This window comes from Manduca sexta, chromosome 8 (genome assembly GCF_014839805.1).
Source record: "Manduca sexta isolate Smith_Timp_Sample1 chromosome 8, JHU_Msex_v1.0, whole genome shotgun sequence".
Classification (NCBI taxonomy): domain Eukaryota; kingdom Metazoa; phylum Arthropoda; class Insecta; order Lepidoptera; family Sphingidae; genus Manduca; species Manduca sexta.
In genome coordinates this window covers 9,082,671-9,154,759 of record NC_051122.1, presented here as the reverse complement: position 1 = coordinate 9,154,759, position 72,089 = coordinate 9,082,671, and the positions used below count along the sequence as shown (strand labels likewise).

Here is a 72,089-nt window from a genome sequence, read left to right as displayed (position 1 = left end):
TGTATGCGGAATTTGTGCTTCACTTCCTTATCCTTTAGAATTTTAAATTGTGCGACAAAAGCCAATATTTTGACACTATTTTTAGTAAGACAAAAACAAAACATTATAAAAAATATTAAATTATTCTTGATAAACTTGCTGTTGTGTCTGGGTAATTGTAGCGACTTGCTGAGCCTCTTCTTAGTTTTATGATTAACCCACAAATATTGTATTTATTCTATAAAAAAATGGTAAAAATGAATTATATCAGATTAAATAAAGACATTGCTAATAATAATATGAATTGATTATATATTTCTGTTTCTATACTTACTTATGATTATATTTGTTTGCATGTATTTATATTATAATTATATATTTTGTACACTTTACGCTTCCCTATATTTTTCCCGTTTTCCCTTGTATTCATTCCGTGGCTTTCTGTAAGAGTTTGCCTCAGCGATAAGAACACCGTTTGTACTTTTTTCTCTTTACTTTTTGTACTATTTAGTTTAAAATAAAGTATTATCAGTGTAAATAAATACCATTGTATCCGGTCAAAGCTGAGTTACTTTAATTCAGAGGAAGCCCATAACGTGTGATCTTTTACATGCAAGTGTAAATTAATAGCCATTAACTTTGAACCGATATGACGGTATTGAAAGTTAGATCAGAATAATCCATGCTCTTAGTAAATTTCAAAGGAACTGACCTTTGAACTTAATGGTCCTGTACATTAACGTTAGGGATCATTCCTAAAAGGGTTACGGGAGTGATATGAATTACAAAATATTTTCAAATATCGATACTACGTGTATGTGATATTGAGTAGTATTATTACATATTTTTAAATCACAGACTTACAAACCAGAAATGTGAAGTTATAAAAACGCAGATTGTTCAGGAATAATGAAATAATACTAAATACTATACAAAGAATAATCGGTTTAAAATAGCGAGAATATGTAGCTCATTATAAGATGGTGAATATACAACCTTCAAAAAACTCTAGAAAAAACCTGTAGGAAGGTAATTTTCGCATATCATCTAACCGTCATATAGCAAAAGTTCGAATTATAAAAAAACGGGCTTGAAAAATAATTCATTAAATATAATATACGCTAAATATATTTTAATCATAGTGTTGTCTTTGTCATCTCCTAATAGATGGCAGAGACGGCACGAGGTTTAAAATATATGTACCGTTTATTTAGTATTTTGTCATGCAAGCCAGTCTAAGTTTCAGAACAACGTGAAACTTTAAAATCTTATAAACTATTGCAATAAAAACTGTGTGTCGAGTGTTGCAAACGTCGCGCGCCTGGGACACGGAATTCTCGAGGCAATCTTTAAATACGTGATAGAAATTTCATGCGCAATTTTGATGCCAGTGTTTTGTATAGGGAGCTTTAATACTAGTTTGTTGAATATGTTAGAACGGAGTATTTGTAGGATACAAATAATGGAGTATTTGAATTGAAGGATAAAAAAATTGATGAATTGATAATCGTGTAAAATATTTGTTATTATTTTTATGGAAGTGCCGGAATCGCTAATTGTTTTCTCATTTGATAAAGCCAAGGACTTAGATATGTCGACAGAGATATTGGAGTATGAAGATTTTAATTCCATTAATGAGTATAGATTGCACATATTATTTTGTTTTTCCCTAATGTCTAAGAACCAATAACAAATCCTCAAGTTATTGCTTCTATCAAAAAACGTATCTGATTTAACTGCTTATAAAATATAGTTCAAAGAGGTTTCATTTAAAAGACGACAATTTTAAAATATTTCGATTCCTGATCGGAGATCGCTGCATCGCCTAGAAAAAATAAATTGAATAACTTCTCCTGGAACAGATGATAACAAGACGCCCCGGGCTTTAAGCGTTTCAAATAACAAATCTGAAGTGAGTTTATGCGGATAATCTTAATAGATTGTTTATCTCACGAAAAGAAACAGTACTCACTAAGCATTTTTTATATTTATTTTATATTAAAATATATAAGCCATTAAACTAATAATTAAGTTAAAATAATTAGCATTTAGTTTTTTAATACATAGTATTTAACCGAAAATATGTGGCAGTGTTTGAAGTAACATTATTTTGCCATTCAGATTATTATGATATTTGGTTTGTTAATTTGTTTCAAAAACTGATTTTAATTGAGGACATTTAAGTAAAAGCTAATCCGTTTTCAGAAAAACAACACATTTTAATATTATATATGCCTGTTTAATAAATTTGATAAATAACCTTAATGTATTCAATATCATTCGATCTGAAATGAAAAATAATAATTAAAAACATTTCCAGATAATAACGGTGGCACATAAAAAGACCTCGTTAAAATTATAAATTAAAGGCTTAAATAAAAGTTACGCGGTTTCACGCATTGTAGACTAGAAAACTCTTTGCGAATCTCGCCACTCAACTATCTAGCAAAGCTCGACCCCTCTGTTCGGCAGAATGGGTTTTAAATAAGGTAGGATTCTGCAGACTGGTGTATTCCTGAGGCTCAAGTTATTTTGGTCGGTTGTTTACGGTGAAACGGGGCCATCTTCCGAGCTGTCGCGATGACCCGGCCTCTAATAATACATTTCATCCCAGTTTCATAGCATAGCCCGTTGTTGTAATGTGTCTACGACGTAGCTCGGTGCTACGGCTGCTACGCCTGCTACGGTTACTTCGTAATTATGTACGTATTGCTACGCTCATTTTTTATTATATCTTTTTCGTTTTAACAGGCCGTAGTGTAGTGTAAATGGGGCATTGTCTTCATTTGTCGCGATGCAACAGTTCCGAGTTGATGGTTTCTTTTGTTTTTATTTATTTGCAAGAGTGAAGAGACGTAGCGTACGCATGTATATTGCATGGTTTTGGATAATGCATGAATGAATTGTTATTAAGATACAAGAGAATACACTTAACACTTAAGATATAAGAGCAGTGGCATAGCCCGTTAGTTCTGATTTGAGATTTGTCTTAGAGTAATATTAATCGATGAATAACGATGAAACTGAACGATATTTTAGCTGAGAGTCTAATTTAGCTTTCTATTATACTTAAGTTTAAAAAAAAAGAACATTAATTTTGTTTATCCGTGTTGAAAACAACACCCGTGTAATATTTAGGAGTAAGTTTATTTTATAAATATTCAGTTACTATCTCGATATATATAACAAATGGTTTTCACGACCACTCGTACGTTGTACGCACATAAAAAACCGCGTGAGTTTTATGACTTAACAAAGAATATTAAGAATACATACAATATACGCGTGAAACTTTCAAATAAATATGTAAAAACCCGTCGGCAAAGGATCATTTGTACAACATGTTACGAACTTCATTTAAAGTTGAGGTTGAATGTAAGAAGTTCGGTAAACTTTGGTTTAATCTTAAAACCGTTGAATATGGGGGTAAAGAGGTCGTAACCTGAATTGAACTGAGATAGTATCTGTCGATGTATGAATGCAGTCACCGAGATGGATCAGGGCATATCAAACTTATTGCGGTTTTGTGAATCGGATGCGCTTGACCGCATAACAGTTACTTTTACTTGCCAAAATAATTATAAGTGTGTGGCGGTATAATCAATTCATACACCGCCATCTCGTCAACATCGCTAAAAGTGATAGATAATTACAACGGAATGTGCATGATTCGTAAAAGAAAAGGAATATTTTTTAGACAATTATAAAATAAACATTAATAGATGAAGTTAAATTTTTTACGTCCAGTTCAGAAAGCAGTTTCTCGCAGAGAAGAACGGGCAAGAAACTGGTGTTGCTCTTTTCAAAATCAGTGCAAAGATATTAAGTATATAAAATGGATTAAATGCCTATAGATTAAACAATAGCTCAATAAGCAGACGAACAAGTAACTAATTTGATAACTTCATAACATTATACAAACGTACGCATACACACACTATGATATTATAGGCTATCCTGTATAATAATAATATATATTTTTAATACATAATATGTGACACTAAAAACATAAAATAAAGGCATAGCTTAGTGTGGGTAACATCATTAAACCGAATTATGTACTTAACTATAATGTGGATAAATACATTTTATTATTAACACGTTCCATTGCGAAACATTATTTTATTAATTCATTTAATATAAAATTCTTAGTTATAGTACATATTTACTAGCGTTCTTAGCTAATGAGGATAGAAAGACAATCAAGTGCTACTAGGCAAGATCCTGGCACACCTCTGCCACTTTTCCCGGCAAAATGACCCCTCAGTACCTGATGGTAAGTGGAGTGGGGCCTATTGTAATGTCAACTGACTAGAGAAGATTACCCCTCGACAGTCGACACAATTATGCCGGCCTGTTGGAACTAGGATATACACAGGCTGATCCCGGAACACGACACTCTTACGTAGCCCACTATGGTGGGTTTGAACACCTTCTGTACGGTGCTCGATATCCGGGCGGATACAAAATATACCCTAACCACCTGCGAAATACATTTCATACATTTTCCTCATTTAATATTTAATTTCCCAAAACATATTTTATGAAGTCAATTCTGTGACTTTAAGATTTCACGTACCAAATTGCATGTCACTTGCATCCAACGTTTCGTAATCTTCGTTGCCAAATTGCCAAAATAAAAGATGTGGCACGAATCTTACTATTATGGACTAGTTTTTGTGAAGTTTCGCTGAAATTGTCGAGTAAGCTTTAAAAGAGCTTCAAAAAGCTACGGTTTAAGTCGATTTTCTTACTAAATGTCGTGGGCCATGCTCTACGTCTCATTGTAACTGATTTTAATTAAAGTAATTAATTTTACTGAGTGAGATTACGCGCTTTTAAATACAATAATAATTATTAGGACTAGCATTCTTATACAAAAATGTGGCTTAGGAAAAAGGTGATCTAAATTTATTAAAAGAATTTGTCTTTTACTCAAGGTTTATAAAAAAATACCACAGAGCGTGACCTCAGAGTGTCTGTGTGTGTGAGTGAGTGAGTGTGTATGTTTTATGGTAAACGCTAGTGTATTAATATGTAATAAATTGTACACATATTTAAAAGTGTGTTTGGCTCTTATTTGTGTAGAGTTAGGCGTCCGCACATTATTATACACATACATGAATTTCGTTATGCAAAACGTCTACAAGTTATACAAAGTAAATATTCATGGTAGCCAGTGGCAGGTAATAATTGTAACGTTATTTCGTTTCTCACTAAGATAGGTAAGGTTTAGCGGGAAATATAATATCAGCCCTGTATTTTATATTATCCCACTGCTGGGCACGGGACTCTATTACTGAGAGGCTTTAGTCTACCACGCTGGCCTATTACGGGTAGACTTCACTTACCTTCGAAATTCTTATGGAGAAATCAAAATGCATATTTTCTCACCATGTTTTTCTTCACCGTAAAGCAAGCGATAAATCACAAAGAAAAGACACATAACTTAGTAACTACAGTATGATCATATCTTGACCTCTCAAAGGCTGGGTCAGTGACCTGATATGGGTAACAGGAAGTTGTTAGTTAGTAGCTTGGCACCGAGGTCTAGAATATATTTATAAATAAATTGCCTACGCCAACTAAATTACTTCTTGGGCTATGAGTGTCCACAGGGAGGTAGTTTCGTTTACCAGTGCTGTAGACATCAAACATGGTATTTAATCGTCAGTTATTTTGAATTATACTGTAGATTAAGCTGCATAGGTGTTGAGGGTTGATTGCAGAAGGTTCTAGATCTGCTCAAATTTCAAACTTATGTGATTTTGAAAAGCAGATCGAAATTATAAAAGAGGCGTTTATATTATGGCCTAACGTTTTTACTATTAGTTCATAAATGGAACGTGTTCTAATTCTGAAAAAAAAAACAGCTAACTAAACAAAGAAAAATTAACCTTATCGTGTAGATCACATACATTCACCGTTGTATATAGTTTTTCTAATGTGTTATTTTATTTGTAATTTTAACACGAAGGCATAAAATATTTTTAGCGAAGCAAAATATCAGTTAATTAAAAATTAAGACTATATACAATGCTAGGCCGTATATAAGCGACAGCTAATGAGTCTGAACCGCATTGTGACGAAAATAGACGGCTAGATGCTGTTATTCTGCACAGAATTCTGGAAGTCATTATATTTCCCAGGCATAATGTGCTATGCAAATAAATTAAAATGAATAGACTTAAAACATTAGGTATAAAAGACCATTTTAGAGTGTCCGACATGCATGGTTTAATCGGTTTAGCTGGCTTTAAAATGAACGATTTCAGGTGCTATTCTTGTGCTACTAAAATTATGTATAGATCGGCAAATATTTGCATTATTATTGTGCAATGGGCGTGCAAAAGCGTTTCATCGCATTATACACCTTTAATGAAGCCTAAGCCGCCAAGCACAGGCGAAGAGTTACATTTACCGAAATTGAACCCGACGCAACATATATGTACACTGTACAGACATGCATGAATGCGGCCTATAAATCGTTGCAATGATAATTAGATATGAAAATAAATTATGATAGGGAATTCGATAGGGATCGGGTTATATGGACCATTCGCTAGTGTCACCAGGTCGGATTTTACACACACACACACACACACATACATACACAATATCAGGCATTCATATCCGAAGGGGTATGCCGCAACCACGGCACCCACTTTTCACCAATTGTGTTCCGTTCCATGATGTGATAGGGGGCGAGGCTATCATCATATCAGACACAAATTCCAGACTTCGCGCTGATACGGAATAGAAATACCCAAATATCAATTTGCCCTCGCTTTTGAGTTTATTTTAAATGAACACGAATAAACTATGTTAATATTTTACTTTTCATATTCACGGTAGTTTTTGCAGCGACAGTTAAAATCTAGAAATAACAGCAAGTAAATTAAGTTATTTACGGCTTTATATTTCCAGTTCGGGTTTAAAATAGGAATTTCGCAGCAACTAGTTTTGTTCCGAGTGAATCTCGGTTAGCCATCAACTAAAATAAAAGGGGGTGTTGTGCGCACGATTGTATTTGAAGTATATTATTATTGCATTTTACGGCATAAGCACTTCATAGAATAAGTGGTAATTTGACTTGTTCCTTGTATAATGTTTATGGACCTTTTGTAACTCAGCTATTGTTTAAAGACTTTTTTAGAGTTATATTTAGTAGTGCTGTAATAGAAATAAAGATATAGTAAGATAGTAAGATGATATTTAAAGATAAAAAATAAGAATTTTGGACTTGATTTCATCTTACCAAAAATAAGCTAGATATTATTTATAACCTGATCACTACCTTTTACATAAACCTAAAATCTCCACCTTTGTATAAAGAGTAGGTTTAAACAAATTTTTAAACAGTTTTATACTCATTCATAGAAAACACATAAAGGCATATAAAGTCCATATAAAAGCCCGTTCTACTACATTATTTAAATTGTGCCTCTAAAATCGAGTCCGGCTACTAAATAAACTTCGTAACATAAGCCTGGTTTGCAAGAGCCTTTGCTGTAAAATTATATCACACACGGAGCAAGCGGCTTTGAAGTCTACGGATAAATAAAACACTCAATTTATTCCTGGTACGGCTTATAAATAAAAGAGGAACTAAGGTAATTATACCATAAAAGAAGTACGTTTTAGTGCGCGGTAAATTGTTCTATATTTAATTTTATATTACTTAATTGGATGATGGGATTTTTATTAAGGTTTAAAATTATTTTGCCTTTATATTGGATGCTTATACGATTGCCTCGGTGGCGTAGTTGTATTGCATGTCCGGTACAATAGCGCTCTGAGGTCCTGGGTTCGAATCCCGGGTCGGGCAAAATGATATTTGGGTTTTTCTGCTCAGTATCAGCCCGGAGTCTGGAATTTGTGCCCGATATGGCGATAGGCTCGCCCCCTATCACATCATGGGACGGAACATATTTGGCGAAAAGAGGGTGCCCTAGTTGCGCCTCTGCATACCCCTACGGGGATAAATGCGTGATGTTATGCTTATACGATTGAGTATCTTTTGTTTGAATATTGAAGTAACAAAATAATTTAAAAAATATTGAATGACATGATTTATGTCTTCAATTGTACAGTTACATTCGAGAACATCGGGTTTTCCATGCGGCGAAAGTAATATCGATCGATTATATCGAGTTTAATTTTTCTTTTCATACGTGTGCGGCAAAGTATCCACTGCACCTGATGGTAAGTGGAGTAGGGCCAATAGAATGTCGACTGGCGAAAGATGATTACCTCTTGACTGTCGACATAATTATGCCGGCCTATACATATTATATTGTTTTAAGTCAGTTTGCTATCCTATTCCTATAAAATTCCTAATTATTACACGCACGCATTTTGGCTCTACTACAGACCACCGGCGTAAATTAAATATAAATAAAAATATTTTTTGAATCTAAGAGACCCTTAAATCGCTCTGCCTCAGTTTCCTTGTATTTATTTGTTAATCTTAACACGGTTCGGATGCAATTAATCTTTTTATGCCAGTTAATGGTTTGTGTGACAGGTCTATTCAGTCTCATGGCCTAAATCCATATATATGCAATATTTGCACCTGGCTGCTTACATACAGGACTTGATGTGTAATCGGTCTATTGATTTACGTAGAACAGATAGTTATTTATACATAAAAGGGTATAGAGGGTTTTGATATTTCGATAATAAGTTAAACCACATACTCGTCTTTGCTCTTGGTAATATTATGCCAAGAATCATCCAAAAATAACGAATATTTTCACTAAAAATCACAATTTGTATTTTCTGTTTTTTTTTCTTTTTTTTAACTTTTCATTTTGTAATTGAATATGTGTGAATATGACGTGTGAGTAAGTGTATTTCTGACTGTAAGTGTGATATAGCCGCAACAAAATTAATATAGCAGTAGTATTTATATTTACATTGTTCGAAACTTACGCTTGTTTATTTCACATCTACGGTTTGAGTAACTTTTTAAGTGTTATTTTTTAAGATAAATATGTGGTTACATTTAGTAACACAACATTAAAATGACCCTGTATAATTAGTTGTTGATCGAGCGAAGTTTTTTTTATGATTAATTGCCTTTTTGCATTTTAAAGGAGTATAGAACGAGTTCAATTACTGGGTCATTTGACGTCTTAAGGTGAGTAAGGGAGGTTTTAAAAACTCACTATCATTATTATAAATTAGACTCAAACATATTCGTTGGCTTTTTTCTGATTTTCGGCCTATAAACCTTAATTAAAACGGTAGTAAAGGCTATTCAACTTGTATAAAAACAGTTTTCCATTAAATTGTTCCGTTTATTCTCCCATTGCATGACTGGTTATTCGTCCTTGTTCTGGCGGCCTACAGCCCTAGTGCTAAGTTCACTGCCCCCATTTCTCTCGTGGTTTGCCCAATAAGCTTCTTCGAGCTACTGTCATCTTTTTGGATCAAACTTTTCAAGGCCAGTGTATCTTGCGTTGAACCTCACAGTTAATAAAAAGCATTTATTGGAAATTTTCATAAATTTGTTCTCGGCACTTGCTGGACAAGAAGTAATTTATTACTGTTATAAGTTTACCTAATTTTCTGTAGTCTAGACAACTGATCTAATTATTCTAACTAGTGGTCATCCACTGATGGAAATACTTCCGCAATCATACGTTTTATTTTTCTACACTTCTGTATGTGAAATTTAAATATGGCAAATTTCTTCCTCCATGCGTGCAATGTTTAAAGGGGTACAAAGTTTAGTCTTCACGTTTCAATGAATATAAATTATGACCTTTTTACTTTAGTAGTACTAATTTCTGTGATAAGCGGCAATAACCTCTTTCGACTGATACAATCATGCGTTTCGAGCGTTCGTCCATACGATTAGCAGTCTCGATTAGGTTCCAGCTCCATAATTAGACTGCAATAAATCATTTAGGTAATTTGTGTCAGGTTATTGTTAACGTCATACGCAGCTAACTCCGTGATTGCCAGCCATTCAGGGACGTCGAATATGCAAATACCGGCCTCCATCGCAAAATGCATGTAAAAATACATAATTTTATATGCTGGAAATTGCATTGTTGCTATTTATGGCATGAATACGTTGAATAAATGAGTTATTAGTGACGTTATAAATTCCAAGGTTTGTGAACATGTCTGTTAGAAGTATCTAAACGCGATAACGGCTGAACGGATTTGGATGAAATATGGCACACAGATAATGTTCTTGACTACCGCATATTTTTGGTTCCGGAAAAGTACTCAGTGAGACTTTACTACCGAGAACGGATTTCTAACGCATGCCCGAATTCGGTTAGCAAGAGGTATAATAAAATAAAATAAACACACATCACACCTTTATCCGCGAAGGGGCAGGTAAAGGTGCAATCAATGCATGCACTTTTTGCCAAGTGTGTGCGTCCCATGATAATACTGAGGAGAAAAAAAACAAATATCATATAGCCCGACACGGGATGCGAACCTAAGTCTCCAGAGCGGTGTCGTACCTAGTACGCCACCGAGTCAGGTATAATAAAGTAATGATATATTTAAAACATAACTAGCAGATATTCAGTTATTCTGTGAGATATCAAGCTATAATTTTCTGTTGTTACCGAAATCATATGGGGTAGGTAATAATGCGAGACGTCAACTCGTAAATGGCAGTTATTCGTATAAGAATTGCGGATGGCATTATGGCCAATAATACAGGTTTTTTCTGTAATATGCCATAATTCTAAAGGAAAATTTATTTGCAATATTAAAAACTTTTGTCTCCATATTAGATAGAATTTAAATCTACAATATTCTACGTAAGAGAAAACTTGCTTCCGTAAAATAAAAATTCTTTGGAATAAGTACTTTTTGTTAGAATTCTTTTCACAAACTTTCAGATACTTGGGAAAACTCTTAAGAGTTTTTAGCGATCGCGGTCTGGGAAATAAAATTAGACGTTATTTTTTTGTATAACAATTCATAGTATCGTGAAACGTTGTTAATTTTTCTACAAATGTGTGAGAAGTAAGTGCCTTAGTCAGCTCTTTTTTTTTTGAGTTTTTCTGCTAATTTCCTATCTTAGTTTACATGCATTATTCTCCGTTATTTATTACTTTAAATATTGCAAACGAATATTATAATTTGACACCAAGCAATTAATTTAATTTACTTGAGAAGATTCGGTATTCTAGAAGCTATGTAATTTACAAGTATCCTCAATGCGTAAAATCTAAGATTTTCAATTAGTGCGTCCTGTAAACACTTACACAGGTGAGACATGGACACTTACCAGAAGCCTGTGGGCCTACCATCATCTCTTATTCCGACTCAGTTCAGGACCTAAACTGAACTGGTTCGCTATTTCGTACCATGATGTCGTCAAACACGACCAATATACGTCACCGCCTAATCAAGTTCAATATTGAATAGGAATCTACTATCATTCGTTCTTTATCGTACCATTATGTACAATTGAACCTAAACTGAGTCGGTTTTCTGTCAAAATAAGCGATTCAAAACAAGTTAGTATTTTTGTGCCTGGATTGTTCTTGTTTGTTATTAAACACAAAAAATGAGCAATATCAGTTTTAAAATGTAATAGTGTTGCAGCATGTGTGCTTCTAGAAAGTATAAGTGGCCACTTGTGACTTGCGTTCGGGCAAAAACACTCGAAAATTCTTTAGCTTGGGAAGTTTTGTTGTATCCCGTTGCCAATGATTTATTTTGGAATAAAATTTCCCATAATTTTCCTATTGAGTATAATTAACTCTTCGATGAGACAACTCACTGTAAATTATAAAACAAAGGGCACTTAAATAACTTTATTTCTTAAAGTTATATATTTTTAGAATTGCTTTTTTTTTCACAGTTTAATAATTAGTTAAAAATGCATTAGAACTTGCACGCATACTTACGCCATTATTTATTACACAACACAAAAGTAAAAAACTTTAATCACAACACAGTTTAACACTATAAGAATTTAAAACATAAACAATAACCGCGCAACTCGACACTGTTGTCAAAAGCGAGAGGTGCGTTTTTAACTCGAAACAGAAATCTAAATTTAGTTTTATAATAATACAAACGATAAAATATTTTCACCTAAATCAAGGCATTAAATTAATTTTATAGCGAGTTAATACCCGCCTTTCAATTAACTTATTAACAGCTCGTATATATTAGTCATTTTTAATTTATTTCCTTTTAACAAAATAAACAGCAACTTATCGGGAAATAACTAACTAAGGTTTCGGAACGCAGAACTCGAAGTATTGAACAAGCGAAACACACTTATACAGTGCGTATAAGGCTATCCCTTTTTAATTTGTTATGTAGCGAACAGACCAGAGACAAATTTCATTCACTCATCCACCGAGTTCCGACTCAAATGCGATAGTGAGTTAATGACATGATGGTACGAAATAACCCGATTCAGTTTAGGAACCTATATTGAACTGAATCAATGCTGAGTCGCTCGATAAAAGATGATGGTAGGCCCTCTGGTCCTTAAGTTTAAAATCGCTCAGCATGCTATAAAGCTGGCGGTGCTTGTAGTCATCCTGGTTGATAAATGAGACATGAAGTTACCGACTTAAGAACCATAGTAATTGGAAGTAGATATGGAAGTGGGCCGGCCATATCTGGAAACAGACGAGTGATCAGTGGAGCGGACAGACGTAGCCGTCCTATATGACGGACTGATAACTAGAGTGTGAGTGTGAGGCAATAGGCTGATTGAATGAGTAAAGAGATTTTTAAAAAAATGTATTAATCTCTACCGTCTTTAAACACCCACAATACCAGAGAAATGGAAATATTTTTTGATTTTTAAAATAAGGAAAGGAACATTTTGAGAAAAAAAATATCTATCCATCGCCTAACGTATAGTTAGTAATAAACTATGAAAATTTGGTAAAGCCCTGTCACCTCGACTATACTCCAAAGACAAATAGCTGACGTGATACACTGACGTAGTTGCTGAACATTCGTGATGAAGTTCTAAACATTACCTTGGAGTAGACAAGCCACAAACACCCAAAAAATATATTCCTTTCTGAAATGATTTGCGAAGTTTAAAAACATTCTAATTACAATACATAAGAGAAATTAGTTTTATATCATTTAACATTTACGTAAACATAAGAAACCATTAAACTCTACCATCAGTAATTATTTAACAATAAACCTTATAACGTTGGCATACTATTCAAAATACCTTTCCACGTAGTACCTCGACCGTACCGCGAAAAGCCATAGATAGTACTTAAGGCGTTTAACCCCAATGATTGGTCTATCTCGTCTAGTTAATATACTCTTCATGCGACCCAATTTCTTAGATTAAATTTAACTCCCTCGCGACTTCCATCCGGAATGACGTTAGGTTCCCTGTTTCCATGGTTTTACCGAGTTAATTATTTCAATCAATTGTTTTAAATAACGTTATATGGGTTGCAATAATTAATTTTGTCTTTAGGTTTAATAATAGCTTGGTAATATATGTTAATTATTGTTATATTAGGGGTGGAGCGAAATTTAGTGACGAATAAACTGAACCAGTAAGCAAATATTGTATTTCATGTTAACTAATATATAATAATGATATCAGCCCTGTATTATATACTGTCTCACTGCTGGATACGGGCTTCCTCTATTACAGAGAGGGATTAAGCCTTTGTCGACCACGCTGGCCTAGTGCAGATTGGTAAAATTCACACACCCTTAAAATTCATATAGAGAACTTTTTAGGTTGAAGATTTCTTTACGATGTTGTTCTTCATCGTTAAAGCAAGCGATAACTCACAAAGCATACACACATAATTTTAGAAAAATCGATGGTGTGTGCCTTTGGTTTTGAACCTGCAGACATTTGCCTAGGTAGTCCATTCCACTCCCAACTAGGTTATCGCCGCTTCATGTTAAATATTTTGCAATAAACCTAAGTAAAAGTGTTCAATCATGTCGTGTTTTCTTAAAATCTTTTAATTTGCCATATTGATTATAATTTTTGTTTCATAAATCACAAAGATATTAAATTATAGTTAGTTATAGACCGCACATCAGGGCCAAATTTTTGCCCCAAAAGTTTTTACCGATAGGTAATAAGTCGCTGTCTTATTTGATATGTCCGTGTCACAAGATGTCACAGCGTCGTGAGATATTAATGCAAAAATAATATATTCACAGATAATATGCTAATATTCGTATTAAAAACGTGCAAATCATGACATGGAAAAAATATGAAATATTTTATATTGACATTTTGCTATTTCACGGTAGATTCGGTAACCATCAAATAAGCGCAAATTTTTGTATGACAATCATTCCCAATATCCGCTCTATATAATCTTAGAACTCTTTGATAAATCATTATTTCATTTGTGTCGTCTTTAGTAAAATAATTTTCCGAATAAAATAGACTGTTAGGCTTATGGCTGATTTAATTATTATTGGTAAAGCCCTCAATAAGTATTAATGAGTAATTAATACCTATAAGAACGTTATCACACATTTCTGTAATGAATAGAGAATTGATGTAAGAACATAATATTTATTATAATAATCATGATAATATTATTTTATTATTATAATTGTTTCTAGACTTAGTAACCTTAGCTATATTATATGTATATATTTGTTTATGAATATTTATAATTAATTCCAGACGCCGAGGGCACTGGTGGCGCAGACCTTCAGCGTAAATTGGACCTCCTTAACGGCACTCTGGACGCTGAGAGGGCGGAACAAGCGCGGAGACAGATGCAGTACATTGCGCATTGTAAGTATATCTGTATTAAAAAGAATGACTGAACAAAATTGCGTATTAGTTCCGCCTATAATTAATGAATTGTTTAAATAATATGACATAAAATAATAATATAGTAGCAGGTAGGTCAGGTAGAATGAGAGGGGTGACTGGAAATAGCTAATGCAATTATGTCCGCTTATCATGAATGAATTGTTTAAATAATATGACATCAAAATCATAATATAGTAATAACTAGGCCAGGTGTAAGGAGAATTGACGTCTCGTAATAATTTTTTTTTAGTATGTTTAAGCGAGCCAACGATTACTTAATAATTATAGAGTAACCTTTGTAGATTTAATAAAAGGTTACCACGAGTAGAGATTTCACGAAGAACCATTGCCAATGTGCATGAGTTCGATCATTTTTTATTTTCAAAGTAATGTGTATTTTTTTTTCTTCGTGACCAATAATTCTACATATAAATGTCGAAGCCATAACTGAAGTATACCATCGGCACTAGCCATGCGTGGTGGACCAGAACCGCTCTCAGTAGTAAAGAAGGCACATGCGCAGCTGGGACAGTACCTATACAGTGATGGTATTATTTTTAAAGAAGTTACGTAACGTATATTGAAGATTAAAGGGTTTAAAGGAATAAATAAAGCGCAATTTACATTGATAATGAAGTAATCAATTAAACTTAAAGTTTTACTAACACGCTACAATACGATTTCGTAACTTTGGCAATTAAGATGTCTATCAATAGAATCCACACAAAGGAAAGTATCAAACTTAAACAATCAGTTAACGTAAATTGTGTTGTTATTTTTGTCGTAAAAGTGATTTAAATAGTTATTTTAAACCACCTACTGAGTTTAATATTTTTATTTGTGTTTATATTTTGACTTGGTTTCATGTAGATACCATCGGATTTCTAACGAAATAGTTATACTTAAGTCATAAAATATCTGCTATATACACATTAAGTACCTTGAATCACTTTCAGGGATCATGATTCATTAATGGTTATATTACGCAATATTTTGGTGTAAGATTACTTAAACTTAAAAAATAATAAAAACCTTTAAATGGTTTTGAAAATAAAGCTATTTTAGTGATTTTCAAACATTAGGTACCTACTAGAATTTGTCTACATCCATTACTATGTTGTCAAAATAAAAAAAATAAATCTCCGCTATCATTATTTTGTTAATTATATAAATTCTTATTTATAGCTGGTTATTCGGAAGACTCCGACTATACGTCGGATCTAAACTATCCGGTGGGCCAGCATGCGAACTGCAGCGCTTCTCAGTTTAGGAGTGCGGCGCACCAGATGCACACGCCACAGGTATACTTGTTTCCTTTACTTTGTTGCTAGGTACTGTTTCCTGTTGCGTCAACAGGAAACTTTTTATTACCCGTTTTATTAAATTGTTGTCCTCGGTTCCTTTTACTTTTGCTGGCTTGCGTCAATAATAATTTCGGGCTTGTTTGCGTGATAAAATTTCTGCAAGGCCCATAACCTTTTATGTGATATCTCTTAGATTGGATATCTATTGGTACTAGTGATGTACGATAGCGCTTTATTATGGTTGCCATTCCCGAAAATGACGCGACGTCGAAAAAAATATAGCATTTGATATTGTACTTGAATCTGATCACGCTAACCTGTTGATGCACCAACAAATGGTAGTAGTTAGCGACATAATGTGGGTAGTTTGAAATGTTAGTATCATTAGAGGCGTTTACAACAAATTAATTGGTGAAATTAAATATAAAAATATTATGTTGATTTTATTGCGGTTTTGGATATTATGATTTTCTTTCGACGTTTGGAAGACTTTGCACCCTTTATCGTACCGGGGGAAAAGTTATAACATCTACCCAAACTTACAATTATACAAAGCTTTATTTCAATGTCTAACATTCGCATAAATATACGAAATCATTATGATGTTATTTTAGAAATACGTGTTAGTGAGTTTGTAATAGAATACCGTATAATTTAAGTAAAATTGAACCCAACTGTGACAGTTTTAGGGAAACATATACCACAAAACGGCGCATTTTTATTCTACACGATCATTCTGGTATTATGACTATTCAGACAAATAGCCTAGAGGTAAATTCAGGCTTTGCTCGATCTCTGTGCCAACACCAAATCGATGGTTTTTATTCTTTTAACCATCTCCAATTTTCGCATTATTCAGATTAACATCTTATTACTATTGTCTATAATGATGATGATGTCCTCCATGACCTATCCTAGTATGCTTGTTCCTAGCAAACCCGAATTTAGTTGCAAAAATGCGCTTGCAAGTTAAGCAACACACTTAGCCCAAAGACTATATTGATACAAACATTCCAGAGGTCATTGGAGGCATCGAGGGAGAATTCGTACGAGAGAGACGAGTATCATATACATGGTGACACCGATCCACTTTACTACAATAGCCAGCCGAGAACAAATAGGTGAGATAACACTTTGTTCATTATTAGAACTGTCTTTATTCGATGTAAACATTCCAATTCTATACTAGAACTGTAGATATATGTAGTTTAAATAATAGGCTTGCTTATAAATGTACGTAAGGAATACTAAATTTATTGATAGATTTGTTTTGTTGCGTGAAGATGTTTTTAGTTATATTGTATGCAATTGTTGATATTACCAATTTGTGTTGTCAATGGAGGTGTAGATAAAACGTTATTCTATTGCAAAATATTGACTGATTTTGATACTGGTTCATTGATCTAATAAATTTATTTTCTTGCGTAGTATATTACTTTCATTACTTTATTAATATGCCGTGCAGTTAAAAGGATTCTTACTAAATGTATATTTAAATTCCTAAAGTTTATAATAACTAAATAGAACTTCATAATTTTCCAGCTTGATTGATAATTTTGTTTTGTAGTTTGTGTTTAGAAAAAAAGCGTTCTATAATATTAATAATGAATAATTATATTTTACAGAATAGAGACATGGTCGCAGTTGCACGCACAAGCCAGCGTCGAGTCGGCTATATCATGGCGAACGGCCGCTGATTGGCAGTCTGGAGGTAATTCTACTTGATTCATAGCAAAACTTTTGATTATAATATGTATATTAATTTTATTTTCTACAAAAAATAACAACACATTTTTAATTTACGAAATTTTATTATTATTGATTAAATCAAGACTTATAAATGAATTTAAGATTGTCAAATCCAATACAAAAATTTCAAGAATGCTTAACCTATACCCTAGCTATATAGCTAAGCTATTTAATAAATACATCCTTTAGATTTTGAACCTTATACCATGTAATAATAAAAGCTAATTTTACTATCATAATCATTTTGTATGTATCAAAATGCAAAAACCAGTTTCTATCCGTCAGTAAAGTATTTTATTCTTTCAGAAGAGCAACGGCGGCCGAGTCTGGAGCGTCAGAACACGTTGTACGATGACAGCATGGGTTTCGGGTACGACACATACACCGCTACCACGCACATTAGGTATGTATATATCACGATTTTTCCCTCTTCAATGGTAGATACGTTTTGATCAGAGATTTTGCTAGCTATATTAAGTTCCATATCTCTATGTATAAATAAAAGGGAATTTCCGGACTCCCATACCTTATCTAATAGCTGAACAGCTATTAGATAAGGTTGGGAGTTCTTATTTTACAATAAAACACGCTATTCTTTTCCTTTAAAGCCGGCTAGGCATCAGAATTTATTCTGGTCACAGAATACGGGAATATAGTTCTGATAATCTAAACGTTTATGTATGAGTGAGATTATTTAAGATCACAGATCAAATTTTATTTGTTAAAATGTCGGTCTGTATTATAATAAGGGTTATTTAATTCCAGGGACCACTCACATTTATCGCAGCAGGCCAGCTATGAAGAGTATTACGACTCCAGTAGCTACCCGTATCCGACGTATGTGGACGACTCGCGGCAATGGGACAGTGGGGGTCAGTACGGGGGGCTCTACGACTATGGTCTCACCCCCACTGAGTACGAGAACATCGTCAATAAGCGCCGCTCTTCTGTGGTGCAGCTGCCTCAGGTGCCGACCAAGCAGGTGAGACCTTTTCTATCAAATCAGATTGACAAGGAATTAATTCCCTCATTTGATGTTTAGTCTCAACTAGACCATTATTTTATTTCCCACTTTGTTATGAGGGGAAGTGGACAACTAATGTTTCCAACGACTTCCTATCTTTCTATTGAATTAATTTTGTTGCGTGATAAAGACAGATTAGTGTTCATATGTGTGTGTGAGGGCGGGAAAGTCTCTAAGGCCCAACCGTATCTAAAAACTGCATTAACGTTTTCCTAAATTAGATTGGTGGCAATTAAGATGCAATAATGTTCGGAATTTGCTTATACGTATTAAAATTTACGAAATAACTCTATCAAGGCTAAGAAAATCAGAATACGTTCATTGTTAAAAATTAGGTCATCATTTTCGACACGTCAATTACTGAGGTCCAAATTTCAAAAGGATCCAAGTCCCTGAGACTACAAGCCCTAACTATGCAATCCCTACATCTTGCTCAAAAATTAAAGCATTACGAACTTTGTTGTATACTAAATATTTCTAATACTAATACCTTTCGTCAGTTACATGAGATGGAAGTGATACCTCAGATGAATTGGGCCATGCTGTAGACAACACTAAGCAGAGCTCTACTATAACTGCCTGTGTATTATTCCAGTCGATGATGTCGTCTCGGTACTCGGACTACAATGAGATGGCGCCGTATAGACCACGGCCGCGACGGACAGCGGCCAGTCTACCTGGTAAGACTTTTACTAATATTAAAAGAGGTATTTTAGAAAATATCTGCAGAGATTCGTTAAGGATGAGAGCTGTGAGACAACAATTTCGGTTTTGTTGGTATCTTATATGGAAGGAAGAGTAAATAATGTTGGGTTTTATGATTATTTTTGAGCTTTTTGGTTCAGTACGCTAGTATCTTATGCTCAGTTGTGGTGTGTCCCAGGAGCAATCGTTGGGCTCTTACACCTAATTATGTGTTGGTAAAAAATTGATAGTAAGAGATGATTAATGTGTGATACAAGGAGTAGATCTTTACCAGGTCATCTGATCTGGTAAAATTCGCAGGAATTCGCTGGTTTCAGGCTGTTTATAAAAAGTTGTAAATCTTTACGGCCTTTGTTCAGCTTTGGACTGAAAGTAATAATGAAAGGATGAATCAATACTAAGTAAACTATGTTTATGTAGCGACGCCATCATCGACGCCGAAGCGCGGTCGCGTGCTGCCCGTGCCGCCGGGCAGCGACGCGAGCTCGGTGCGGTCGCGCGGGCGCCGCTTGCCTCGTCCCCCGCCGGCGCCCGCGCCTGTGCAGCCCGCGCTCCCCGCCGCCCCCGCGAGGCTACAGCCCGCGCCGCCCGCGCCTGCGCCAGCCGCGCTTGTACACACGCACGTGCCTTACGTACCCGGTAACTTCTTCATGAAAATTGTAATAAGCTGCGGAAAAATCTTATGTCAAGACGTCATTAACCCAAATTTATGGCGCTTTTTTGGCTTTCCTGGTTAATTTTGATATGGATATGGTTTATTAATACAAAATAAGCCAAAACAACATTTTTTTTTATTTGTCTGTGCGTCTGTCTATATGTTGTAAACGCATGAATTGAATGCAGTTTTCACCGATGTATTGCTAAAGGTTACCGACATAGCGCATAGGATTAGCAAGTTGAAGTGGCAGTGGGCCGGACATATAGCTCGAAGAACCGATGGCCGTTGGGATCGAAAGGTTCTAGAGTGGAGGCCACGTACAGGGAAGAGGAATGTCGGACGCCCACCTACAAGGTGGACGGACGACCTGGCTAAGGTCGCCGCAGGAAGTCGCTGGATGCAGGCCGCTTCCAACAGGTCGACGTGGAGATCCTTGGGGGAGGCCTATGTTCAGCAGTGGACTTCCTGTGGCTGAGATGATGATGATTGCTAAAATTGTAACATAAAACGTATGCTCTATTTGATCCTAGGATTATATAAAGCGGGACTTTTGTCCCAAAGAAACTTTATCACGCGGGTGGAGTCGCAAGCAAAAGCTTATATTAAATAGATATTTTTATTTCTCAACGCTTCTCCTTGAATTAGATGTCTCCTTAAAATGCATTTTTATGTTGTTCCAGAACCCGAAAAAGTAGTAACCAGTGTGAGTTATGGTTACGACAGTTATGGGTATCAGTCTGAATACCAGGACACTGCCACTGAACAGTTTCAGGATAATAATTACACTACAAGGTAAATGCGAATTTATGATCAATAAAATAAATATTATTTTACAATCTTCCATCTATTCTTATCTCATTCCAATGAGGTTTTGCGTTATAGTTAAAAACAAAAACACATCACTCTTTGATCCCCGAAAGGGTAGGCAGAGTTGCGGGAACTCACGTTTATCTTTGTGTGTTCGGACGGGAGACAGTTCCTATGACGTAATAAGGGCGAGCCTGATTAGTCACGCCCAACGGCCTGACTTGCTACAGGCTAAATTCGGAAAAAGGAGCCCCTTAACATAGAAGGCCGAGCCTGTTGTATCAGGCATAAATTCCAGTTTGCAGTAAAACTTAATATTACTGCTCGATCTGGGTTTCGAACTTGGGACCTCAGAGCGGACTCGTGCTGCGGACGTAATATACGCCACCGAGACAGTCATAGTTACATAGTTATAAGAATGTTGTAGTAAGGATTTAACTTATTTACGCCGGATGATTATCGCATGTTTGACGTTAACCCATTCTGGGAGATACTGTTGATTGCATGATGATGATCTAATCAGTAACTGCTGAGCATATCTGCAAATCATATTATCAATAGCATATCTGTAAACAAAAGAACTTTGATGGCTAATATAAGATAGGTGAAACACGATCAAAGAAAGTATTATAATCCTTTATAACATTTTATGCGTATAAATAAAGAGGCCAATATTGGATTAATAGACACAAACTTTTTATTTATTTCATACATTCACAATAATTCTTAAATTAAACTAGAGTTAATATATTTATGATTTAATGTTGAGCGGAACTGTATGTGATAAGAGTGTTGAGTTCTCATGAGTTCTAATTATAACTGTTATAGTTCGTTCACACTATGTCAATATTCGTTTCGTTTTTTATTTAATTTTACTGAATGAGGAGACAAGCAAGCTTTGTGAAAATCGATACGTCCGTTTATAAACAATAGTAACACCACAGAGGCGAACGGTCCATATAACGCGATTCTTGTCGGCTTCTCTTTATGTAAAGTCAAATTATCATTAGAATGATTTGTAGACTGGATTGTTGCATATTAGTATCTATATGTTGTGTCGGGTTTCCTTTCGGGAATTTCACCTTTTGCCATTGCAACACCAGCATTACAGACCACTGTATGATACTTCGCTATGGTCGTCAACCTGAGAGATATTATTTTTACAGAGATACATAAAACCTTCTGACTATTAACACTAAAGAGAATTATAATGGCTCATTTACACTGTCGCCTATGGCTCGTTTCGTGTTCGCTTCGCAGTTCGCGTGATTCGAGTTTTTGTTTACACTCGCGCGGTTAGTTCTTTTGTTTGAGGCGAGCGCCGCGAGGCGCGAGGTGAGGTGCGTGGCGAGTCGCGAGACTGTGGTGTGGTTTCGTGATTCGGCTTGCATCTCGTCTCTCCGCTCGCGCGAGAATGAAAATGAGCCATAATATATATCGAGAACTCATACCGTCTTGAATCTTGAACACCATGGAATATTTATTTCTAAACATATTATAATTACGACTGCGATACACGATTATCTAGATCGATATTGATAATGTGAATATCATTTCTTTAAAATGTATTATTATTAATAACGAAATGTTATAAGTAATGTATGCATGTGTGAACGGGTCTTTCCCGTTGCAATTAATAAATTATGATATTGACATGTACATATGTACATACATAGTAATAATTATCAATAGACATCTATTGATAATTTATACGTATTTACCGTAACCTATGAGCCTAAATTAATATTAATATGAATTTTAACATCCTCTCAATAAATCGCATAATCGATGTTCATGGAGTATCATGGATAAAAAATAAAAACACATGGGATATCTTTACTTTTACTGCCTCGGCGGCGTAGTTGTACTGGATGCGTGGTGTGGCAGCGTTCTGAGGTCCTGGGTTCGAATCTAGGGTCGGTAAAAGTGATATTTGGGTTTTTCTGCTCAGTATCAGCCCGGAGTCTGGAATTTGTGCCCAATATGGCGATAGGCTCGCCCCCTATCACATTATGGGACGGAACACACTTGGCAAAAAGTGGGTGCCCTAGTTGCGCTTATGCATACCCCTTCGGGGATAAATGCGTGATGTGTGTTTGTTTGTTTTCTTTGTCATAACTTTGCTGATAACGTCTGTCTATGTCGTCTTCTTGTACTACTAGTAGCTTACAGTTCAAAGCTTACATCGGAAGACGCTTTGTAAGGATTGTTCAATAGAACAATATAGAAAACTAATAGAGAAAACTAATAAGTTTTCTCTCAAGGTACATTGGCATCAGGCAAGTTCTCGGCTCTCAAAACTAATCCAAATCCATAATTGAAACAAAATGCTACGCGGAACCCACGTTGGAGTGAGATAAAGACCGCTGAAAGAAGAGATTTTTATTGTTATGTAAAATAGTGTCTGTTTTGAAAGCCATAAAACGGATAATATTATAAATTTTATACCTCGAATAAATTTAGCCCTAGATAGCCACTGAAATCCCATTCTTAATACAAGTGATTTGAGTCTAATTTTGTTTTCAGTTATGATGAGGATGGGATGCAACCGTTCTTTGATGAAACGCCACACGCTACACCGCCAGCCGCTGGTAAGTATTATTTTGTCATTAGTATTACAACTACAGCTATTAAGGTTTCAATTAAATGGTATTTCTCAAGAATCTGTCATATATATAGCCATACATCTACAGTTTCTCTGGCACAATGGATTGTGGGTGGAAATGAGTAGCATTAATAACTCGTTTGTCCATTTTATGCAAAAAAAATAATTGATAGCTGGTTCTAGTATATACAAAGATTAGAAATAGCAACCAGAATTCACTACATTATTCGTTGAAAAACAACCTAATTAGGTCACGAGCTTCAACAGCTAATATTTTAGTTTGTGTATCAAAGGTCTTCTGATTCATTATACCTATTCGTTTTAAAATAAACGTATTATATAAAAGATAAAAATTTCCGGTCTTCGATGCCATTGAATTTATAATTAAATCAGTGTTTACAAGAGCGCGGTAATGGCGTGTCCATTTTTAAATTTATTGTGCGAGACCGCGACAGATCATTTATTCAGTGCGTTTTTCAAAATTTCAGCTCAAAAAACGCCATGGACTGAAACTGAAACGTCAACACAATTTACTTACCCAGTAGCTAGTGAAGGGGAATCATTATTGCCTAAATCTGTGCCATCGACAATATCTTCATATTTACCGCAACCGCCTGTAACAAGCCAACAAGAGATTTACCAGGACCAAAATTATCAGCGATACGATTATCAATATGATAGCCAACAATATCAATATGAACAACAAGACCAATATCATGAACAACATCAGTATCAGGAAAAAAATGATTATCAATACCAACAACAATATCAAGATGAACAAACACAGCATCAAATAAGCCAACAGTACGATCAAGAACAACAATATGAGGACGAACAGTATCAGTATCAGCAACAACAGAACCAACAATATCAGCAGCAACAGGAATATGAACAAGAACAGCAGTTAGAGTACCAACAACAGCAACAGTTTCAACAACAAAAAGATTTGCAACAGCAACAACAGCAACAGCAGCAACAATTGCAGCATCAACAACAGCAACAACAACAGAAACAGCAACAACTTCTACAACAACAACAGCAGCAACAACAGCAAAAGCAACCAGCACAACAATTACAATCGAGTGTATTAACCGGTGCCGCGACATTAGGTTCATTAATGGCTGGTGGTGCTAAAAAATTAGGTAGTTTCTTTGGTGCCGCGGCTGCTGCTGTAGCTGCCCCATCGGTTCCCCAACCTCCACAACAGTCAATAGCAGTAACAACAGCGCCCACGACGCAGTTCACTTCATCCGTAGCTCCCGTCACGCCGTTCACATCAACAATTCCAGTCACAACGTCCGTCCCAGAAGTATCGCCCGCGGTGCCAACGTCCACAGCGACGACTACTGTACCTACTTTACCAAGAACTCCATCTCTTAAAAGACAGGAGTCAATACAAAGACCTTCTGTGCGTCGAACACGGACGTTACCTGACGCACCAGAAGACTTAGCCCAGTCGAGTATCGACGAAAGTGCCTACGAGGACGAGTACCATAAGACTGAATATGAACAAACAATAGAACGCGACAGGACTTCTCTGGAGAGGTATCGTGATGAAGAATATCCTCACGACCTTACCTATGAAGAGGAGATTGAAGAAAGGCGGATGTCTGAAGCTCCCAGCAGTCCACGGAGTCCCAGTATACAAAAAACTGCGTCTCCTACGAGAAGCTTATCTCAGATGAGAAAGCCCTCGGTGGATAGTTATCATAGCCAAACGCCGTCAATAATTGACCGCAGAACGTCACAAAGTTCTTTTCATCATGAAGAAAAAGTTGCTGTTGTGACGACGCAAGAAGGTGAGTTTTATATAAATTTAACCTTATTATATTTTGTCACTGTTTTTTTATATTTGTTGGTGGGCAATTACTTGCAGTGTTGTATAGTATGTTTTTTTAATTAATTCAATGAAATAGTCGTACAACAACATTTATTCTTATTTCTTACAATAAATTGTGCAGTAATTTACCAATGTAAGCTATTGATTAAAAATATGAAATAATAAATTTATATATCGAATTACGAAAACAAATCTATCATGTTTCTATCCTCAGAAATGTAGATTTGTTTTAAAACTTTTAAGAATTTTGTTTAAACTAATACTTTTTCACAGAAACGATAACGGAAAAATCCAAAGTAACGTTTCAAGACAGTCGGACGACATACCACGAGGTACCAGAAGAGAACGATAGGTTTCAAACGCAAGAATCGTTTGACGAACACGTTGACGAGTATCAGGACGATACGTATCGCGAAGACGATACCTTTCACGAGCAAGATGAGAAGTTCGACGATCAAGATCAGTTCCAGAGAGACGACCAGTACCAGGAGGACAGTGTGTTCCAGGAGCAGGAGAGGCACGATGAGCAGGCGGAGTTCCAGCCTGAGCAGCCGAAGCTCACGCCAAAGCAGAGGTGGCACCGGGCGTACAACAAGATCGTTATGCAGTTGAACGTGAGTACCCATTACCTAGGGATGAATTCAGAGCGGATACTATTCTTAAAACTTCATTTTGAAATAATGATGAAGCGATATATTAATTATTTTTCATTATAAAGGATTTTTAAAGTATTTTATTAAAAGATCTACTACGATTATTTGTTTTATTATTTGTTTTAACCTTGTTAATATGGTTATTATTTCTTTTTCGTTTTATTACAATAACATTCGACAACATTAGTTTCTTCTGGTTTTCTAAGTTAATGTTTTTTTATTAATTAAATTGATTTCATTACTTTTGTATTCAGTTCAGCTAATATATTCTTAACAGGCACAAACGTGTTAACTAGTTCAGCATTTATTTTATCTCTGAATTCATTCATGATTTGATATTGTTTTTTGATTTATAATATGGTGTTTTTGTGTATTTATATGGAGAATTAATACCTGCCGTAACAATAAGGTAAGTCTCAAGGATTTAATCGATATTGGTGTTTGTATACGGGTAGAAAGAAGGTTAACTGAGATAATGTTATTCGTCACTTGTTTTTATACCAAAATTACGTTGTCCTAATTTAAATTGCGTATTATTATAGCTGCTAATTATAAACAACGGTTAATTATTTCAGGTCTCAAAAAATTCAAACGCAACAGTATTTTATTAATAAGCAATTATTTAAACCTTTAGTAATAAAAAAATATTTAAATTAGATTTTTTTTATGAATTCAACGTTTATTAGAAATTTATAAATAATATGTAATTTCTCTAGAATCTACGCATCGAATTAATTGAATATTTTGAATTATTACTTGTAGGCCAGATAAAGGTAGCATTTTAAACGGTGTAGTTTCGAGTACTGTTGTTCTTATCAATGAGTAGTTCAGTAAAAACAATAATTACAATGTAAATGAGCGTGTTCGACCTAGTTATTATTATCAAACAATTTACATATACAACGCTCTTTAATAAGTTTATTGACGTCTTAAGACATGCGAATTGTTTTATTAAGGTTACTTTGGCAAACACGAAGAAGTTAGAACATACGCTAGTAATTTCTAAAATTGAGACTGACTTAAAATAGTATTTCCATAAGTTAGAAAAACAGGCATCCTTATTTGCATTTATGCTTCAATACGAAAATATCGAAGTAGAGGCGTTAACAAGTTAGCGTTACATTCAATTAAAATGTATTGAGGATTTCAACAACGCATCGATAAGCAGGTTACTTATTCAATGACGTAAAACATCAGAGTTAACGGTGTACCTTATTTATTTGTGTATTTTTGTTTTTTTTTTTCACTATACTTAACAGTGGCCAAGAATGTAATTTTCCGAAAGGAAACCCGATACATCTTGTATGTTTTAATAATATGCATAAATGCAGCCTGCAGATCGTTCTAATGATGATTAGATTTTACATAAATTACAAGAGAGAAGCCGGCAGGTATCGGATTATATAGACCCTTCGCCATTGATACTTAAGGTTTCTAGTTATTTAATATTAAATATTCTACGATTTTCCGAATTTCTTATAAAAGAAAGCTTCAATAATAAGTAATTTGCTCAAGTAACTCGCGTGAGTTGTTTCACTTCTTTTGTAGTTATCCTCTTTGAATGGATTAAACATAATATAAAACTAACCAATCAACGATCGCAATCGCTTTTTTTTATCGATTGTCCAAACGGACCAATCAGAATCGTTTATTTGACATTATTACAAATGACTTATTTTGATTGGTTCATTTTTGGGATCGGATTGATAAGATTGGGATATGGTTTATTGAAACCTTTTAACGAAAAACAGGTAATAAAATATTATTATTAATTTAGTTAATTACATTACTTTAATGAATCCTGTGTTCTAACGTACAGCCATTTAAAGGCGTAAATGGTTGTGCATTTGACTAATATGAATAAATAAATTATTAATACTTAATCCAAATCGAATATGTTGCTAAACAAGTCTAGTGTAATTTGATTACATAGCATTCACTTAACGACCATGTACAAGTAAAAGATGCAATTCGACAAGCGTCTCACTACACAGGGGGCCAATCTCCTGCTGTATTCGGCAGAATATCACAGTGAATTAACGACATCTAGACACTGGATAATAATGGGTTATAATTCAATAAAGACGATGTGACATTTATTTGCGACCTTGGGCCGTCCCAATAAAATGTTATTATAGCTGTTTAGTGTTTAGTGGCTCTTAAATCATTTGATAAATGAAAGTAGATGAAGTGTTAGTACAAAAAGGTGATGAATAAAGGTTATTATCAAGACGTGTGATTTATTGCGAATCAAATAATTGGCTAGACATCATAGGAAATCAAATACTTCAAAAACAATAGACCAAAAAAACGGGTAGTTTTGTGAACTTTTCAAATATTGCTAAACGAAATCGATTTCTATTGTATATCAGTTTTAAGTCGTATTTTCATTATTGTCACATTAATGAGAACCATATAACTTTACAATACATTTTTTCTCTTAATGGAAAAACAGCAGTTGCCAACAAGAATAACAAAATGTAAGAGTGGATGCCCGCAATCCGTCCCAGCGGGGTATGGCCCAGTGGGTGCACAATGCGAAACCGCTGTTACGACTATGACGTACGATGCTAACCTTGATTCGTCTAGGGCTCTAGGGTAAAATGTTAGAGAGAACTTAATCGCTGAGAAATCGTATTAATATGGTTATTAAGACCATGTGGTATAAAAATATAAGACAAATAAAAGCCTTATTATACAAAGTGTTGTCTAAGGTTCGTCGTACCTATGGCTTTAGTATTGAAGTTATCTTACTGCGCTATCGGATATGTCAACGAATTGTCAGCGTTTTGTAGACTTTTTGATACAATGACAGTCTTCGGTAGTAAATATTTGTGAGTGAGTAAATTCGACGTTCGACGAAATGGAATTTTCCCTTTTTAAAGCGAATTTGTGATATGCACTGCTGAGTATTTTGGATCGTGTAAATAATTATTTTATTAAATTTACTATACAGCATATTAAAAGATCTTTTGTCCTATGTCAATTGATGGCAAAAATACTTATTAATTTCACAAGAAATTAAATTCTACCACCATTACAATTAACTACAATTCTAAAAGCTGAAAGTAGTTCCCTTTTCTCACTTTAAAAGTAAAAGAAGCGATGTGGTGCAAACAAGGCACTCACAGTGCGGTTACGGTCAAGAACTTTCCAATAATCCAATACTAACATGGCAATCTGAGTTTCAAATAGTGATTACACTGCAAGCGCGGGAGGACTTAGCTCCACTTTAATTGCCCTAGTTCGTAAGCCTTTCCTTGCAGTCGTCCTGCAGTTTAATAACTGTTTAAGAAATTTGGTGAAGTATTGTTTGTTATCTTTTTCAAGTTAGATTTCCCTTGTGAGTTACGTGAATAGTTTGATTTTGCATTTTTTAATTTCCATATATATTGTATTCTGGCGAGATTTGATTATTGCGAATTTGTTTTATATTCTAGGCTTTTGTTTTACATGATTTGAATTTGTATGTGTTTTTGTGTATATTTATTAAGTTCGTTTGAAATAAAATTAGAATCGAATTAAATCGAGGCCTGGTTTACGGACAAAGAAACACATAAAACTCTTTAGGGAGAAAAAGGTCAAAAAACCTTGGCATAAAAAGAAACATCTTGAAAGGTAGTAGTCTATCTGCTCGTTAATTAACCACAATTCTCTTAAACGATGCCGTCATAAAATAACACTTCATTTAGGTTTATATCTGATAAATTAACTGTTACTGCCTATGTTTCTGAACAATGGACCATGAAATGATGTAAGCCATAAATGGTAAAAAATTAAGTATGGAATGAAAAATATTTATATGATCTGTATTTATTTGTTTATGTAAGTACATAAAATGCGATATAATCTAACGTTACAAAAACAAATTTTATTCTGAAAACGCAATTTAAAGTCTAACAACGTAACAGATTACAATACTTTTACGCAAGAATACGAATGTGTTGTATATTTATTTATTTGTAATAAGGTATACCAATAGCACTACATATTACATCAATCAATATTAAAAAAGCAATAAGGTACAGCATCTGATATGTGTGCTACTAATAGGTGAACACAGCATTTATCACTAACAACATATTGAATTAAAATCTAAAACATAATAATAGGAGGTAGAAAAGAAAATTATAAAGTATTAAAAATTTGTCTTTATAGATTTCGGTTTGAAATTATTACTTGAATATTGAACAGTTTGCGGGTTACATCATATCTGCACCAACGCGAGTTAAGTTTCTTTGTTCTGAAGAAGTTTGTTTGCTCTAAATCTAGCCTTTGTATTTGGATTCTCTTTATTGAGTACGCAAACTTATTTTCTAAAATTTCCAGGAATATCATTTCATGATTAGATATTAACGATTTAAATTTATTCATTTTGTTGATGGAAGTAATCGAAGTTAGAGATTAAAGATTGTATTGAATTATTTTTATTTGGGTTAGTAAAATTTTAAAGTTGACGTTGATTATGACATAATAATAAAAGAAATAAAAAATATTTTTAACACATATAGTTTAGACTCTACAGTAAATCTTAATTCATGGATATTATGTGAATATATAATGGAACAAAATTAAATATGAGGGCTTCTATTAAATCACTACCGAAAATAAATATTTTATGTATCTTTTTGTTCTGGTGGGTATTCGAACCCATGACCTCACAGAGAGTGAGCTCATCACTGCTAAGATTAATAATACATTTTCATGAAGTATAGAACGAAGTGGTTACAGGTAAAACATTAAAACACAGATTTTATGGTGAGTAATAAATCCACGTCAATGTCGTATTCAATTAAGTGATCTGCTTCGCTCCATTAAGCTGGTGTAGGCATTGTAACTTCTAGGGCTTTGCTAATTTCACTCGAGTGGAGTATATTTCGGTCTACTATTAACTATGAAGTTTGATGAACTCGCTTTGGAAATGTAGAGGACTGTAGAGGTGGTGTTTTGTTCTATCGTCAACTTTATAATAATAATAATATCAGCCCTGTATATACTTGCCCACTGCTGAGCACTGGCCTCCTCTACTACTGAGAGGGATTAGGCCTTAGTCCACCACGCTGGCCTAGTGCGGATTGGTAGACTACACACACCCTCGAAATTCCTATAAAGAACTTCTCAGGCATGCAAGTTTCCTCACGATGTTTTCCTTCACCGATTCGTCAACTTTATTTCCAAGTAACAAGAGCTATGTAATTCGATAATGTGCCACCTGTTGCAAATGTTTATACGCTATTATCACGTGCCCTTGTAGGTGCTTCAAATAACAAATGCTAATCTGAAGTTTCAAACTTTTTTAATTATTAATTTGATGCGAAAGAAAAATCCATTCCCTATTCTACTTATCTGATATGCCTTTAAGCTAATTTGAAAAAGTTTTCCACTTTAATTTTTTATCTAATATATAAATTCAAATTATCCTTGAAGAATTATTTTTTTTCGTACAATTTTATTTAACCCCCGTCTTAGCTAAGTGACTGCCGCCTGTGGAGAACCGATACTTTGAACCCGATCAGCTCATTAGTTCAACTCAGTAGCTCGGTCCATACGCACATACAAAACTACGCACTCCCCACTCAGTTCGCTTACAGACTTTGTTGCGTACGCACCCCTTGGAAAAAAGGCTGAAATTCGTGTACATTTAGGGTACGAAAACATTGCGCAAGCGATGGCGGAAACGCGCGAGGCCGCGATACCGACATCCTGCGGGCGACCGTGGCCCTATTGATACCGCACCTATCGACACTTTGTATGCAAATTCACCAGGTGACAACTCCGCGCAGTTGTATCGCAGACGCGAGTGTGTTATAGACATGTTTCGAAGTAGAAAAGGTCAGGCCATCAGCGAGGCTGATGTCAGGCGCGATCAGGCGTATCAGAGTCGGTCGGTAATGTCTGGATCGCGGCTTCGAGTCCGTCGTGGGTCGAGTTTGACGGATTTGGACAAGTTGCGATGCAGCGGCGGCTCGAGCGGTGGCGGTTCTATCGGGGATCTGATGAACATGTTCAGCGGGAGTGCTACCTCGGTGGGGAGTGACACGCTAGTGGCGAGGACTGTCCCTCTAGAGACGGTGCGGCGGAATATCCCGCCGATGACGACCCCGCCGTCGCGCCCGCCCTCCTCCCCGCTCATCCACGTGTCCCGGCCTTTGGGGCCGTTAACCATGGCCCAAAGAACTCTCAGATTTAGTAGACTGTTAAAATACCAGCCATGTTCCGCGGATGTTCTCATTACTCTGGTGAGTTATTGAATTCTCTAGGTTATTCTAATTTGTAATTATTTCGTTACCTGAATGACATGTATTTTTATCGTGATATAATATTGGCAAGCTGATAAAATGTGTCGACGCCATAAGTGGTGTTTGTTAGCGGTCGAAGCTTTATGATAACGTGTTAATTACAGCTATTCGCATCAATTTGTTGACGTTTTGACATTATCAGTGTATTGCACTAATATCAACATATGCAGGATATTACGGTTAATCAGCGAAATCAGTACTGTATGAAGTAATTAATGGTGAATATATTTTTAAATATGTATTTTGTCGATATATGTATTCGTTCCAAATATGCATTATTGGGTAAGTGGCTAATGGTTTACCAATGCTTATAAGTTGAAACAATCGCTGTAAACATTAGTACTTCCTAATTGTTCTTATACGTCAATCATTTATATATCTGATATTATATATCACGCATTGTGAGATTACTCTTTGAATCCCAAACCACAGGGTAATTTTTTTGTATGCATTTATATTTTTAATACATATACATAATATAAAAATATTTTCTTAATAAAGAGGAATATATCCTGTATAGTTTATATTTATGCGATAACAACATCTTCTTCGTTAAAATCATGCGCTTGGGAATCTCAGAATGTAACCGGCATCAAATTTCAATTCTTTGTGAAATATGACTGAATTCAGCCGAATAGCAACGCAATTTTTTATCATTGATTATAAATATTTAACTTCCTGACTAATTAAATGCTTCCATCTATCAGACAATACAATAATTGTATAGGAAAACTTATTTGAAATCAAGAATCCTTATAAAAATACACGATAAATGTCAGAACAGTTTCTTAAAGATTGGGCGGATATTGAGTACAGATATGTTTTGTATCAAATGAACGTCTTTCATTTGATCTGAACGCATTGTGCGAGATTATCCGGAACCCACTCATTTTTAGTTACTATTGTATTTTTGGTTATTTTTAAAGTATTTCCAGAAATTTCTAATTAAGAAACCTTACGAAAAGTTAAGTAATTGTATGCTATGTTAAAAATATTTATTATAAGTTTAAAAAGGAATAGATAAAAATTACCAAGCAGCTGGGTCATATAATTATTGGAAAAAAGGGTTATTGCTGAGCAACATTTATCGTACTTAATTTGTAAGGAATTTAATACTCACATTTCAAGATTTCAATACTGCTTAACATGTTTATGTATCTAAATGGAAACTTTTGCTTGCGCAGTATTTATTTCATGCCTAAATTTGCACTTTGACAGTTTCTACAGCATATTTATTTAACAGTTCTAAGTGTAAATCAATGCATTGTATACCTCGCCGCAAGCATGTGCTAAGATGTAGGTCACAAAGTCTTTTACAGTGAAACATAATAGCGCTTCCAAAATGGTGTTAAAAAGACAATTCTGTGGTATCTAATCAGTCGCATACAAGAATGCCTGATGAAAGCCTTACTGAATGAATGGATGAATCCATCTAAGCCGAATGTCGGCCACGGCGGCCAAACTTAATGGAGATCATTAAGGAACGCAGGAGATATTATAGTGCACAAGTGTGTGCGCAATACACAGATGCACTCTCTGTTCCTTCACTCTCTTAGTCCAGTGATACGGCAATCCGACATGACTGGAGAAAGGCGTAGGACCAACGGCTTTTAACGTACTTAACCTTTAGAAAACATGCCATTTTAATCTTATGTTTTTATACAACATAATAATAATATGTTATTGATAGAATAATTCAAGTAAATTAATCTATTACTTTAACATAATTGTCCGTTATTCATGAATATAAATTAAAGTTTATATAGATGTTACGATTATATGTAATTGGATTTAGTTAAACAGAAATGATTTATTCGACAATCTTTATTTAAATAAGACAGCCAGTATTATTACAATATTTTGAGTATAACAATGAATTCTAAAAAAGAAAATATTGACGCATGTTTGAGGCGGTCACAATATCTACAATTTGTGAAACATTAACAATTCAATTTCATGATTACTAAAACAACATAAAGAAAAAAAAACTAAAAATGGTAGCAACGGAACACGAATTAAACAAAGTAAAATATTATCAGTATCAATCAAATTATTTCCTATTGACACTACAATTTTTACTATATAAAATTTCAGATGTTTACAAACTGATTAGTCGACCATAGAAATAATCGAATTTCTGTGAGTGTATTAAATTCATAAATTCATACAATTGTTCATACTATGATATATTCATCACACGTAACTTTGATTTAAAAAGGCTTATGATTGTATGATACTAGTTTTTTGCTTGCGGCTTCCCTCATTATTAAGTTTTTGCGGGATTAAAGTTTCACTATATAGTTTTCTGCGGTAAAAAGTAGCCCATGTCCTTCCTGGGGTCTCAAACTATTTCCATACCAAAATTCATTGAAATTCATTCGGGAGCTTTTGAGTTTATCGCGCTTAGACAGATAGACGCGGCGGGACCTGTGTTTGTAATACACTAGCTTTACCCACAAATAAATATTTTCCGGGGTAATTTGGCTTCGTATTGGTGAAAGAATTATGAAAATCTGTTCAGTAAAAGAATTATGAAAATAGTTCCAGAGATTATCCTATGCAAACCTACACACTTTTCCATTTATAACATTAGTATAAATATATAAGGATAGAATATGATTATTTTTATAATATATATTCTGAATAAAAGTTGGCTCTGTAATATATTTTCTTCGTGTGCAATTCTTGGCCATACAAGACTAATGTTTGACACAAACATTTGCAGACGATATTTGTACAAATATTTGCCCAAACTTGCTTGTGTCTTTCGGTTTACAGTATTTGTGGTTGCGATGAATTATTATTTTCTTAGCTTATTCTTGAGCTTAACATCTTATACCAACTGACCTTTTAACCTCCGGTCACATATTCTAAACTATTTTTTATGACTTAAAGCTAATTTTTAATATAATAGAAAAATATCGCGAGAGAAATTTGGATTTCTGAGAATTTTCTATAATTTTTTAAGATAGGTGACCATTGTAAACCTTTATTAGGATAGGTTATTGAACGAAAAATCTAACCCGTGTTTAACGATTACAGGTTCGTGCCCAATAGAAACACTAAGCTTAGAAGTTACGATTCAATATTTTCGTCCAATATCAATTCGCAGTTCATATCAGAGTCTAAGTAGGTCATCTGTATATATCCGTCCTGTATTCTACTCATAGTTTCGTAGAATTATTTATATTATCAATTGTAAGTGAATGATGTAATTTAGATACAAAATATATTCAATAATAGTTATTGCTCGCGGTTTTGCTCGCTTATAGATTCATTTCTATAAAAGACCTTAAACATAGGATGACACCAGCGCCACCTATTTTAAAAAAATTATAAAAATTTGCAATATTTCCCATGGGAGCAAATTATCAGAATAAAAAGTATCCTATGTGTTAATCCAAGACGTGGTCTATCCTTATGCCAAATGCCATTCATATCCGATCACGTGTTCCTGCGTTTACTTCTTACAAACATATGAACATTATCACAAATAATCACATTTATATCACTAAGATTCATATAGTCAAGAAGTATATCCGTTATTTTGCAATTACTGGTGGTAGACCTAGGGTAGGTACCACCGCAATGTTTATTTCCGCCATGAAGCAACAGTGTGTAGTTATTGTTGTGTTCCGGTTTGAAGGAAATTGTAGCCAGTGTAACTACTGGACATAATAAGACTTAATACCTCACGTCTCAGCATAACGAGCTCAGTAGAATACCAAACAATATTTTGTATTTTAAGGTGTTGGATTATGTTTTTACTGTTTATGGGCGGTCGTATCGCTTACCATCAGGCGAACAGCAAGCTCGTCTCGTCATTTACAGCAATAAAAAAAAGGAAGTTGTAACGGAATGACAGCCTTGAGAGTAGTATAATGTATAGGTAAATAGGAGATTTTTGATTCTACTTATACGGCTATCAAAGTTGTCCTTCGATTAGAACGTCTGTAGTTGCAATTTAGATTCTCCCTCATTTATGGAATAAGGTCCCTTAACTATATATAACTTCATAGTATGATATTCATTGTTGAACAAAAAATATTTCCAGACTGATCTAAAAACTGTTTTCTTGCTTAGCTTGTTAATAAGTATAATATTTCATATGCCTAAAAATTGGTCTCAAACTTTCGCATTAAAGTCTGTAGAATTAGCATAAGAATGAATGAAATGAACCCAGATCGAAAGCAATGCATAAGGAAGCAATTGCGTCAACGTGCCCCGAGAGCTCCATGAATTTTCAATACGACCAATTACATTTTAATCATTCATTCACTAACCGAATGTATGACGTAGTCAATTAGTCTGCGAATGCATTAGTACTTCATGAGTTGATAATTACTATCATTCATATATTATTAAACTCAAAACCGTCATGATTGATTAAACACTGCTTTGTTGAATTATTAAGTTTACTAAATTGTGAATTATGAATGATCTTAATTAGGCGTAGTTTTTAATGAATTATTTATCAAATGAAATAAGATCAGTGACGTATGAATTTTTATATAAGTGTGATCGGATCAAATGTTTGTTTTTACTTTCTGATCCAATAACAAAAGTTTACGCTCGTTTTTGTAAATAATACTTACTTTTTATATGTTTGTATTTTGCCGATTAAGTTCGATATTAAGGTATCTTGAGATAAATTGTCACACACAGTTACACACACACTCAAGCCTATCCCTGAGGGGAGGCAGGGCGCAGTTGGTTCATCCACTTTCTGCCGTGTACTTCGTCGCATATTGTGATAGGGGGCGAGACTATTGTCAAATCAGACACAAACTCCAGACTCAGGGTTGATACTGGGTAGAAAAACCCAATATTACATTGCCCGACCCGGAGGTCGAACCCGAGACCTCAGCACTACAGTCGTATCAATAAAACTTCGCCATTGAAACAATAAATTAAACGTTAAATGTAGAGTGTGATAGGCAGTAGACGTTGGTCAAGAGAGTAGTCTTTCAAAGTTAGGTTTACTCTTTAAATAAACGAAGTCGAGAGCATTCCGTAAACGTCGAGACGTCCCCAGGCTACTTGAAATGATCTAAACTCGAAAACAAACTGTTTGAAAGGATGTACAGATTTAGTTTTCAAGTACGGACATATCAAAGGCTATCAAACCTAAAAGAGCAAATTAGCAAAAGTTTATGATATGTTTATAGCGAAAATGTTTGTTGATTTATTAGCTACTTAGAAATTAATATATGCCTGTATATTATAAGAAGTAAAACCTGTTATAAATTGACACTTGATCATATTTTGTGTTTTCTGTTCCGTGAGAACTATAGTCGGCTTATAGATTCAGAATAATTTCGAATGCCCGATATTGTACAACTCTGTTTTCCTATGTTGAAAGAAGTTTGTGTGTGTGCGTTATGGAACTAAATTTCTTTGTGCTTATGATACCTGTGAAGTAAGGAATTCTATTGTTCCCAGGAGGTTATTTAAAAAACATACCAAGAAATTAATTTGTATTTATTATAAAATTAGCCTACACTTATTATTTCATTACATTACAATTAAAAAAAATATAGTACACAGTTTAAAAATCAGATGTTTAGTCATTGTTATTTACAAATTATTACGTCTTCGTTTATGCATATTTCTTCATGAATTTCAACAAATATTTTAGTTTCGGCATCTCTATATTATGGATACATCTGTTAAAGTCTCCAATGACCTTCACAGAATGTGTCATCATGCGTGATATGATATCTTTGAGGCAGACGCTCAGATCTGATACTTCTTTGAACCCGTGAATGGCTATTTCTGCCATTACTACTGGAAACGGTGATGTTTCATACAGGAACTGAAATGAAAAAAATATATTATATTTGTGTACTTTTACAATATATTATTTGAATTAATTGAATTGTGAACGTGTTTACTGGGATAATTTTTCCCCGTATTTGCAAAATTTTTCATTATTGCTCCGCTCCTATTAGTCATAGCGCGATGTTAGATAGAGTATACCTATTCTAAATAAATGGGCTATCCAACACAAACATATTTTTTCAGTTCGCACAATCAAATTCTTCAACTTTATATAACAGTATATATATAATAAAGTATAGATAGATCTCATTTTAACAGATTACAAAACACCGAGGATATTTAGTATTATGTAATATGCGAAATTAGTCTTTAAAACAAAATTACTTTCCCCAATTTTAATTATGTTTGAATGATAAAGATCCAGGCCAGCGCCTAACAGTGGGTCATTGTACAATACGACACTGTCATTTTTTAAAGTCGTGAATTTAGTAGTTCGTAGGCATTGAAAATTGGCTGCGTCGTTTTTTATTTTTCTAAATACATGTCCAATAACATTGTTTTGTGTAATAATCTAATTTCATTTTTCAATTATATTTAAATCAGAGTCATATCTGTTTTGTTTAACAGTTAATTTAGTCTCGGGATATATAGTGCGCTCGAGCATACTCACAACAGTCCGCTCAAGGTCTTGGCTCTCGTGGGAGCAATTACCACCGACTTGCTGCTGTTTCTGACACTCAAACAGTTTCGACGCTGAATATTTCTTCAAGTTCTCCAGTGTTTCGAAGTGCACCTGCAATTTTTCTAAATACAGTTGTATTAGTTATGTTTCTGTTCGTTGAAGTGTTTTGTTGTTGTTAGTTTTGCAGTTTGTTCTACGTAGATATTTATTTCCTATTTTATATTCAGACAAGAAACTATACTGCGTCATATTTTATCATGACAGGACAGGTCATATTTTATATACCTAATGGGGTCTTAGGAAAGATGCATTTTTATAATAGTTTACGCTAATAGAAAATAGAAAAAAAATATGGAAATTCCATATTCATAGACAAGTTTATCGTTAAGATATGTCATTCTTATTCATAACGTTAGCTTAACTATTGTAAAAAGACATATATGTCTACGGCCTTTGGTATAGTTACAATCTACATATAATATAAATTAATTAATTTAATTGCAAACTGGCAATCCATCGTCTCTGCCTACCCCAATGGGATAGAGGCGTGATACTATGTATGTATTTAATTCGCTAGAAACATCATTTTTTTTGTATGTTTGGATTACCAACAATTGTCACATTGAAACATTAACAAAAAGATTATAAAAATATTGACCAAGCTTAATGCACAACCACACTAAGGTAAACACAGCATGCAATAGGACGTCTAATTTCATTTCAACGAAATATTGTGTCGTTAGTTTAAATACTCGAATCTATTTCATTTATGACTACTATATCGGATTATAAGGATTTTTTATCTTTATTTAAAAGAAAAGCTTATAGGATTTTAATGTACAAGATTATGCCAGCCTAATTATAAGAATGATTCTTATAATTTTGTTTAATTAATTGTTTATACATTTCGCATCTCAACTTACACTACAATCTGTATATTTCAGTCTAATAGCAAGATAGTTCCCATCCGAATCTCCTCCTTCGTGTATTTAGGTGTTTGTTTTCGAAAGCATAACTTTAATTAATTAATTCACTGTTGTACAAACAGCTCTCAGTAATAGTTTAGCTCTGTGTGATTTTAGTTTAATTTGATAGCGTGAATGAACTAGGAATATGATTTAATGTTGGATATGTCCTGGTTTTATACTGAATCAATTATTGTCATGTTCAACTAGTTTCGGAACAAATATAGTGAAGAAGTAATTTGCTTGCAGTTCCGTTCGGGAATTTTGCTTATCTCCTGTTGCAAGCACTTTTAAAATTATCTCAGACAAACCAAAAGATGGAAAAAAGAAAGCGATCAGATGTTGATAACGTATTAATATGCACACGAAAAAGCATATAATATTTAAAATCAGTGATTCTTTAGTTATATTCATTCGTATAGTTAGACCGCTACAGCGAGATAGCTTAGTTGGGAATGGAAAGGTCTTATTGACGACTATCGCATGTTTTAGCGTTGAAGGAAAATATTGTGAGGAAGTGTATAATCCTGAGAATTCTCCATAAGAATGTCGAAGGCTTGTGAAGTCTGCCAATCCGCACTAGATTAGCGTGGCGGACTAATGCCTAAACCTTCTTAGTTGGAAAGACGAATTACATATCAAACAGCGGAACCTCATCCCCTTCCTACATCCCTTAAGTTAACCGGAACTAACTTTAACATTAGCTGTTATAAAGCGATAATAAAAAATATACCCTCTCAGTAGTAAAAAAGGCCTGTGCTCAGCAGTGAGCAATATAATACAGAATGAGATTTATTATATTGTAGTATAGTTAGTAAAGTATAGTAGTTATATTATAGTATAGTTAGACGCTACTTTCATTTGCTAAATCATTTTTAGCAACATGAGTATTAAAGCTATTTCATGTGTCACATCCAAACGGAAATCTCTTACGCAGACTTATTCTTGTCGTATTTGATATTGCCATTTGCCACTACTCTTAGTAAGGAAACATCTTTGTTACCGCTAATGATTGTATGTTTGTTATCACAAAGCTACTTGTTTTAGCCACATCCTGTATTGTCACGGAACCGCGTGGATAAACAAGACAACCAAAATAAAATGGCGTACGATTGACAATGTTTCCCTTATACCGCCGGCTTTCCGTAAACAGTCGGTTAACAATGGTTTGGTAGGTCGGTTAGCAATTAGCTTTATTAATTTTGATGTGGAAATTGTGGTGTAAACGTTTAAGTCTGTGGTTTGATGTCGTTATATTTTAACGAATGTATGCTTATTTTTATTCGGTACAATGATTTTGGTACTTTGAAACATTTCGACGGTTGTAAGGCTAATTGACTAAAGCGTAATTTTATGTGACCCTAACTTTGATACATAGTTAAAATTAGCACTTTTTTTCTATGTTTTTTAAACAGTTAAATTTTTTCGACAAAAATAATGTCACTTAAGTAGATTAGCCTTTCAAACGTCGATATGATACGGATGTGATAGAGATCATTATTCTACAAATTTCTGATGTACATACATTCATACCTTTTATCCCCGAAGGAGTAGGCAGAGAGTACAACTGGTGCACACATTTTCCACCGTGTGTATTCGGTCACATGATATGATAGGGGGTGAGCCCATCGCCATATCAGACCCACATTTAGATTCCGGGCTGATACTGAGTAGAAAAGCCGAATATCACATTGCCTGACCCGGGATCGAACTTGAGACCTCGGTGCTGTAGACGTGACGTAATACTACTATGCCACCGAGGCAGTCATTAATATCTGAGTTTTGTCGTAGAATTTATGTTAAATTTTTTTTGCTACCTATCATTGTTATCAACAAATTTCCTTATTAATAAACGTCATTAATCAATATTTAACAAAGCAAATCTTTTTCAAATAAATAAAAGACGATATTGTACTGTAAGACACTGATTAAAACGTTCATTGGTAGTTATACCAAATCTCACAGAACGCTGGCATAATCTTAAAAGGATTCCGAAGTTTTACTTCACCTATCTTATTTTATTGCCGAAGATACACCACATAACGGCTCACTGAATACAAACACCTGTATAAATACGTTGTATATATTAAATATATACATACCAGGCAATCTCTGCACTCTCTGATAGCCGAGCGCTAGGCACAATGTAACATTTTCATCTGCAAGTTGAAGATTCTCGCCGAGCAGCTTCACAATGCTCTCCTTGCAGTAGGTGCCGTTGCGAGGCTTACGATCGTGGATTATTACCTTTGGAAATTGTTATATACCGATGTATTTATGTTTGGTTCAGTTTGGTTTGGTTTTATTTTATTATATTTTTTTCAAAAGGAACAGAAAATAGTTACACATTAAATAAGTAAAGTTTAAAATTACACATGTACTGTATTAATAAACATGTAGCCAACTACACCGTTCACAGTTTCACAGAAAACTTTACAAAGAAGCAACAAACGTCTATAGGTCATAAGTATGAGAAAATCTCAAGCCTGCGATATTCAGTTTTGTTGAAAGTTCATTTACGGACTATGTTTTGCGTGGAGCTCTGTTTGGGTGAAAGTCTTTTGCTAAATGAAGCAACTGTTTACTTTGTTTTTTGGGTGGCAAATTTTATTCGTATCCAACCTCTTAATATATTTGGATTAAATTGGTTAATTCAGTTATTAATTAACATCTAAGATCCTATTTTTCTCGAAAAAGTCTCCATTGAGAATTTTAATCCAGAATGGATCTTTACACTGTATTTCACACTGCATAAAATGTAGTATAAATAAATCCTTCCGAGCAAAAACTATTAACAAAAATAGGAAAATAATCTCACCTGAAAATACAATGATATCTGTTCCAGATAAACGGTCATGTAGTTAATAGCCTTGTCGGCTTCGTTCTTCATGAGAAGTTTTATTTGAGACACGAGGGTGTCCATGTCTTCTCGTGATTTCTGCGTTCGGACCTGGATGTCCGCAATCAATGCGCGGTAACCATTTATTAGATTGTCCTGGAAATCTGTCGTCTGAAAAGTAAGCAAATATTCTTAGTTCAATTTGGTATCCGTTTTTTTTGAGATGTTGGAATGATGTAGGTAGTTTATAAGAGTATTATACGGTTAAATGTTCTGTTTTTTGAACACGTTTAATTTTAGAAAGACAGTCCTGATTTAGATTTTATTAATTATGAGTAGATACAATAATAATTATCTCCGACTGCTACAGATAAGCTTGTGTCTTGAGAACGGAATTTAATTTCGTAACGAAGTATTTAATTTATTTAAACGCTTTTTTTTTTAATTATACGTAAGATTATTGAATATATTTTTACAGTAGAAACTCTAATTAGGTATACCTTTAAAGTTTAAACATGTGTGAAATTGATATACTAATGTTATTTTCTTCGCCTGCACTCTATTACAATAGAACCTATAAAGCTTCCCAGGCCCGATTATCTGGCGAACCATCTGCAGTTACCCACGTGCACTCTTAACTTAAGTACTCTAGTTTGATAGGTAATAAAACGGGACAACATAAGTCACATAGCCTTTAGTTTTATGTTCATTTCGTTTACGGGCCCATTGTTATGAGATGTTGAGAACACGGGTTTATATAAGTGTGGATATACTGATACGCTTAGAAGTTATTTAGGTTATGAAAAATATCGTTTAATATTTTTTCGCGGTTAGAGCCTTGGTAATAATAATTTGTTTATATGTTGAATATTGTAAAAAGTTGTTATTATTGTTCAGCTTATATTTGACCGTTTTAGCGTAAAAATATTTTCTTAAAACTTTTAATGTAAGAGATCATTTACAGAATAATAACATCTATCAAGTTAAAATATATTTTTAAGTAGTTAAAATACGTTGTGGAGAAATACAAGCATTTGATATGGTCATGAACTTAATTTTAACGTTGATGGTATTAACGCAAACAGAAATAATTATGTGTTTATGAAGGATATTGTTGGCCGAAAATAATATTGTTTTTTTTTACGTATCATTGACTTAATATTTATAAGATAAGCCTTTGTGGTACTGCCCGTGAAAAGCATTTAACTTGTATAAAAGTAGTTTTGTAATCCGAAAGAATAAATACCCGAATGAGAATTATAAACTTTACTATGATGACAATAATGTTAAATTTAGATTAGCAAGTTCTAGCAGGAATATTGCGCAATAAAGTTCAGCTGCGTTTACACTATTGGCAATATTTCATTAGCTCTACGAGTTTACACAGAGGCGGCTTTTAGGGAAGGCGCCCGAGGCCTCGCGCTTACAGAGACTTCGGACGATGCCCTGGAGGACCTTCTTTACAATCTTAGCGATGAAACTGTTAAAACTGTTAATTTTTTTAGATCCGTTTGGGGGCTTCGCGTCGTCTTGACCCGTCACTGTCTATGCACATGCAAGTCTTCGCATGTTCTGCAAGCCTTAAAATTTGTAGAAGTTTGTACATAATACATACATACATAACATCACGCATTTTATCCCCGAAGGGGTATGCAGAGGCGCAACTAGGGCACCCACTTTTCGCCAAGTATGTTCCGTCCCATGATGTGATAGGGGGCGAGCCTATCGCCATATCGGGCACAAATTCCAGACTCCGGGCTGATACTGAGCAGAAAAACCCAAATATCGCTTTGCCCGACCCGGGATTCGAACCCAGGACCTCAGAGCGCTATTGTACCGGACGTGCAATACAACCACGCCACCGAGGCAGTCCGAGCAGTAGAAGTTTGTAGTGTTTGTTAAATGGTAATAATTAATAATAATTGTTAATTACTAATGGTAATAATTGCTTGAGTGACGAGATTAGCTTGCCGTTCGGCTGATGGTAAGCGAGACGACCGCTCATAAACAGTAGAAACACCATCCAATACGTTAAATTACAAAGTATTCTTGGTATTCCACTGCGCTTACTATCCTAAGACTTGAGATGTTAAGTCTTGTTATACTGGCTGCAATGCCCTTCAAACCAGAACACAATAGTGACTAAACACAGCAGTGTTGAACTGCTTGTGAAAGCTGACTTCTGTAATTTTTTTTTACTAAGTTAAACCTAGCTTAATGCTGGTAGTATTATTGTTGTATGCGAATATTTACGTTATTTGGTCAATGCAACATCAACTTTGTACATAAAGAACAAAGTTCATATTGTTTTGCTAATCGCAAATATTTTGACAAATACGCCAAGCGTATCGCCAACATAAGAAATATAGGTATTAAATCATATTTCCAACCATTAGGGACGAAGTTTTGAAGTATAGAGAAATTTTGTTATATGAGTGTTCCTGAGTACATTAACATAGTTTATTGAAGTTAAAATGGAAAAAGGAAGCTGTTATTCTCCAGTATTGTCGAGGACGACTGTAAATGACTATAATGGCTAGACTGGATGATATTATCGTTTCCTAGTATTCTTTGGTATAAAATTATTTTTAAACATACAAATGGTGATTGTCGCGTTCCGGAATCAGCCTGTGTATATCGGGTTCCAACAGGCCGGCATAATTGTGTCGACTGCCGAGGGGTAATCATGTCTCGTCAGTCGACATTCTATTGGACCCCACTCCACTTACCATCAGGTGCGGTGTGGTCACTTTGCGGTGTACGTATAAAAAAAAAACTGAATATGAAAAAAAAAATGGTAAAACGTTATTGTCAATTGCTTGCTGTTTGTAATCACTGAGCAGTATGCGTACTTGCTACATACTTGTTTACGGTATTATTTTGTTTAGTGTATTTATAATATTAAAGAGGTCGTAAATAAATAGATTCGGTGAGAAATCCGTGTTTAGTCAGTCCCTTGTCCTACTCAATTACGAGCAAAAACCTGAATCAAAGCTTTGAGCGTAAAATGTTAAGACCTGCAATTAAAACTGTCGCTTGATTTCTTTAATAAACCCAAAAATGTTTAACTGAAATGCTAAAAGTTCACTGTTTGAATACACCGAAGTTTGCAACAGGACGCACTATAATGACAGTTCGGCATGATACCCAAGTTGCGCGATTAAAATAGCGCTTTTCATATTATGAAGTTGCCAAGTTGCGCGATTAAAATCGCGCTTTAAATAATATTTCGGAGTTGCACAAAGCGAGAACAAGTGTCGTTTAATGAGGCGTCGTTAATGACCTATACGAGCAGCGATTATGGGGTAAGCTTCAAACTAAAACCAGCGCTGTTTAAGTTATGGACTTTGGGGATATCAAAAGTTGCATCTTTGTCGATTTCTGGGAAGACCATCCTAGTAATTCGAAATTTAATTTGTAAGTTTAAAGAAATATTACGGTCCTTTTCAATAAAAGATACAATCGCTTTTTTGATCCATCAAAATTAGACCAAACAGAACAAAGATTATTACATGCTTAAAAATGACTTATTTTGATTGGTCTATTCTCAGGATCAGATCGAGGATTAAGATTGAAACCTTCGAAAATTCCTATAGAGAATTTCTCAGATATGCAGGTTTCCTCACGATGTTTTCCTTCACCGTTAAAGCAAGCGATAATTCATAATTATTTTTTTTTGAAAAATCAGAGGTGTGTCCCCTTGAGATTTGAACCTACGGACATTCGTCTCGGCAGTCCGTTCCAAAACCAATTAGGCTATCGCCGCTTTTTTAGGCGCCGCCGGGGTTGCCCATATCATCACCTAATTTCCAAGGGTTGCGAGCGCCCAAAGCGCTCACCCAAAAGCGTTTGTATAAGCCAGGTTAACAAACGTAAAGTTGGGAAAACAAAAGACTAGATTTTAACGTATTAATCATTTTTCTAGTCACTAGAAATAAAACCACGCCGTATTGCTTTGTTTTTCAATTAAACAATGCTAGCGTTCGAGATGTTTACAGAATGGATCTTTTTATTTCGAACTATGAGGTTCACTTTGTAGTTGAGTTGTAAGTAAAAATAATACTTTTTAATTTTGTGTTTTTCGATCTGTGCACTGGCTGGGTAATGGCAGAGTCAGCTAGTTAGCTAACCGTTTGTCACTTATTTACGGTCTTTGAATATCAGGAAATTATTTTCATATCCTTCTCTATAACATCTAGCCTGTTTTTATCTATACATATAATAAAACAGCACATCGCGGTGTGTGGGTATATTTTAAGTAAATTAAAAAACGGGGTTGTAATAGAACACAAATAAGTGACTGTTACAATTCTTCTATGTCTGTTTGTTTGTTAGCGCACATCTTCGTAACTACTGAACGAATGTTCATGTAGTTGTCACATGTAGCCAGTTATAATTAAAAGCAGAACATAGGCTTTGTTTCATTAAAATCGGATATCGGAAAATTTTTCAATATTGGCGGAGCTGCGGGTAAAATATGCAATATCTAAAACATTGCTTATGAAGCTAATAAAAACATTAAGGATAACCTTTATGCGCCTCAAGAAACAAACCAACAAAAACACGACAATCAATAAACTTTCCGAAGACGCTATAAACTTTATGGGACGGAAATAAAAGAAACAATAGTGGTAGAAAACGGTTCAATAGTTCCAGTAATTAAAACTTTACAATTGATAAAGTTTTCTTCAAACAAATATCTTGATTTATTAATGTATCGTCAATGGAGCTGTGTTTTGGTTGTAGAACTGTTTTCAGCAACGAAACAAAGGACTGTTTTCCAAACATTATTCCTAGTCACTTTTGAAAATAATGTAGGAGATTTTACGAATGTATAATATAGATTGATTACAAGTTTAAATTATTTTTTGTCTAGTGCTAACGTTAATTATGTAATGAAATATCTTGTAGAGGGCTTTCTTTAAATTTCCAGCGATATGTTAGTGGTGTTACGAAGTCACATTTAAGGGAAGAGCCTTATGCAGACAGAGCAATTATTGCTGACATAACTGGAAGGAGATGATTGCATCATATTGTTCAGACGCAGACGCAAACTAAAAACTCGCATACGATTATGTCAAACGAGAATCGCTCTAGCAATTTTCTAGCCTCCTACGACTATTTTTATGATGCCATGTTTATTCCAAAATAGTAGTGACAGGTAACTTAATGGTTTAACTCGATTTTAAAACTATAGTCGATCAAGAAATAGAAGTAGATCGAGGGAATTTAGTTTCCTAGATAAGTCTTTTGGTATACTTCCTTTGCTATATTCCCTTACCATTATCTTTGGTATAAGAGTGCTGTTTCACGATGCGAGCGATGTTTTCACGAGAGCGTCCTTTCACGATTTTGAAAACTGGAATACTTTTGTAGCTAAGTAGCTGATATTATCTAATATTTCTAAGAAGCGTCTATTTTAATTGCGGTTTTAAAGAAAAGTATGTAAATATATGAAAGCGGTTATTTAGGCATAAAACTGAACAAATAATTAACAATTCTATGGTTAGTTTTTTGTGTCTAAAAGCAATCTTGTGATTTTATACATTATATAATTATATTAATTGGATTTTTGGAAGATATCTCCCTTTTTACTGTTATGTAAACAAAATACACAGACCATAATATAGCTATATTAGTATTGTTAATTTTCAACCTTAATCTGTAAGTAATACAGACAAAAACAAAACCCACCTGCAAAGTAACGACGACGAGCGACGCGAATAAAACGAATAAGTTTCTACGACTCATTTTTGTTTACAAATCACATCCTACATTCAATTGCACTTGACATTTAATTGAAATATGAGTCGGATTTGTACTGTAATGTTGTCTGAATGAAAATCGTTAGTCGACTGAATATTCTGCCCGTGTGTTCGTGTTTTGTTTTGATTGTGAGCTTGTTATGATTTGGAAACTGTGTCGGAGCGATGACTCGGTCGACGCTGTAGTTTATACTACAATGCTAAATTGTTTTAGCCGCTATGCTTTGGTGTACCGCAGGAATGGATTGGCACACAGCTATGCGTCTTGTGAATGTTTGTGGGTATGAATGATATTAAGATGTTGTTTTATGTGATATAGATTTGAACGTTTGTATGTTTAAAATTTGTGTTCAGAGTGCACGTAATAATCTTAATGCTTTATAATTTATATCACACTAGGTGTTGTTGCGCTTGGCTTCGTCTATGTGAAAATGCATTCATTCTCGCTAGAAAAGTACAACTCTAGCGTCATGTATTTAAAAATCAGATAAAAATCCCTTATTTTTAATGGGAGCAAATATCCGGGATAAAATGTAGCTAAGGTGTTAATTCACGATGTGGTCTAGCCGTGTGTCAAAATTCCTCCAAATCTGTTCAGTTGTTTATGGATTTACTTCTGAGAAACATCTTAAAATTTTCACAAATTTTCGCATTTATAGTATTAATAAGATTTATCGCATTTGTTTACAGATTCAACAGTTATTTTTCTATATAATTACAGCTATAGAACAAATTTATGCGTACCTTTGAAAGTATGTATTAATTAAATATGTTATACGGGACTCTACATTTTAATTGTATTTCGTTCTTGCATTATTGTTATACAAACAATGACATTGTGTTAGAATTACTCTCGTCATATCACAATATTATGAATGACTATAATTAAATATACTTCTATATGGCCATTATTAATTATTCTATGCTGAACTCTAAATTTTATTGTTGACTAGCTTTTTCCTGCGGCTGTGTCCGCGTGAAAGTTTTCCGGGATAAAAAAGTAGCCTATAGAATGCGAGAGTAATGTAGCTTCCTATTAAAGGAAAAAATATCCTGAGATTAGCGCATTCAAACTCTTCAGATTTATATATAAGTATAGATTAAAAAGTACTTTTCATTTTGTAAATAGACTGCTTTGAATCCTACTTTAAAACGATGACTTAGCATTCTAAAACATCCATAATGCGAGTAAATATCTACCTTTATTGTTTAGTAATAAAGTCTATTGCTAGTAAACATTCAATAGAGCATAATATAACAAACACTAGCGAACGCCATTTCCTTACAGAAACAAACCATTTTCACAACGTAACAGCCTCTATGTTTCTAGGTTTATAGGTCTACGAATAGTCGTTTCAGCCATACCACATCATATCCTATAGTAGCACTGGGACTATCTCACTAGTCCGTATTACAACACCTTAGGGTGTATTTTCTGCTTAGAATTAGTTGGTAGTTGATAAGAGCTTTCAATTTATGTGCTCCTGGTGCTCGAAATTATTTTTTCTCATCTTTGATTGTGATTTGTTTAAAAGATTGAATTTGATTTGATAAGGTCAAAGATTTTTATAACTTCGAGAGTTGATGGCCCAAGAGATTCAATGAAATTTTAAATTATAAATTGAATTCTTATATTGGTAATACTCATGTTTGCTCGCGGTTTCGACAGCCTTAACCTTTTTTTGGGATAACCCCGGACTTTCCCTTAGGAGTCGATTTGAGCATAATCCGTTTTCTCAACAACCTCTGCTCTACAAAAGAACACAATTTCCATATTTAAATAAGGTCTCACACTACATATGTCTATTATGAGTCAGCGAATTTTTTCATCGCCGAAAGAAGTTAGTATAAAAAAATAATATAATACACTATAGATTATTCCATCCAAAAAGACGCGTTCCTCTACTTTATTTAATCGCTTATAGTGTGCGTGAGCAGTATGAGTATACACGCACACTATGATGTGTAGCGTCGTGAAAAAATCAATCAATAAAAAAAAAGCGGTTTAGTAGTTCCTTTTAAAAAACAGTTTAAGTTTATATATTTGTATATATGAATAACAAATACACCCGAATAATCTGTTTACTTGTATTCGTGACTATTCGTCTGAATTCAGCAAGATATAAATCAGAGTCTGAAGTGTAGTAAACATCTCGTATGTCATATTTCAGTTTTATAGCCATTACATATTTCCTGTTGCAGAGACAATGTTGCATAATTTCCCTACGGAGGACATATTTTATAGCTACCCACAGCAAACATTTATTACATGTAAAATACCACAGAAAACTACGAGGAGGGGAGGAACTGATATTTTTGATCCGCTGTAGCCACGTAGCGTGAGTTCTTGCCGCCCTTAGGTTGCGGACGAGATCAAAAAAGTGGCTTATTACAACAAAACAAAATTGAACGTCACGTGGACCGTTTCCTCTAGCTACAGTACAGACGACATAAGTTTAAATTTTACTAGGTTTTGTTTTAGACGTTTTGCCGTCCGGACCAGAGCAGCTCCTTCCGTCTTCATACTTTTCAATAACATAAATATTTTTTGCCTGACACGTTCATAGCGCGGTCATAATATGAAACGTATAGTGGCCAGACTTACTATGAATAAACTATGGCTTGTTATGAGGATAGCCTTTGTTATGGGGGCAAGTAAAATTTTGCGACCATTAAAGGACTCAAAATCTTGCATGGGCTTTCAATTACACCAAGGAGAGGATATAATCAATTCAAAATTCGTACCTATATAATAAATATTGTATTACTATAGCACTATTTCAATATCAAACTACCAGCTGTTACAAAATTACATGTGGCGCCATCTATTATTCATGTCATGTTATTAAAAAGCGTCTACGACAAGTAGTGTTGCTTCGAAAGGCATTTAGTCGAAAACAAAGCAAACTGGAAAAGTTTGTAGATGGAGCCACTAGTTACAGTACAAAAAGGTCTACGTAGCTGTTAAACTTGTATTAAAGTTATCGTTAACAACCTAGAAAGTTGACGGGTTTTTATCTCAATGTTTCCTTAACGAGACATTATTAGTCCTATTATAATAAAGAGTTGCTAAAGGAATCGTTTGAGACTTTGTCGTCGAATTACGAAAAAGTTTTCCTTATCTTAGTGTGACACGCGGCCAAATGTTTTCTGCTTTTCATAACAGAGGGCGTCATACGACTCATTTGAGTTGCAGAACTTGCGCCCTTATCGATTTAATAACTTCGTACAAAATTTTCGGCACACTAGTTTACCCAATTTATATTGTTCTAATACTATCCAATCACGCCGTTTTATTCCTAAAAGTGTAGGCAGAAGCTCAACTAGTGTAGGTACCCAATTTTCGCCGTAATTTTATTCACAGTCCCGTAAAAATTGCTATAAAATAATACTTATTGTCCATTAAAATGTTTTTATGGTTTCCATGTTTATTTTTAAGTAATTCATAAACATGAACCAACTTGGTGCTTTTGTTTTACGGAGATTTTATTACACTGGTGTTTACGTATAAACCGCAGGTTGTTTTTTCTTTGAGTTCGTAATAGATATCGGCAATGTAAATATTGTTATCGTTTAAAAACCTTGAGTACCGTATAAAAACGTATACGTATTTTCAACAGATGTTATCGGAGTGTTATTAATCAAAGTTTATTAAAAATCAAACGAACCTTTTACAATATCCTAAAATAATATTTTTGCGATAGATAATATTTGGTTATTATTGACCCTTTAAACATCATGTAGGGTTTGTTTAATGCCAAATGATTTTTTTACAAGTTCAACCAGGATGAAAGATAAAACATAATGAGTGCTGAGAAACTACAAATTTTATCATAGAATGTACTCTTGGGACAAGTATCTGCGTAAAGATTTACGAGCAAATAAAACAATTGAAGTACAACGAAATGTTTAGCAGGAATACAGGCATTGTGGCAAATATGAAATTCCATTTGATTGGAAGCCGCGTGCGGTCGGCTCCGATGCTATGCTGTGCATCATTTATGGACCAATTGATACCTCTGATATACAATTTCATCTCCTATCGTGCCAATTTCGACTTGTGAGTGCTTTGTATGAACGTAAAATTATTTGCATTTCACTGTTTATGAGTTGCTTGGAATACATTAGCAATTCTGCTGCTAGAGGAATTTATGTCATTTTAAATGAATGTGTTCTCCGATTTGACACTGGAAAAAAAGTGCTGTCAATATCAAGATATATAATAGAAAGTAATAAATTGTTGAATTATGTAATATGCCGTCAAAATAAAATAAATTTTCGTTTTTTGGATTTTCACTGTCTCCCTACGTGGCAAAGACTTTGCAGCCTTCATGGTCACAGCGTTGAATGGTCGTTCGAAAGTTAAACTGATAATGTCTGCCTACATTTTACAATTATACATTTTTAACACAAATTTACGCGTTATCGTATCGTTAACGTAATGGTTTTGTTTAAGTAAATGTTTATATAGAAATTTGAACAGCGCCTCATTAATTTAAAACTAAAACACGACAGCGTAAACATTGCGCGTGTAAACTTCGGATAGTAAATCACGTGTGTTTCGCACTCACACCATGACGTTCGGGAGGACACACTAGTTCTTTTGCATTTCGTTTTTTTTTCATTGTTATATCTTTTATGCGTGCTGTTGTTAGTATGACTTCCTTTTTTATAATTTCTTTATTTTGTTTGTTTATTGAATAAATGTTTTGTAATTGTATATAAATGTAAACTTAAAATGTATGGGAATGAGCAGAATGATTTTTTTTTGCCCTATTATTAATATATGGCAAAAAAATCAACCACCGAGAAATACCTAACACGATACGGCTACTATACGATATTGCGCTCATTCCTGGTACAGAACAATTGTACTTACGTTGAAATCTCGCGTTTGAAAATTTAATACCATGACATAGTATATTGAGTCTTATACTACACGCTATAAGGGCTACAATATATCATAGAATTACAATATACATCCTAAGATTAATGGTACCGTCGGTGGCAAAGTAAACTCCATATATTTTTATTTGCCTGCATCATGCATCATGTCGCGCCGAAATGAGGAACAGCGTCATTTCTTTTGAATCTTGCATATTTTTCATATTCTACGTTCAAATAAATCTTTTGGACCATTTTATGCTAACAAATATATGAAATGTGTACTGTATATGTTAGTAAAATCCTTGTTACTGTATATTTTCTTGGTTTAGATTATTTTATGTAATTTTCTTTTAAAATTTGATTGAACAAACTTGTGTATCACTTTTATAGTAAGTAGATTAAAAACTTAATTTTGGAAGATAATAAATTAAATAATTATTTAATACCAAAAACGTCAAATATTAAGTAAATCCTCTTTTTTATTTTTGTAATGAAAATACAATGCTGGTAAGAACATAAAAGGGCATTTAAAGTTTTGGATTTATTCAAAGTACATCCGAATAAAAAAAATGTTTTTAATACATTAACACTACATTTATCTATATCTATACTATTATATAAAGCTGAAGAGTTTGTTTGTTTGTTTGTTTGAACGCGCTAATCTCAGGAACTACCGGTCCAAACTGAAAAATTCTTTTTGCGTTGGATAGCCCTTTGTTCGTGGAGTGCTATAGGCTATATATCATCACGCTATGACCCAATAGGAGCGGAGCAGTAATGGCTCATCTCAGGAAATACCGGTCCAAACTGAAAAATTATTTTTGCGTTAGATAGCCCTTTGTTCGTGGAGTGCTATAGGCTATATATCATCACGCTATACCCAATAGGAGCGGAGCAGTAATGGCTAATCTCAGGAACTACCGATTCAAACTAAAAAATTCTTTTTGCGTTGGATAGCTCTTTGTTCGTGGAGTGCTATAGGCTATATATTATCACGCTATACTCAATAGGAGCGGAGCAGTAATGGCTCATCTCAGGAAATACCGGTCCAAACTGAAAAATTCTTTTTGCGTTGGATAGCCCTTTGTTCGTGGAGTGCTATAGGCTATATATCATCACGCTATATTCAATAGGAGCGGAGCAGTAATGGCTAATCTCAGGAACTACCGGTTTGAACTGAAAAAATCTTTTTGTGTTGGATAGCCCTTTGTTCCTGGAGTGCTATAGGTTATATATCATCACGCTACGACCAATAGGAGCGAAGCAGTAATGGCTAATCTCAGGAAATACCGGTCCAAACTGAAAAATTCTTTTTGCGTTGGATAGCCCTTTGTTCGTGGAGTGCTATAGGCTATATATCATCACGCTATATTCAATAGGAGCGGAGCAGTAATGGCTAATCTCAGGAACTACCGGTTTGAACTGAAAAAATCTTTTTGTGTTGGATAGCCCTTTGTTCCTGGAGTGCTATAGGTTATATATCATCACGCTACGACCAATAGGAGCGAAGCAGTAATGGCTAATCTCAGGAACTACCGGTTTGAACTGAAAAAATCTTTTTGTGTTGGATAGCCCTTTGTTCCTGGAGTGCTATAGGTTATATATCATCACGCTACGACCAATAGGAGCAAGGCAGTAATGAAACATGTTGCAAAAACGGGGAAAATTATTAGTTTTGAGAGCTTCCGTTGCCTGCGCTGCGTAAACGGTCAAAGTTATGCAACAATGATGTATGACGGGATTGTTCCACTTAAAAAGTTCTAAAAAATATATTATAAAACAAAATCCCCCGCTGCATCTGTCTGTCTGAACGTGTTAAACTCAAAAACTACCCAACGTATTAAGATGAAATTTGGTATGGAGACAGTTTGTTTGGGAAGAACATAGGCTCCCGGGAAACTTCTACTTTTATAACGGAAAATTTTAGCCTGAAAAACTTTATAACGCGGGTGGAGCCGCGGGCAAAAGCTAGTTACTAATATATTGTAAAAAAATTACACAAAATCATTATAAATTATAGCCTATGTGTTGTTCTAATGTATAGCCAATATTACTGTAAAGTTTAATTTAAATCTGTTCAGTAGGTTTATTGTGAAAGAGGAACAAACATACATACATCTATCCTCACAAACTTTCGCATTTATGATATTTATAAATTGTATTTCTGAACTTTCTACATGTTCCACTTAATGAATTACCTGATTAAATTCAAGCTACCATACGCCCTTAATCACTTCAGTTTAATACAGCAACTATAATTGGAACAACAGCACAATCGACTTGGGTTGATTAGCTTGCCGTATGTAGTCCCTCGTGAGTAATTAAGATCCAGATGGTCGTCGCTAGATGATGTTATGATTTATTTATGATCTTTATAAGACTCAATTTAGTTTGAAGTGTGGGTATTTTATGTCCATGGTTTAATGGTATGCATGGATTATAGGCTGGAAGGTTTTGGGTTTGTTTTTAAGTAGGATGACCAACATCACAGTCCGCCCCCTGACCACGAAGGCTCTAAATTCTTCGAAATGTTGGGAGATAATTATATATAAACGATAAAATCAACTAAACAGTTTTATTTTTAAAGTAAGATAAAGTTTGATTTTTAAGTGTTCAGGCTTGTACCACGAAGAGGGGTCTGACGTCACGTAGGCCCGTCGTTACAGCCAAGTCCTACAACGTAGAACACTATTAGATAGTTGTCAGAAGAATGTGTACCAGACACCCTGTTACTTTTCAGTCTAGTAATTTTATCTAATGGGGCATTCCACGTGAAGCGGGCACGAAAAAAAACTCGATGTCTCAGATTTTCGTAATATTTGATTATGTTATACCTGTATATGTCCTCGATCCAGATACAAAATATTATTAAAGTATAAAGCCTGGTTAGCGAGTTAAAGGACTTTGAAGTTTTGATTGGCCGGCTGGTATACGCCACTTCGAATTCAATTATCAAGTTTTTAAATGTTACAATAAAATAAATAAAGCAATGAAATAAATACTTCATTTAATGAACTTTTTTATTGTATTTTTGGAAATTGAAAAATGATTTTTTTTCTTTGAAAAAAATGTGTTTGAAAGTTTCAAACTTGAATTTCACAAAGTTGGCATATTTATATATTCTTTATTTTTTTTCTAATAATAGCTACTATTGTATAGATAATCTCTGCAAAGTTTCATAATGGGCTGAGAAGTCGTTTAGGAGCTAGACCGATTACAGTGCCGAAGCGCGGCGGTCGCCAGAAAGAGCGAAGTAATGAAAACTTTCAATTAACCTAAATACTTTAGATCAGATAATTTTATCATGTTTTGCATTGCTTTAAGGATTCAATTACATCGGATTATAATATTAAAAAACATATTTATATTACTGACGGTGTACAACAACATTTGAAACTTGGCAAGGATAATCTATATACAATATTGGCTATTTTAGTAGAAAAAAGTTATTATATAAATATGCCAACTTTGTGAAATACAAGTTTGAAACATTAAAATATTTATGAATGATAATAATAAATAGTAGTAGTAATAATAAATATGAGTTTGTGGCATTGATGTTCTAGCCTATATGTATAAGCGGTCGGGTATCGTGATGGCTTTGTTTAATGCGTTATGTAAACTAGCTTGTGTCTCCAGGCGTTTTAGGTTACCACCGAGACCGTTAAATTGCCCTTCTGCCATGTGAAGTGGCACGAAAATGAAATTCTGCATCTTTACCACAATCCTGTTTGAAATATAACAAGTTAATACAATTAAATCTTTTTAAAATGTTGTTGTACACCGTCAGTAATATAAATATGTTTTTTAATATTATAATCCGATATAATTGAATCCTTAAAGCAATGCAATACATGATAAAATTATCTGATCTAAAGTATTTAGTTTAATTGAAAGTTTTCATTACTTCGCTCTTTCTGGCGACCGCCGCGCTTCGGCACTGTAATCGGTCTAGCTCCTAAACGACTTCTCAGCCCATTATGAAACTTCGCAGAGATTATCTATACAATAGTAGCTATTTTTAGAAAAAAAAATAAAAAATATATAAATATGCCAACTTTGTGAAATTCAAGTTTGAAACTTTCAAACACATTTTTTTCAAAGAAAAAAAATCATTTTTCAATTTCCAAAAAAACAATAAAAAAGTTCATTGAATGAAGTATTTATTTCATTGCTTTATTTATTTTATTGTAACGTTTAAAAACTTGATAATTGAATTCGAAGTGGCGTATACCAGCCGGCCAATCAAAACTTCAAAGTCCTTTAACTCGCTAACCAGGCTTTATACTTTAATAATATTTTGTATCTGGATCGAGGACATATACAGGTATAACATAATCAAATATTACGAAAATCTGAGACATCGAGTTTTTTTTCGTGCCCGCTTCACGTGGAATGCCCCTAATGTTCAAAGTTTGCTAGTTAAAATTATTTCCACCTCTGGGATACAGCGTGATTATATATTTGTGTTTAACAGTGTTCTAACATTATATAAGATTTAGTGTAATCTATTCTTAATAATCTAGACCCTTAACAATACATACTCATTTTCCAACACCCTGTATCAATGAAGTCACAATATAGACACTATAGTTCATTAATTTCAGACATGTCATTATCTCGATCCGGATTATCCGTCGATTCTGACACCTCTACAACTTCTGTAATTAAATTGATACCGTATGAAAGGCGTTATGGAACACACGAGGGTTTCGATTACCTTCGTTTGATCTGTCGTGTATGGTAAAGGATTTTTTTGATTTACACGTAAGTATAAACATAGTGCACGCCTTTATCTCCAAGGGTTGAGTGGAAGCACTTGTATCCAAACTTTTGTGACTTTATATCCGTCTTTATTGTGCTATACGGCTTATGATGAAGCTATTTTTATTTATATTTACTTTAAAACTTTATTGTACACCATAAGTATTAAAAAACCAAAACAAATATGTATACATATGATGAAAATTATTCAAACGTTGGTGATACAAATGGCGGTCTTATCGCTCGAGGCGATCTCTACCAGACAACTATTGGATGGAGATGATAAAAATAGTCGAAAGGGTAGTTTAGGGCGTACGTAAGGTGGTACGGAGGCTACTCTCATATCATGGAATTATTATTACCAATCCTTACTAATTGGGGCGACGAAGCCGAGATGCCTTTTTACAATCGTTAACGCTAACGTTATGTATGAGAGTGTATACTAGTGCTAGACTTGTTGACAAGATACGTCATTCATACATTTTTCTATTTTCCATTAGCATTAATGATTGTATCAAGCAGTCTGAGGCTTGGTGCATATATGGCGGAGTACAGCACAGACGATTTTTATTATCAAACTATTATCGACATTGTCTTCATTGAAATAATATTCAAAATTCTTTAATACAACAATAAATGTCATTACATTGTTGTGTTAATTGATTTTGAATATTATTTCTATAAAAACAATGTTCATAATAGTTTGACAGTAAAAATTCTTTGTGCTACACTCCGCCAAATATGCGCCAGCCTTGAGCTATTGGCTTATGACCAGCTATTCAAATAAAAAAAATGATTTTATTTTAGCAAATAATTCAGTAGAAGAATAATTATGTTTGGCATAAATAGACCCAAGTTTATTGAATTCATTATTTTATTTATGAAACAAGGACGATATTTCTATGAAAATTTCAACTATTACCAACTCTAGATGTGACTAAATCGAAATAATAAATTCTTATATACGCCGCAGCTTTACTATAGAGAAACATATTTTTCAAACGTCGGCATTGCAAACATTTTACGCGGCTGTTAAGTACAGAACACAATTATTGTTAATGGCCGCATTATGGTTAAGTTTCTGTTTTTCTAGTTGAAAGGAAAAATTCATTTGCAACGTTGTAAATTGAAATTCCTGTTAACTATCGATACCTCCGCTGAAGTATTGTTTTCTAAACGTTTTGTGTAATATTCAATAAGATTACACTTACGCTTTCATCGCTGAGGAGATAGGCAGAGACGCAATTAGTACATTTACTTTTTGTCAGATGTATTCCTTCCTATGATGTCATCCCTTATTGCTATATCGGGCACAAATTCCAAACTGATACTGATACGTGTAGGGTAAAGTGACCCCCTGCATCTGATAGTAAGTGGAGTTAGGTCCAATAGAATGACGACTGACGAGAGATGATTACCTTTCGACAGTCCGCATAATCATGCCGGCCTGTTGGAACCGGATATACATAGGCTGATCCCGAAACTCGACACACGTGGGCCACTACGGCGGGTTTTAACACTGTACGCCGGTACGGTGGTACCTATTAGGGCGGATATTAAATATATCCTACCACCAGGAAAAAAAAACTATAAAAACCCACTATTATTTAGCCCTTAATTGCATCTGCAATTAAATACAACTTGTAAACTTACATTTTCTTATCGTGGTAACTATAGAATTTAATGTATTCAAGATTTGAATATAAGTTGTCTAATTAGCTTTAGTCAGAGCATTAGGTGTTGAATATTACGTTAGAGTCTGGATAGATTTTATTGTCTACATTTACCGCTACCCAGCGGTGTGAAACGATAATTATTTTGCACTTAGAAATATTTATGCCAGTATAATTACATAAGGAGTACTATAAGAGTTTATAACTAATATCTCTAAAGCTTTAAGATTATGTTATTATCGCTTAGGATAATTCTTTGGCTCGGTATTTAGTTTTTAACCGACTTCAAAAAAAGGAGGAGGTTATCAATTCGACGTGAATGATTATTTTTTTTTTGTAAAAAATGTTTAACCATAATACTGAAGTTGTAGGAGACTTATTATGAAATAATAACAGTGTTCAGTAATGTAATATTGTGTTATAAGGCAATAGCCTTATAGCCCTATGAGCCCAATAGACTTATAGCCCTATAAGCCCAATAGCCCTATAAGTCCAATAGCCTTATAGACCTATAAGCCCAATAGCCTTATAGTCCTATAAGCCCGATAGCGCCTGAAAGTCTTTTTACTGCGGCCCTGGAATTGAAGAGGCACGTAACCCTGCAACACTCGAGGGATCCCTCCCGGTTTGTGTTTTTAACTTAGCTCAGTGATTTTTGTGATAGATAAGAAAAACTTCGTTTTCCATTTCCGCGAAGAATAACATCATTTTCTTTTCTTCGTATTGAACTTTATGTAAACCTATTTGCCCGGGGGATATTAATATTTATGGAGTTTCTAGTAAAGTTGGCGTACATGAAAATTTACATAGATAGACAATAATAACAAAAATATATAATATGTAACGATATGTTATCAGTTGAATTGAAGGACGCATAATTTTAATGTTAATCTGCGATCTTTAAAAACTACAATATGTGTATGTTGCAAAGTGAGCGACTATTGAAAAGTTACTTGTTTTATTAATGATTTCTTATGTTTATGCAATTGTTAGAAATCTGAATAAAATAGTTTTCGGGTTTTATTTTGATATTTTAATTTAAATTTTTTTTGTGACTTTACGAAGACTTTGTCCTGGAAGTCAACTTTACAATAAGATATAACTACATTCTAAAACTATACAGTTCTTTATTTAAAAATAAAATAAAGATTACTTTTATTTCGGTATTTGTTTTATTAATAATATTTTAATACCCATGTTAAAGGGTTTTTTCGTCTTTTCATTAATCAACTAAATTCCGTTTTATTTGTTGTCGTTATTATAGTGCTTATGCTTATAATCACCATATATAATTGATACCTGACCAGACTCAACGCACCATACGTGGAAAATTCAACATGGGTATGAATGGAATACCCGATCATTGTTAGGATATTTCGGTCAATTATTTGGCTCAGTTCGATCGAACAATTAAGCATGCCAGTGTTTGCGAATGTAGAATTTGTATATCGATTATTTGTTCTGCTTGTTGATTTACGTTGAAGTCGTGTTTACAGTAGGCCACTGGTCATTCTGAATACTAATAGATTTTTATTTTTAATTACCTTTTTGAACGTAACTTTGCCTTTAATTTAAATATATGATGTTGTCACCAGGAGAGCGTGAAGTGTTTTTTTAGTGAAAGGACTCGCAGAATCGAAACAGAGATTTTCGAGATTATCGCATTTAAAAACTAAAATATCAATAGCTTTATTATTCTATTTATAGATAGGTAAAGATAGTATATATAAGCAGAATAATATAAAAAAATCCCAATATATGATTCGTGCGTATTCTAATATTTAAAAATGCTAATTATATCTTAATTTTAGAAGTCAGCAGAACGTTTTTTATTACGGTACACTTTTCTAAGACGGTTAATAGATTACTCTGAATAGTTCGGTAAAAAATATTCTTATTCTTATTATTTTTCTATTGCTTTAAATGACGAGACGAGCTTGCCGTTCGCCTGATGGCAAGCGATACCACCGCCCATAAACACTGAAAACACCATCCAATACTGTGAATTACAAAGTTTTGTTTGGTATTCCATTGCATTCGCCATTCTGAGACATGAGATGTCGTGTCTTATTATGTCCAGTAGTTACATTGGCTACAATATTCTTCAAACCAGAACACATCACTGCCGCTTGACGGCAGTAATAGACATTGCGGTGGTACCTAACCAGGCGGACTCTCACATATGAGAGACCTCTAGTAATATATTTTTTATTACATTAATATCCTACCATTTCCATTTTCAATTCGTTGAAACGATATTAACTTCAAATGCCTGCCAATGGAATGCTTTGAATTTCTCTACAAAAATAAAAATTATACATTGATTTATATGAATGCATTGTCGTTTAGTTCTGTTGGGAATTAATCGAGATTGCTTTTAATTAAATTTGTTTCATTTGCATGTCAAAATAAATCCCTAGTGGAATTAACGGTATTATATCGAAAATAATTTGGGGAATTAAAAGCAGTATTAATTTATTTTTGGGATTTCATGTTGACTTACTGGTATTACTAATAATTACTGTGCTCCTTTTTTGCTGAATACTCTTTGCGATGCTTGTTTTGCAACGTTGGATTTTTGAATTGTTTTTGTAACTATGCAAAAATAGAGCAAAAATATGATTACAAAGCAACTTTTATAAGACGATTCAGTCATATTACGACAGAATAGACAGAGAGCTGGAATTTATATAAAAAACAATACCTTAAACCTAATATCAAGATCGTTTTATTACCTTTGAAAATTTTAAAGCGATAATAAAACTAATTTGATAGAAGCTATGACTGTTGGAATCAATTTCGATCTTGGATTACATGAGAATGCATTTACAAAGCCGGCCGGCAGGTTTTAGACACTTCCACTTAACTTATTAGGGTTTCGAAGCCTTAAAATACCTTGTATTGAGTGCCTTTTCGAGTTAGCTCATCCTGTCCAATAACATTATAATTATTGCAAAGTTAGGAATCAGAGTTGATTATTTAGGGAAGTTACAATACTATTTTATACCTTCAATTTATTAACTCACCTAGACTCGGAATTTGAATTGCTGGTAGGGCCAAGCTTAATTTTTCAAAATATAATTTGCCAGGGATTGGCCTCCCGAAAAGAGTTGACGGTCGTTTTTTTTTAAACCAGCAACGCAAAACCTCCTAATAATAAGTGGAGTGCGGTTCGGATGTCGACTGACGAGATATGAAACACCTCGCCAGAGGACACAAATGCCTGTTTGATATTTATTTTCTACTATAATAAAAAAATATATTATAATAAATGTATCTATATCGTAGTGAAAAGGGACAGATGGAAGACTTAATTAAATAACAATAATTATTATTGTAACGATGTATACCAATTTCCTAGATCAAACCTTTTGTAAGCTAAACGGTCGCAGATAATAGCAAATAAACATAATTTATACAAGGGAAGGGTACTATACGATTTGGTTAGGAACTAAAATAACAATTCGTAGGTCTAACATTGTTTATTTAATAGTAGCAACAGCTACCGGATCTGCTAGCGTTAGTCCTTTTCGGAATAAAAGCCACATTATGCATTTTTCAGGTCAAAAGTAGGTTTTATAGTAGTCTAAGATTATATCTGTATAGTAGATTTAATCCAAATCCATTCATTTATCCGATTTCTACTTTTACTAACAAATATAAACATCTTTATAAACGATTTAAAAAAGGTCGTTTTCAAAATGGTTTTGATTTGGCGTTCGCTCGTCCGACGGCAATCTCTGAAGCATCCAGTCCCGTGCTGCATGCAGTGTTGCCTGCACAGGGACTCGAAGCTAGAACCTCGTAATCAACGACGGTCATAATGTAGACTATATTAGAGTAATATCAATTCTAAAATGTAATATACATTACCATATGCAAACCTAATAACCATTAAGCAAACGACCTATAAAACTAACATACAATGCTGCCTAGACCTAAGCGAGTTGTACAAAAGTGATAAAGAACAAACTGTTTATTAAGACTTTCCTCCAAGCAAACGCCCTTGAGCAATTGTTCCATACATTTTCTGCGCACGAGTTATGGCGAGAATATAAATAATAATTTACCAAATTATTTAAAAATTAAATCTTACGTATTTTTGAAAATTTTAAAGTACCAAAATATTACTTATTAAATTGTCTATTTTATAGTGTCGGTTGCAAATTAAAATGATGTGTAATTTTGAAGGAGATACAAGGGATCAACTATTTATTATAACTACACGGATTTTGTCAATCGCTGACAGTTATTTCGAACATGACAGTTATCAATACTTATAATAAATCTGTAGAAAGGTCAATTCTGTACATGAAATATATTTCCAAAATAACTATCAGGGGGTGATTAGGGATCGATACTGATGCCAAAAATGCAATTAGTAAAATTTTTGTCTGTCTGTCTGTCTGTATAACCGTTATAGAAACTTAAACTACTCGACGGATTTTAACGAAACTTGGTACAATTGTTTTTCTTACTCCTGTGCTGGTTATAGTATACTTTTCATCACGCTACAATTATTAGGAGCAGAGCAGTGAAGGGAAATGTTGGGAAAACGGGAGAAGTTACTCCATTTTTTAAGCTTCCGTCGCGTGTGCAACCTTAATGGTTAAAGCTACGCAGAAATCATGTATCACGGAAATGTTCTCCTTAAAATTATGTAAAAAATATCCCACGACAGCATATGTCTATCTTTTATGGTTGACTCACAATAACAAGTGTAACTCCCGATAGCTTAGCAGTTCGACGCTTTCTCATTATATTTGTCTACTCTTACGTTTATAACACTCTCAGTCATCCCTAATTAAAAAAGTTAACATTATTAAATATTCCATAAAAAAGAATCATACAAATCGGTATAGAAACACCAAAGTTATACATGAAATACGCTAATAATAAGCCATCACGCGTGAATACTGAATCATGCTATAAGCTTCCTTCGATTTCACCAGGATCCCATCATCAGACCCTGACCGGACAATCGGATCACCTGCATACCACCATACATTAAAAAAACATCCCGATAAATTGAGCACCTCCTCCATTTTTTAAGTCCGAAATCCACGCGGGCGAAGTTGCGGGCGGAAGCTAGTATAAAATATTATTGTTAAATTTTCTTAAATTTCGTAATGTTCCGCTCAACTTCCTTATTTTTTTCTTTCATAAGAACCTTCTCCTGACTATAATTGATACAAAAAAAGAATTCGCAAAATTGTTTAATCCATTCACGCATGATGTGCGATGACCAAGGGAAATAGAGATTCATTTTTATAGATAGATTAATGACACAATATCCACATTATAAAAGAAAATGACCTACCAAAGTTAAGATAACATATTGTAGAAATCTGAGGTATAATTTTTTTTGTATGTTTAATAAATTGAGTGTAGTAGCTTCTTACATACAGTTGAGCGCCGTTTTGTGAGAGGGGTCACATTACGGATAATATAAAATTATTGTTGTAACAAATTCATTATTATAACATTACTGTTGTAATTTCAAAGTTTGGGGTTCGTTATGTAAACGTTATTAAATGTATGTTGCTCAAAGGCTTGATAAGATAAATGTTCAACGAGATTGGCCTGTCGTAACTCAAGATTTCCAGAGGTCGAACATCGAACGACGATGACAGGTGGACAAATTCTCGGAAAATATAATGAATTATTTTCGTTCAATACTTATTGTTTGGTACAAAGTGTGAGTTAGGGTCTTATTTTAATATAACAAATTCACGTTGCCATGTAAGTTTTATAATTAATTAAATCGTATAATTTATCATAAAAACAATTTATTTAAAAATGTATTGAGTAAAATTCTGTGTTAGTTTCTTTAAAGGCATTAAAAACTATGAAAACAGCTTTTTTATACGTACTTACGACGCGGATTGTATACGCGTGCTATCCGCGTTTTATGTGTGTCGTTCTAAAATCGGTCAGCGTTTATTTTGTTTCAATTAGGCCGGCATAATTGTGTCGACTGACGAGGGACAACGCATCTGTCGTAAGTCGACACTGGACCTCACTTTGCTTACTGTCAGAAGCACTGTGTCGTACAATAAAAAATCAAATGTATACTTCAGACTTTTGCAGTCTCAAATAAATGTATCAATATTATTGAGATACGTCCATCTACTTAAATGCGTTGTAATGTCCAAATTCTACACCGACCATAGTTTGTACCACAAACCTATTACTTCCTGGCAGGTAATAGCACTCAACTACGCCTGTCGGACGCCAATTGGCTGGAAACACCTCAAGTGACAGCTCTCTAGTACCATACTTAATTGATGAGCTTATTTCGCAAACTACTGTAAACAAGGAAATTATATTCTTGATGAATGTGCGACAGAGCGGAAAATTGCTTTTTAATATTTTTAGTAACTGTTATATCTTTTGAGGGCAAGATTGGCACGCTATTGTGAGATAAAAGTCGGAGCAGTATGGCTAGCGTTTTGTTTTTAGTTTTTTCGTGTCAATGTTTTCATGCTTGAATGAAATGTTTGGTGTTTTTAAATGGTTATGTATGTTTTATGGTTATATTATTTGTATAGTGTATGTGTTATTAAAAAGTCGCAGTTAGTTTGAAAAAATAATGTTCTTCAATAGGTATATTGATATAAATAAGTATGATTGTAAATAGAAAATTGTAATACAAAAAACCGCGATATAATCCGAAAACTAGTTTTATTTTGATATCTAATATTCACGTATATATAATAAAATACATCATTATAAATAATTTCAAAATAGAACAAAACTCAACTCAATACTGCTATGCAGTAGCAAATTAAATGAAATAATAACTTATACGAAGTAAAGAATTTTACCGACGTAGTCGTACGTGAAAAATAATATGGGTAATTTTCCTAGAAATCTTTGTAGGTCACGCTAAGGTTTTGTTTTGCTAATTTCTTTGTTCCATACAAAAGTGAGTTTACTAAAAAAAATTTATAATAGTGTATGAGGGAAGAAAGATAATTATATTTTGTACATTGGTTTATTTAGTTATGTACTTTTACACAAATGTACGTAATCGGATATAATGCCGTCGGAGTTGTTTCCCAGTTAACCTTGGGGCGGTGCAGAGATTAACCCCCCAGAGGAATCTCGAAATATAAACTCACAAATAAACAAACATAAATATAGATCCATATGAGAAGAATATAAGAGGCGATAGCCTATTTGGTCGTGGAACGGACTGCCGAAACGAATGTGTGCAGGTTCAAATCCCAAGGGCACACACCTCTAACTTTTCTAAATAATTATGTGTGTATTCTTTGTGAATTATCGCTTGCTTTAACGGTGAAGGAAAACATCGTGAGGAAACCTTGCATACCTGAGAAATTCTCTATAGGAATTTTCGAGGGTGTGTGAAGTCTACCAATCCGTACTGGGCCAGCGTAGTGGACTAAGGCCTAATCCCTCTCAGTGGTAGAGGAGGCCCGTGCCCAAGAGTGGGACAGTATATACAGGACTAATAATATTATATTATATTTCTGAGAAGAATAATGTACACCAATAAATAGTAATTAGTAATAAATATAGACATACATAAAATACATAATAATATAAATAAATCTAGAGATTGTAGTTTTAAATAATTTTCCTTATATTTTTCGTAATGTAAAATGTATTTGTGCAATGTTTATATTTTGTTTTATTATATTTTTTAACAGCCTGTTAATGACTTCTGAGTAGACGTTATTATCCAAGTATAAGACAATCAAATACGAAGGCACGATGTCAACTTCGCTCCTGACAGATATGGTAATGAGTACTACGCACTTTAGCTGTGCAATATGTTAACTATATCATTTAATAATCATGATAAAACATGCTCTTAATTCATAGAGATAAGTGTGAAAATTATACAAGTATCGTTTCGTAAAATCTGGCCATCCAAATATGTAATTTAAAAAAAAAAGAAGTAACGTAATATTGCTTTGTTAAAAAATAATAGAACTGGCCGAAAAATAAATAAAAGAAAACAAAAAAATGCTTTGTTTAGAAAAAAATAACAGGGAATAATTAAATCTCAAAGAGCAAGCTTGGTCAGTCTTATCCTATTGCAATTAATCCGGCTGTCGCCCCTAACTCCTTTGCCAATAAACTTGGTTCCGTTGTGAAACTGCTAAAACCCCTTTTTACAGCGCCGTCAGTTTAGCTAAGTGCAGATAAACTTCAGATAAAACGAAAGATTAACTTGAAGCTCTCGGAATTTACTTTGCTGGAGACTTGTGGATTTTTTTAATATGACAATTGATGAAATGGATGAATAGTTATGAAAGAATAGTTATTAAGATGGCTGTAATAGCTGGATTGTTAGTGGTCTTAAAGTTTATAGGGATTTGATATTACTCTGGGGTATTTGTGCATTTTCTTACGTCATTTTTTACTTGAAGTATCTAAATGAATATAAATCTTAATAATAAGTTGTGAGAGTTGATGATCATTTGCCTCCGAAGCTATGGGACCTCTAAGGTTAATAAAACTTTATCTTTCCCTAGCGGTTATACCATATATTTTTGAGTGGCCTAAATATTGTAGACCGTATTCACCTCAAATAGAATATAAGGCAATGATAATTTTAAATATTTTTTTAAAAACATTTTTACCAGCGTATAAATGACACACCCAAAGCCAGATACTTTTAAAACCTAACACACTGTTCCACAATAGGTAAAAGACCAATCTCATCTGTTAGCCTGTGGTGTGTGCAGCTGAGCTAATAAACACATCACGAAATCATGCGACAGAGAAAGTCCCCAAACAATATGTAATACCCAATAAACCAGTGTATCCTGAACTACAAGCAGTTCACACGACGTGGACTCACAACACCTGTCTCACGACAAATACTGGTAGTAAGCAAACATTTGCTTTATTGCAAGAGACGCTTTGCTCGTTGGTTTTGCACTTTCATCAATCCTTTTATAAACACAGGTTGATTTTGAATGATACGGGTAGAAGGAGAAGAAATAAAAAGTTTTAGAAGTCTTAAAGCGTGAAGAATTAGCACAATAGGCTGACATGACTACGTCAAATCGCATGTATCTGTTGCCTTTCGATAGTGTATCTGAACGGCATCACGCTTACCATCAGGTGTATGGTAGTCACTTTGTCGTACTTGATTAGAAAAAAAGGCTATTATTATTTAATGGCTACCATAAGGCGACATGGGGATAGTTTCATAAATTTCATCATTGATGTCAACAAGATAGATGCTGGTGAGCATGAAAGATTTCATCAAAACGTTTTCAATAAATGTTGTAGAAATGTAAATATAATATCTTACACGGTAAAGTAGTTTTGTAACATTTAATTAAATGTGCTAGATGCAGGCGGCAACTAGAGACGTTTCTAGACTTAGGTAGTCTCAACTCTAAAATATACGAAGTTTGTTCACACGACAAAGAAAGAACCAACTATTTGAATTAACATTTAATTTAATTGTCTCAAAAAGTTTTTGTTCCCACGCAAAAACAATATTTCGTTGAGATAATAAGGATTAATCGTCGTGCGAAGGTACAAGCGTCAAGTTAAATCGTTAGCGTGGGTGATTTATTTCCACTGACACCGAGGAGCGTTTTAAGAACGTTTGTCACAAGTCACGTGGTACATTGCTTTTCACTTTTTTCATAAAACAAGGTCCCGGCTTCAAGCCTTTCTACTTCTACTTTATTTGTGACCTTTTCTACTGTTGTATTGTTGGAATTAACATGGTCTTTGTCTTAATAGTTACTGATGAAAGCAGAAAAAACATTTATATTATGATTCATAAAGTTATGATTTTTGTGTGCCTCTGTAAAACTTTTTAAATATTCTTATTGCTCGTTTGAATATATTTTGAAACTCATTAGCTAGAGTGTTTGTTTAGACAAATGGCTAAACTTTAAGTACTTTCTAAAGCGATTTCAATCTCTTTCATATGTTGGAAATTCTTAATACTTAGCTCAGTTTCAATAGCGCCGTATTAATCACGATTGGATCTCGAAAATATATTTAAAATTTTAATATAATCACTTTGATCAGTGGGTAATCTGGCTGATCATCATTTATCAGTCTGCAATTTAAAACCCTGTTGAATGTGAAGTGTGATTAATGATTATGAGTTCGTTTCCACGAACTATAAATATATCTATATTTCAGATGTGTTTAACCCATCTATATCAGAGCTATCGTTAGAAGCCAATTGCAATCCCCTACCGGTACATTCACTCAGCGCAGCGTTTCTTTGTCTTTCGTTATCTCGGCCAGGCATATCATTCAGTTTCTTTTCATTACTGTAATCAATCAAAAATGTGAGTTTTTCATTGCTTTCATAAATTTATTGGGAATGTACCTTTAATGGTAATTTATTTGGATTTTGATCATACAAATTTGGAACGTTACTTTTATTGGCATAATATTTTTTAACATCTGAAAATTTCATCGCTTCGCCAACGTTGGTGCAGTATTTTAGCAATTTTCAGAACTTTTTAGATAGTCACGTGTTTTTTTTTATGAACAAACTAAAAGATTTTTGCCTTGCACATAAATTCTCAATCTCAATTTTTTATTTTTCCCTAAATATAATGATACTGTAATATTTTCTTTTTGTAGTGCCCCAATAAATATTATTACAGACGAGGAATGACTGAATTGATGATTATTACATAAAGCCTATTATATATGACACTAGACTTAAGACTGTGCTTCCTATTTAGTGTACCGAATACCTGTTGCAGCAGCGGTCTATTTTTAATGGGATAAAAGGAAAAAGCAACAAAATTTATCCTTATATTTCCTTTGTAGTAAAATAATAGTTCGATATTGCGTTATATAAGAGAGCTTTGCGGCTTGTTAAAACTATTTACTTGTTTCATCTTAAGGGCAAGTTACTGTCTATGTTACAAAATATGCGCGGTTATTACATTATCTATTTTTTGTATAAATAAAATGGATTTAAAATTATGTCAAAATATAATAAAGTATTGACTAAATTAAAAAAATTTTTTTTATCAAAAACGTATGTCATCTAAAATATAATGGGGAAAGAAATTTCTAAATTCACGCACTAATAAATAAATTCCAAGCTTTGAAATTTTGTGGAAAGGGTAGTTATCATATAACAGTAATAGCAGACTGTGACGTCATCAGCCATAACCCCACCACGCCCCCACAGTTGTTCACAACAATATTCCAAAATGAATAACTCCTTATTTTTCAACCAGTTTTAATGGTGATTTCACAGCAGATTTTTTTTGTGTTAATTCTGTTACATACAAAATAATGAACAAATCTTACATATTAAACTACCTTATTTCTGATCATCCTAATCCGAATATAAGTAAAACTATTATCCAATATTATTTTCTGTTGACATTATATAGTATTCAATCAACAGAACTTCAGGTACACATAATGAAAATTCAAAAGATAAAACACAGCTAAAACAATAACCCTCGAAAATAATTAAAAGAAGGAAAAGGCCGGAAAAGTTAATGTTGCTATTGGCAAAGTATACATCTCCTTAAAAGCTGTTTGTTTTTGTATACACTTGAACGCTCTCTTTGTGGTCAACATGCCCCGGGCTATAGCTGTACGGTGTACGTCTTGTTTTTATTTCGCCGGTTTTTCTTCTTACATATTTACCTACTTTGCTAGAGATGAGACACGTTGTACAAGTTTAGCTACAAGTCGTTTGAGTCGCGTTTAAGTGATCTATGCTGATTTATATGGATGATAAATTGGTGAAATAAGTAGTATTCATATAAATATATGCAAAGTAATGTTAATTTTTGTTGTGATATAAGAATAACACTATATATTTTTTTGCAATATATTACATTTACAAAATCACAGATATTTTCCAAACTGTGATTTAAATTTTAAGGAATTAAATAAAAATCCGAGTCCATATTATGTTTACTCAAATCATATTTGAGTACAAGTCCAAATAAGTCAGAGAATCATCTCTAGTTGTTTCTTTTAATTACTAATATTTGCGCTACCATTGTTTGTAATCAACCATACCTTGAACAGGATATTGTTTGATCATATTTTTTGTTTTAGAACAGTAATAAATAAAAAGAAGTTGCTCGCAAATTTTTGATTTGTTTGGTATTAGTTACCGATAATTTTTCCTGTGTGTTACAAATATTTGTTTTATTTGCATTTCGGTTATGAATGCTAAAATGTGACCCTAATCTTGCATAGAAAAATATTATAAGATGATTTTAGTTTACTGAAGATTATTTAAGATATAAAAAATAGCTTATGATCTTTTTAAAGTCTCAAACTATCTCCTTACAAAATTTCAATGTAATCCGTCCGGTAGTTTTTGAGTTTATCG

The 72,089-nt window shown here is 33.9% G+C and overlaps 2 protein-coding genes across 2 annotated transcripts; one reads left to right on the top strand and one right to left on the bottom strand.

Annotated features, from left to right (window-relative positions):
- Positions 1-14,095: 14,095 nt before the first annotated feature.
- LOC119188513 (mediator of RNA polymerase II transcription subunit 1.1-like) lies at positions 14,096-32,351 on the top strand. Its single transcript, XM_037436572.1, has 14 exons — positions 14,096-14,108; positions 14,621-14,734; positions 15,941-16,056; positions 17,077-17,180; positions 17,685-17,770; positions 18,115-18,211; positions 18,574-18,790; positions 19,428-19,512; positions 19,958-20,176; positions 20,876-20,987; positions 23,529-23,593; positions 24,096-25,406; positions 25,721-26,061; positions 31,746-32,351. Exons 1-14 carry the CDS (start codon positions 14,096-14,098, stop codon positions 32,349-32,351), a joined length of 3,486 nt encoding a protein of 1,161 aa, XP_037292469.1.
- Positions 32,352-37,869: 5,518 nt separating this feature from the next.
- LOC115440118 lies at positions 37,870-48,632 on the bottom strand. The gene is made up of 5 exons (XM_030164297.2): positions 48,361-48,632; positions 42,646-42,837; positions 41,930-42,074; positions 38,851-38,984; positions 37,870-38,214 (listed from the first exon to the last, which is right to left on the bottom strand). Exons 1-5 carry the CDS (start codon positions 48,415-48,417, stop codon positions 37,999-38,001), a joined length of 744 nt encoding a protein of 247 aa, XP_030020157.1. The 5' UTR covers positions 48,418-48,632; the 3' UTR covers positions 37,870-37,998.
- Between the last annotated feature and the right edge of the window lie 23,457 nt (positions 48,633-72,089).

Coding starts and splice junctions, on each gene's coding strand:
- LOC115440118 (XM_030164297.2), bottom strand. CDS start 48,417: ATGAGTCGTAGAAACTTATTCGTTTTATTCGCGTCGCTCGTCGTCGTT. Junction 42,838..48,360: donor TCGTCGTCGTTACTTTGCAG/GTGGGTTTTGTT, acceptor CTTACTTTTCAG/ACGACAGATTTCCAGGACAA. Junction 42,075..42,645: donor AGATATCATTGTATTTTCAG/GTGAGATTATTT, acceptor CAATTTCCAAAG/GTAATAATCCACGATCGTAA.
- LOC119188513 (XM_037436572.1), top strand. Junction 14,735..15,940: donor GATGCAGTACATTGCGCATT/GTAAGTATATCT, acceptor TCTTATTTATAG/CTGGTTATTCGGAAGACTCC. Junction 16,057..17,076: donor ACCAGATGCACACGCCACAG/GTATACTTGTTT, acceptor CAAACATTCCAG/AGGTCATTGGAGGCATCGAG.